Source organism: Hemiscyllium ocellatum, chromosome 26, assembly GCF_020745735.1.
Source record: "Hemiscyllium ocellatum isolate sHemOce1 chromosome 26, sHemOce1.pat.X.cur, whole genome shotgun sequence".
Taxonomy (NCBI): Eukaryota; Metazoa; Chordata; class Chondrichthyes; order Orectolobiformes; family Hemiscylliidae; genus Hemiscyllium; species Hemiscyllium ocellatum.
The window spans coordinates 41,983,708-42,055,796 of NC_083426.1; the positions used below are offsets into that span (position 1 = coordinate 41,983,708).

The 72,089-nt window shown below is 41.2% G+C and overlaps 2 protein-coding genes across 3 annotated transcripts in view; one reads left to right on the forward strand and one right to left on the reverse strand.

The window, feature by feature from the left end:
* The first annotated feature begins 5,824 nt into the window (after window positions 1-5,824).
* On the forward strand, window positions 5,825-36,480 carry LOC132828221 (C->U-editing enzyme APOBEC-2-like). Its single transcript, XM_060845175.1, has 3 exons — window positions 5,825-6,011; window positions 18,254-18,791; window positions 36,121-36,480. Exons 1-2 carry the CDS (start codon window positions 5,878-5,880, stop codon window positions 18,786-18,788), a joined length of 669 nt encoding a protein of 222 aa, XP_060701158.1. The 5' UTR covers window positions 5,825-5,877; the 3' UTR covers window positions 18,789-18,791; window positions 36,121-36,480.
* A 16,379-nt stretch (window positions 36,481-52,859) lies between these two features.
* The window catches only part of LOC132828223 (ADP-ribose glycohydrolase OARD1-like), a 23,161-nt gene continuing 3,931 nt past the window's right edge, over window positions 52,860-72,089 (reverse strand). For both annotated transcript variants that reach the window (XM_060845176.1, XM_060845177.1), the window contains exons 3-6: window positions 67,434-67,587; window positions 60,178-60,236; window positions 59,567-59,679; window positions 52,860-53,741 (exon numbers count right to left, since the gene is read on the reverse strand). In XM_060845176.1, coding sequence (XP_060701159.1) covers window positions 53,582-53,741; window positions 59,567-59,679; window positions 60,178-60,236; window positions 67,434-67,587 — 486 coding nt within the window. In that variant the 3' untranslated portion in view covers window positions 52,860-53,581. The remainder of the gene's footprint in view (window positions 53,742-59,566; window positions 59,680-60,177; window positions 60,237-67,433; window positions 67,588-72,089) is intronic.

The window sequence follows — 72,089 nt, forward strand, 5'->3', positions numbered from 1 at the left end:
TGATTTGCCACAAAGTTCTTCTAGCACTTTTCTCATCATGGACACTCACCGAGGCTTATATAGTGAAAGATCCATCTGGTATATTTGCTTCTACATTATCTTTTTTGGTGGGGATGAATAGACCTTATTTATTATTGTGTGGTAGAAGTGACACTTCACAGATTGCTCTCTGCCACACAGCAGTCAAAACTTCTATTTTCCAGTCTGTAGTTCCAAGTAAGAGTACATCACCTTACACAGATACATCACCTTACACAACTGATGTCCATGTTTACTCTTCAGCTTGATTTGGGACTGCTCCTACAGATTATAATCTGTAACTTCCTCGGTGTGACTAGTCTTCAACTCTGTGGAGTTCCTATCTCTCACTCACCCACTGCTTTGAGTCTATCAGGTCCTAAATGCTTTTTGTTGACTGTAGATTCCACCTTGTTGAATATTGTCATAAGATTCTCTTCTGTAGAGATCTTGAAGGTTCAACTCTTTCTGTTGTTGTCTGTTTACATGAACAGCCTTATTCAGCTGTCTCTGAAGTTTTTGATTTGATTTATTATTGTCACATGTACCTGGTATAGTGAAAAGTTTTATTTTGTGTGCAATACAGGCAGATCATACCATACAAAATGCATTAGGGCAAAGAATACAATGTTACAGCTGTAGATAAAATGCACAAAGAACAAGATCAACATTAAATTAAAAATTTGTGAGGTCAATTCAGAAATCTGATAACAGTGGGGAGGAAGCTGTTCTTGAATCTATTTGCACATGTATACAGACTTTTATACCTTCTGGCTGACAGAAATGGATAGAAGAGCCTATAATCAGGTGGGTGGGGTATTTCATTATATTGGTTGCTTTCAACTTTGGCAGTGGGAAGTATAGATGGATGGAAGGCTGTTTTGCGTGATGGACTGGAATGGAAGTCAATGGATAGAAGGCTGGTTTGCGTGATGGACTGGAGTGGGTTCACAACTCTCTGTAATTTCTTTCAGTTTTGGGAAGAGCAGTTGTCAAATCACATTGTATTGCATCTTGATAGAATATTTTCTGTGGTGCATCTATAAAAATTGGTAAGACTCCTTATGAACACACTGACTTTCCTGAGGAAGTAGAGACACTGTTGTGCTTTGTGGTCATCATGTTTTGTTGACATTCTTTTGATATCCAACCCCTACTGTCTAATAGTAAGACACAGCAACATTTACTATTGGCACCATGTCATAATGTGAATCCTCACCACTGCTCATTGTGGTGTATGAGCTGTCTAATGGATTTGCTGCCATGATCCTCTTTCCAGGTAGAAATCCACGGAGACTCTAAGCAAAACCACTTAGATGTCTAATAAGAAGAGGCTCATGTCTTCCTCAAAGTGTATTTTGTTGCATTATAGCAATTAATTATAGGTTACATTGGTATGATAGTTACAAAACTGAGGGACACCTCAACAACGGGTCTTCTTCCTTGGCAGTCCAAAGCTGTTATTTCACTTGCAGCATCATCACCACATTGCGTGATGCTTAATGCAATTCCCAGCATTAAGTTTTTCAGACTCTTACACCCTAATGCAACATTCAATTGGGAAGTACAGTGGTGGGACTGCAGCAGATTTCAGTTTGGTTTGTGCATTTGGCCACAGTGCCATTTACTAAACAAAAACTGCTCCTAAAATCATCTGTACGCAACACTATAAGCTGATTATTAGTGTATGCAATGCATGTCAATATGCAGGTACAGAACGTACTGCAACACAGTGAATCTGTTTTCATGGTTACACACAGCACTGGCTGAAACACCCAAGTTGACTTGCCAGTTGGATTTTGCACAGAAAAGGCAGCTGTCGTTGGATTAAATGTGCGTTTAGCAAACAGTGAAATTGTTTGCACAACTGTTCCCATGGATAATAAACAGGGGAAAGAAAGCTGGAATGGGGATAAAATATTTGAAGAGAGAAAAGAAATATGAGGCAAAAAACCTGAACCAAAAGAGGAAGTAGATATAAAATAGAGAGAGAGGTTCCCGAATAGGTCACAGAGTAAACACTGTCCAACACGGACCAGTTAGTGTGCAAACCCAATCTGAGTCCATTATCACCAAACAGGGCGATAATATAGGCCTACCAATGCTGTTGAAATGTTCAGACTTGGGAAGGGGAAAGGTCATCTTTGGAAGCTAATTCCAGATCTTGATTGCTTTCATTGACTTCCATTATAAAGGGTGAATGTTGGGTAAGGACATGACAAAGTTTGATCAAATTCACCCAAAAAAGAATTATTTATAAAATTTGTAAATGTACATTATATTGCAGTTTAAATTTTGGTACAGTGAAAAAATAGTACAGTTCATTATTTTTCAATACGGTGCACAGTGCCTCACCACATTTACAATTACTAATTATATTTACAATTTACATTTTCATGTCACACATTCCCTGGTGCTGGTAGCAAGGAGTTTTCTACAGTTCAGACCTTCAGCGTCAGAGGTCTTTAGTTCGTGGACTTTGCCCATTGAGCCCTTTGACATTGTGCCCCCAAGCTTTAGTTTCTCCTTCAGCACATAGTCTTGCATCTTAGAATGTGTCAGTTGGCATGGGATTTTGCCCGAAACATCGATTTCACTGTACTTTGGAGCTTTTATTCCTGCCTGAACTGCTGTGCTCTTCCAGCACCATTAATCCAGAACATGCAGTCGTAGACAGTTCTTTACGCTAGAAAGATTTTGGTTGAACGCTGCCATGGTTGGATAACCTGAAGATGGTCATTGTCCAGAATGTTCTCTCTTCAAGGTGCTAGCTGACTTCTTGTGGGCTCCCCCAACAGGAAAATTCTCTTTAGTTGGGGATCTTGAGAGTAAATATGGATTCTGAAGGAATAAGTCTCCAGAATGGCAGTTTTAATGGCCTGTTTCCTTACATTAACCTGGGTCCTGAATTGTTTTTTAACAAGAGTTTCTGCAAAAGGATTTCAAAGTAAAAAAAAAACTCCTGCATCCTCAGGATGTCACATAGCACTTCAGAATGAATCAGGTACTTTTCATTTGAAATAAGGTTCTTGTTGTAATTCAGAAAATGTAGTTAAGTGGTAAATTATTGACCAAGATTTTAGGACGACCCTGCTACTCTTCTGCAACATAGTACCATGCATCAACAGATGGGGTCTTATATACCTCACTTAAAGGTAACAATTCTGACAATGCAACAATCTCATAATACTGTCCTAGCCTAGCGACAAGGAACTCACAATCTTTTGACTCAGAGATGATAGTGTGGTCAATGACAGCTGAAATACTGTGACAAAGAAATCATCTCTTGATGTTTTTTTAAAATGTAAGTATAAATCTAAGCTAGTCAAGCAAGTCACAATGGCAATTGTCTTTCTCGAGTGGTCAATATTTATGCATATATCTAACATTAAGAGTCAAACAGCCATCTATTATAGAGGATATCTTCAGTTAGCTTTGACCCAGTCCTCAACCCTTATTCATATATTTGCTCTTTCAATAGAGGTCGCTATATAGCGATCATTCTCTCGCACTGGGAATCCAATTGTAGCATTGTCAGACCCCTACCATCTTTCAAATAAAGGTAGTACAGCTTAACCTGTGGTGAATGAACTGGACATCCCTAAGAGTCATCACTCAGTGAAGATGATGGCACTTATGCTGGTGGAATGGAGAAAGTCTTTGACCCTCTTCCTACAAGTGACTGAGCTGGTGGCTTTCCTTGGACTAGGCCAGCATGATCTTGTTTCCTGGTCTCCATTGCTGGTCCTGGGGGATGAGGATATTCCACCTCTGTAGCACACCATCCAGCAGAACCTACATGTCCCAGCCTGCAAAGCAATGCTCTGGAAGTCTCTTGTCTGTCATGTCTGGAGGAAGAGACAAAACCATCCAGGGCAGCTTTGAACTGATCGAGCCTGACCACAAATTGTTATGGGGGCAGTATGTAGTGCTGTAATCAGATTGGGGGATACTGTGATGGTGGGGTAACGAGTTATGAGGAGAATTTAGTAAGATGTGGTGAGAAAACCTGCTAAACCTTGTAGCGAAAAGTCCTCCAAAAAAACCCCACACAACTCATAGCAAAAGAAATGGAAGGTTAACTCTACAGATTTCAAACTTCTGTGTCTTGGAATAATTTAGTGGTTATACCTAAAGTTCACGGTCTCCCTTTTAGACCATAGGAAAACCACAGCAACAGGAATAAGCCTCAAATCTGCTGTTCAATTCGATCATGGCTGTTGGTCACTTCACTATCTAACTACTCTTGCTCCTTATCTTTGATAATCTTACTTAACAAGTTTTGAACTTTTCAACTGACCCCAGTCTTTGCAATATTGGGTTTCGGATTTCTGCTGCCCATTGTGTGAAGTGTTTCTGAAAATCACTAAAATAAAAACAAAATACTGTAGATCCTGGAGATTGGAATAAAAACAAATTGTTGGAAACAAAATGTAATGATATGGAGTCATTTCAAACTTGAAGCATTAATTTTATTTTTCTCTCTCCACAGATGCTGCCAGACTTGCTGAGTTTCTCCAACACTTTCTGTTTTCTTCCAAAGAATTGCCCCTGAATGACTTAGTTTATTATTAAGGCTTGATTCTCCATAATGTTTGAAATGTTCTTTTTCATTCATGGTATTGATTGCCTTCCTTAATTGCCCTGGAGAAGATGGTGGTGACTTGCTTGCTTGAATGACTGTAGTTTTGGATTTCTCCTGGTGGAGGGCTTATGCCCGAAACATTGATTCTCCTGCTCCTTGAATGCTGCCTGACCTGCTGTGCTTTTCCAGCGCTACACTTTTTGACTCTGATCTCTATTATCTGCAATCCTCATTTTCTCCCTGGAGTTTAGGCGTGCAGGTACACCAACTGTACTGTAAGGGATGGAGTTCCAGGATTATGATCCAGGAACAATGAAGGAACAATAATATCGTTCTAAGTCAGGGAGGTGCGTGGCTTGGCAGAAAGCTGCAGATTGTGGTGTTCCCATGCGTCTGCCACATTTGACATTCTCGATGGTAAAGACCATGGGTTTGGAAAGTGCTGGTGAAGGAACCTTGGCATCTTTGTAGATACTACACACTGGTGCCACTGCAAGAACTCAATGTGAGTGGGGATGTGACCCATGCAAGCAACATTTAGGATGCCTTAGAGTCAGCATTGATTAACAAACGGAGGAAGTTTATCAGTTAGAAGAGGTTGGGGTATCGCAATTGGCCTCAGCAATTGCACTACAGTGAGGGAAAGAAAAAGAGAGGGTCCTTGCTTCTGACCATTATCCAAAGACTCCGCCTGAGCATGCATGGAAATTAATTAAGATCAACATCTGACAGGGGATGTAACACCTTCTGTGACTGAATGGGCTTTGCACCCTTATTTCCAAAACCTGCGAATGGAGAAGAGTGATTTGGGAGAGGTGGAGCTGTACCCCATGCCAAGCTCAACTAAAGAAATGAGGTAATGAAAAGAAAACCATTCTTTAAAAGAAACAAATGTATTTAAAACCTAACTTTAAAATCTGCAGCATTGTTGTTTTCTTTTCCTTTCTTTATTTCTTTGTGAAATATTCAAAGAATAATAACAAAAGATTAGAGCATGGAAGTTAAGAGGAGATGTGTTGGAAGGAAAATATCGAAGTCAGTTGGAAGAATGTTTGGATGAGGAGAGCTGCCTGTGATTGATGGATCTGTGACACTGACGATGACTTGATTGCAGTTTATTTTGGGCTGGAAGACCTCTCATCCTCCTCCTCCTCCTCCTCTGTTCCCTTATTTAGTGCGTGTGGCATTACTATGACAGGGACCTCCCTCTTGCTCAGGATAGAGCTGCTGTGATTCTGTTCACATCGCACTGATCTGTCAGGTTTCAGTCCACAATGGCTGAAAAGGAGACCGAAAAAAACAACAAAGTAGTTAAGAAAGAAGAAAATGCAGAGGGTGAAACTGGTGAAGAGGCTGCCACAGACAATTTGGAATTCCCTGAGCTGGGGCCTTTTGAAACAATTACAGGGTGAGCATCAAACCTTTTTCTATCTAAAAATGCTACTTCAGGAAAGTAGAGCAAGGTAGATATTTGTCTAATTATTGTTAAACTTTTTTTTTAACTCTGAAAAGAATGAACTATTTACCATGCTGATGTACGATACAGAACAAACTTACATCATTGACCAAGATGTGACAGATAAGGTTTAATTTTGACAAGCATGGTAAGAAATATGTTTGTCAGAAAAAAAGTGATTCATTGAATGTCAACTATAGTGTGGGTTACAAACATTGGCATGCATTGTATTTCAGTAATATTAGTCAATGTTATTTGCATGCTACTTCAGTGCTGGATTAATATGGCAGTGTGTTGGAATTTCAAAACCAATATTACAAGGACAGTTTCGGATTGGTTTCATTAATGCACTTACCTGGTATTGAGTCTTACCTGCTAGGAGTTCATATTGAGAAATTACAGGAACATTGCTGAGTAATTTGCCAGTCCATGATGAGTGAGTAACCCAGAGTGTTCTGGCAAAAATGAACATGTGTGTTTGTACATATTATGCAGAGTATACAATTATGAATGTATATCCTACAAAGCAACAAATTCAATCTTAGTCATTTTGAGATGCAATAAGATACTATATAGATGCAGAAATTCTTCTTTATACACTGTATACTGTACAACCTGCATGAAGTATATGTATCTAAAAGTTTATCTGAAGGCTAGTACTCTTAATTGTATGTGATAGGCATCAACTGCAGATTTACGTATGTTCTTATTAATACAAACGAAACAAAACTATGCTTTATTGGATGAGGGGGTGTCTGTTCATAATTTATTTCTCTGTTAATAAATACTCATCAACGTGTCTGAAGGCTAGATCCAGGTCTATCCTTCTGTACTAGGATTTTGGGAGTAGAACACCCATGTCTAATACACTGGATGTTTGACTAGATTCATATACAATAGTGGAATTTCATTGATCCCAGGCTTGCTTGAATGAAAATCGCACCAGATAATCATCACTATTACTGAGTAGCTCATTCACTGACCTACAATCTCAGAGCGAGTCTCCCCATTTAGTTCATGTGTCTGTATATTCAGACATTTAAATGGTCTACTCATACAAAGAATGTCTAGTTCTAGTCTATACAGTCATTCTACCAATGATATTTCTCAGGGTTATTATCTTCTTTAAATCTGCTGGAGAACCTGACATAGTAGTGGAGGTACAGGTACCTTGTCTACTTACAAGCTGTAGTTAGTTAGGTGTGCAGCATTCACCTGAAGGAACTGTGAATTTACAGGCTGTAGTGTATGTATTAAAAATGATGTGGAGGAGCCAGTGTTGGATGGGGTGGACAAAGTTAAAGATCACACAACACCAGGTTATTGTCCAACAGGTTTATTTGGTTGCCCTAGCTTTCAGAGCGCTGCTCTTTCATCAGGTAGCTGTGATGAAGGTAACAGTTATCTGATGAAGGAGCAGCACTATGAAAGCTAGTGCTTCTGAATAAATCTGTTGAACTACAACCTGGTGTTGTGTGATCTTTAACTATGTATTAATAGGCAGTGTCCCACCTAGAAACACTTGGGACTAAATTGTACGTTTGGCTAAGTGTCATTTTCAGGAGGGTTTCTCTCTGTGAGGTTGAGTGAATTTCCTCACTGCATCTTCCCAAACTTGTTTAATTAATTACTAACCCAGCCCACTCCTCTTGTCTGACTCTGGCCCCATGTTACTACTTGCCATCGCTGGGGTATCCCAAAGTGGACTGGCATCCCTGACACTGATGCCATCTTTAAAAGGCCATTGTAAATATGCTCAGTGCACAGCTGCCCTGCACAGTTCCTGACATTTGCCCCAGACATGAGTGTAAAGGGAAAATTAGTACCCCTGTTTATGTGCAGGTCTGGAGATCCAGGTGGATGGACTGGTGCAGAGGACCAGCAGTGGATGCTATGACACTCAACCAGGTCAGTGTAGCCTCAGCCATCTGGAGGAATCCACATCAATGTAGGAAGAAGGTCAATGACTTCCACCTCTGCCACCAGCACTGACCCATCTTATCTCCGATACCTTGCATCACTCGACTTCTGCAGCTGGACCCGCCTCCCACCAAGGGTCATACTCTAGAACTCTCACTATTACCCTGCAACATTTTCCCTCACTCACTCTCATCCTCCTCAATGCCCAATATCACTAACCCTTCATCCCCTGTGCGCTGCCTACTCATTCAATCAGGACAGCAACCCACCTGCACCAACTGTAGGAGCTGGGACAGTCACTTTCATTACTGTTAATATCTGCCTCTCTTTCTGGAAGAAAAATAACCTGCAATAGAGCCAAAAAAGATAATGAGCTGCCTAGCAATTTGCTCTTCTCTGACTCTGACTGTCCTGATTGACTGACTAACTACATCCCAGCCCCTGGATTGTATGGGAGGCTGTCCTTGACTAACTGTACCTCCCCACTGAAGGCTATCTCCCTTGACATGACTGACAACCATGGCAAGCCTCCTGGCTTTGTGTCTGTGTTAAACAACAAAGCAATATGACAGTGCTATGAGCCTGGTATCTCTGCCTGAAGGGGCAAAGAGGAAAAAGCGATGCAAGGCAGGAGAGCTGTGAGTATGCAGGTATGCACAAAGAGGGTGAGCCTGTAAAGAGCACAGGCCATGGGTGCAGCCCTCTCCGTCCATGAGCATGCAGTGTCCTTACTGTAGCACTGCAATGAGAGTTGCTGATGCAGTCTGAGGTGCAGTACTAAATTGAAGAGGCGTCCTGTAAGTGGCTTGGAGATATGCCACAAGAGTTCCCAGAGACTGGCACATGTCAGATGCAAATATAAGTGGACATGGGGTTGCTGTGCCTGATGCCTATTGAGTGCATCCAGAGAAGATGGTGTCTAACATTTGAGACTGTTTGGAACAAACAGAAAGCTTGTGCCCAGCTGCAACTTGCCTAGCAAGAATTCTCAATGCCCAGTTTGATCATGGCAGGTGATACTCTAGAAAGCTACTTACTACTGAGGTGAGATCGGAAGTTAATTAGTTCATTAACAACCAATAAGCAACTTACTGCTCCAGACGAGACTCTCATCTTTACACCTAGAACTTAGTTAAGGAGCAGCGCTCAGAAAGCTTGTGATTTCAAATAAACCTGTTGGACTATAACCTGGTGTTGTGTGATTTTTTAACTTTGCCCACCCCAGTCCAACACAGGCACCTCCACATCTTAGTCAATAGGTGCAACAAACTGTTCCCAAAATCGAGTAGGCTTTGCTGAACTTGTCATCTGATTCAGCCACCACAGCCCAGGCTGTTTGGGTTCTTCAATAAGATTCCATCATTAAAGAAATTGAGCCCTGTTAAAAAATATGTTATGTCATTGTTCATAATAAATATGATGGTTGCTGCTGTATTGTGGAAATCCTGATTAACTGGTGAGTTTAGAAGAGTGAGCAACTGGTGACAAAGGAGTTGATTTATAATGACTTTTCTAACGCACATGTGAACAGTCTGCCTAAAATAAAAGAAAATAATTTGAAATTAATTAAAATAAACTAAATATATGCCAGTGGGAATTTAGATTTAAAGTTCAGACTCACACTAAAGATAGTGGACAGCTTAACACTTTCTAATCAACTCATTCAAAGATGTTATTACACACCATTGGAATCTAGGCCTCCTGGGTCAGAGGTGGAGACACTACCTCTTCACCACAAGGGCCTCAGGTTTCAGTCTTTTAACGCTAAGACTCAACATTGGCCCCAGCTCTTGGCCTCACTGTGAAATGTGAATCCCTTGAATTAAGTATTGCTGCAATGGAAAAACCGACTGCACTCCTACCTATTGTGTAGCCGTGTGTTTCTCCAGTTCTGAAAAGGGTCACTGGACTCAAAATCGCAATGCTGTTTTCTCTCCCAGACCTGCTGAGTTGCTCCAACAATTTCTGTTTTTGTTTATTTCTCCTATCTTTGTGGGTCTGTTTTGTGAAACCTGATGATCCTTTTCCCCATTTGGTGCGGCAAAGAAACAAAAGTGGACTGCTGACCTCTAATTATTAAAATTACCTTCATGAAGAAAGCAGATGATGTGGAGGTTAAACTGAAGGGGTGAAGGTAGTCATCGGTAGAATAGTAATAGAGTTTAGTAGTAAACAAACAATCTTACTAAACTTTGAGTCACTTGGTCGAGATAAAATGAACCTGTTGCTAAAATAAGCAAAAGTATAAATAGCAGAGGCACTGGCCACAAGTTTTCAATTCTTATTGGATTCGAGAATAGTGTGGAGGAGTGGAGGATTATTAATGTTATAGCACTAGTCAAGAAGGTGGAGGCAAATACACTGAGAAACCATAGGCTGGGCAGTCTAAAATTATGGAGAGGTTATTGGAAACCATTAATATATTCAGGGAAGCTCATGGTATAAGCAGAAAATGAGGAAATGAATGCAGTCTTAAGTTAGGTACAGGAAGTATAGAATGGTGGTGGATGAATGTTTTTCACACTCATGATGCTCCTCAAGTGTCAGCTTTGTCTCTATTACATGTCCCAAATTTGACAAACTAGATTCACGTCTAGGTAGCAGCATTGTGAGGTTTGTGAATAGCACAAACCCTGGAAAAATAGTGGATAGTGATGAAAATAATTTGTGGACTTCGTAATGACAAATGTATGATGGTGAAATGGGCAGAAGCTAAGTGTGTGTAGATCAATGCAAAGAGATGTGAAATGACACACTTTGCAAGATCTATTATTGAAAACAGTGTGCTGCTTATTACATGGTTTGGAAAGTTTAAATGAGCAGAGAGACCTTCATGTTTATAAACAGAAGTTGTTAAAGGTGCAAGGCAAATTGATTAAACCAAAGCAGTTGAGTTAGAACAAAAATGCAAAGAATCCATGCTCGAAACTTATAAAACACTGGAATATTCTGGACAATTTGGGGGAGTACACTTCAGGAAATATGTAAAGGTCTAAGAAAGGATGCGTAGGAAATTCACCAAGAGGTTATGAGGGAGAGGAACTTCATCATGACATGAGGTTGGAAATTGTTCTCTTTTGAAACAAAGGCTAGAGTGGACCTGATCGAGTTAATTAATATTAGATAGAGAAAAATCACTAGTCGTCATATTTTCAAAATCAGTGACAAAAACAATTCAGAAGAGAGATGAGAGAAATTGTTTGGAATTTGGAAGACTTTACCCAAAGATATGATGGAAGCTGATGTCATAAATAATTATATAAAGGTGTTTAAACAAGTACTTACAAACGAGGAATTTACAGGGTTAAAAAATGGAGGGATGAGGTGGGATGAAGCAATTTAATTTTCTTGATGAATCAACAGAGAAATAATGGGCTTGCTGGTTTCTTTCTGAGTTGTGGAGGTGAAAATGTGTTGCTGGAAAAGCGCAGCAGGTCAGGCAGCATCCAAGGAGCAGGAGAGCGGACGTTTCGGGCATGAGCCCTTCTTCAGGAATGAGTTGTGGAGGTGCCAGTGTTGGACCGTTAAAAATCACACAACGCCAGGCTATAGTCCAACATGTTTATGGATTGAAGTGTGTATACTTCAATGCCAGAAGTATAAGAAATAAGGTAGGTGAACTTGCAGCGTGGGTTGGTACCTGGGACTTCGATGTTGTGGCCATTACAGAGACGTGGGTAGAACAGGGACAAGAATGGCTGTTGCAGGTTCCAGGGTTTAAATGTTTTAGTAGGATCAGACATGGGGGTAAAAAAGGGGGAGGTGTGGCATTACTTGTCAAAGATAGTATTACAGCAGTGGAATGGACGATGGAAGAGGACTTGCCATCTGAGGTAGTTTGGGCTGAGGTTAGAAATAGGAAAGGTGAGGTCACCCTGTTAGGTGTTTTCTACAGGCCTCCTAATAGTCCTAGAGAAGTAGAGGATAATATTGCGAGGATGATTCAGGAAAAGAGTGAAGGTAGCAGGGTGGTTGTTATGGGGGACTTTAACTTCCCAGATATTGACTGGGAGAGCTATAGCTCGAGTTCATTAGATGGGTCGGTGTTTGTCCAATGTATGCAGGAGGGTTTCCTGACACAATATGTAGACAGGCCAACAAGAGGTGAGGCTATACTGGATTTGGTTCTAGGTAATGAACCAGGCCAGGTGTTAGACTTGGAGGTAGGTGAGCACTTTGGGGACAGTGACCACAACTCGGTGACTTTTACTTTAGTGATGGAGAGGGATAAGTGTGCGCCGCAGGGCAAGAGTTATAGCTGGGGGCAGGGAAATTATGATGCAGTGAGGCATGACTTAGGATGTGTGGATTGGAAAAACAGGCTTCAAGAGAAGAACACTAATGAGATGTGGGGATTGTTCAAGGAGCAGCTACTACGTGTCCTCGATAAGTATGTACCAGTCAGGCATGGTGTAAAGGACCTTGTGAGGCAGCCGTGGTTTAGTAAGGAATTGGAATCCCTTGTGAAAGGGAAGAAGGCGGCATATGTAAAGATGAGGCGTGAAGGTTCAGTTGGGGCGATAGAGAGTTATAAGGTAGCCAGGAGGGATCTAAAGAGAGAGCTAAGAGAAGCGAGAAGGGGACATGAAAAGTCTTTAGCTGGTAGGATTAGGGAAAATCCAAAGGCTTTCTATAGGTATGTCAGGAATAAAAGGATGACTAGGGTAGGTATCGGTCCAGTCAAGGATAGTAGTGGGAAGTTGTGTGTGGAGGTGGAGGAGATTGGAGAGACACTAAATCAATACTTTTCATCAGTATTCACTCAGGAACAGGACACTGTTGCTGATGTGAATATGGAGTCACAAATGATTAGAATGGATGGCCTGGAAATATGCAGGGAAGAGGTTCTGGGAATATTGGAGAGGATGAAAATAGATAAGTCCCCTGGGCCTGATGGCATTTACCCTAGGATCCTATGGGAAGCTAGGGAGGAGATAGCAGAGCCATTGGCCTGGATTTTTATGTCGTCATTGTCAACGGGAATAGTACCAGAGGACTGGAGGATAGCGAATGTGGTCCCCTTGTTCAAGAAAGGGAGTAGGGATAGCCCTAGTAACTATAGGCCAGTGAGTCTGACTTCAGTGGTGGGCAAAGTCTTAGAGAGAATGGTAAGGGATAAGATTTATGAACATCTGGATAGGAATAACGTGATCAAGGATAGCCAGCATGGTTTTGTGAAGGGCAGGTTGTGCCTCACAAACCTTATTGAGTTCTTTGAGAAGGTGACTAAGGAAGTGGATGAGGGTAAAGCAGTAGATGTTGTGTATATGGATTTTAGTAAGGCGTTCGATAAGGTTCCCCATGGTAGGCTAATGCTAAAACTACGGAGGTATGGCATTGAGGATACATTAGAGGTTTGGATTAGGAATTGGCTGGCTGGAAGGAGACAGAGGGTGGTAGTTGATGGACTATGTTCATCTTGGAGTGCAGTTACTAGCGGTGTACCACAAGGATCTGTTTTGGGACCATTGCTTTTTGTTATCTTTATAAATGATCTAGAGGAAGGGCTTGAAAGCTGGGTAAGCAAGTTTGCGGATGACACAAAAGTCGGTGGAGTTGTGAATAGTGAGGAAGGAAGTGGTAGGTTACAGCGGGATATAGATAAGTTGCAGAGCTGGGCAGAAATGTGGCAAATGGAATTCAATGTAGCTAAGTGTGAAGTCATTCACTTTGGTAGGAGTAACAAGAAGATGGATTACTGGGCTAATGGTAGGCTACTTGGTAGTGTGGATGAGCAGAGGGATCTTGGTGTCCATGTACACAGATCTCTGAAAGTTGCCACTCAGGTAAATAGTGCTGTGAGGAAGGCATATGGTGTACTGGGCTTTATTGGTAGAGGAATTGAGTTCCGGAGTCCTGAGGTCATGTTGCAACTGTATAAGACTCTGGTGCGGCCTCATCTGGAGTATTGTGTGCAGTTTTGGTCGCCATACTATAGGAAGGATGTGGAGGCATTGGAACGAGTGCAGAGGAGGTTTACCAGGATGTTGCCTGGAATGGTAGGAAAATCTTATGAGGAAAGGCTGAGGCACTTGGGGCTGTTCTCATTGGAGAAGAGAAGGTTTAGGGGAGATTTGATAGAGGTGTATAAGATGATTAGGGGTTTAGATAGGGTCGACACTGAGAACCTTTTACCGCTAATGGAGTCAGGTGTTACTAGGGGACACAGCTTTTAATTAAGGGGTGGTAGGTATAGGACAGATGTTAGGGGTAGATTCTTTACACAGCGGGTTGTGAGTTCATGGAATGCCCTGCCAGTAGCAGTGGTGAACTCTCCTTCTTTATGGTCATTTAAGCGGGCATTGGATAGGCATTTGGAAGTTATTGGGCTAATGTAGGTTAGGTAGGATTCGGTCGGCGCAACATCGAGGGCCGAAGGGCCTGTACTGCGCTGTATCTTTCTATGTTCTATGTTCTATCTGGAAGCACTAGCTGTTCTTTCATCAGGAGACTCTGAAATCTGTGTCAATATGTGTGATCTTCTTGGAGATCCTCTCCACTTTGAGCCGGCAGTTAGTGGTATCAATGGTAGCCATGATGTGGAGGAGACGCTGTTGAACTGGGGTGTACAAAGTTAAAAATCACACAACACCAGATTATAGTCCAACAGTTTGTTTGGAAGGAGTGCTGCTCCTTCATCGCAGCTACCTGATGAAGGAGCAACACTCCAAAAGCTAGTGCTCCCAAATAAATCTTTTGGACTATAATTTGACGTTGTCTGATTTTGAATTTCTTTTTGTGTGATATAGTTTATGATTCTGTATTTCTCATGCTTCATTATTGATGGTGTTATATGAGGCTACTAGTCTGAAAAGATCAAATGAAGGCTGCCATTAAAGGGTATGTGCCTCCGAATTGGTCTTGTGTCTGAGAGAATAGCCAAGATGGAATCTTCCTTCAACACTGCCCTTCCTTCCTGCGTGAGGATTGGTGTGTCGACAGTGAAATGCTAATTCGCTGGTGTCTCGTCCTGCCAGCACAGCTGAGATAAGGAAAGTTAAAAATAAATGTGAAATTCCATTGATTGAGATATAGTTGAAAAGCCACAGCAATGTGTCCCAGGCTTCACTGGAGAGCATGATATGTGATAGAGTAGAAATCTAAAACCCCAAGTAGAAACTCTGGTGTAAGGTTCAGATGGAGAATTGAATTGGTGGGCCCATTTTAAACACCTTGCTAATATGGTGACCTTACCATATCACCTGTACTGTGACATTAGAAGAATATTTCCAATCACAGAGTCCTATTTTATTGCTCATTATATCTATGAGAGAATGACCTTTAATTTTAAACTGATTTAATTACAATACAACACAATGTGATCACTTTGATCACATTTTGTGAGACTATTTAATTGCATATAATAAAAAGCCTTATTTGATGGAGACCTTTTTATCAATTCTATAAAAAAAGTCTGAAGCGTTTCACAGATGATGAATTGCTTTGTACTACTCTGCTGTACAGAGGGATTTCTTTCTTGACAACTATCCTATACATAGCAGCATATTATTAACAGTGACTAGATAATGGATAATTAATCAGTTTCAGAGTGATTCTGTTTGAGAAGTAATGCCTTGAAAAATGCCTTGAGGAAGCCATCAGTTGCAATGAACTAAATTACTTTTGATTCTGAGTCAGAGGCTTTAGGTTTAAAAGACTGATAGATTAGATTCCTTACAGTATGGAACCAGGCCCTTTGGCTCAACAAGTCCACACCAACCCTCCGAAGAGTAACCCACCCAGACTCTTTCTCCTACCCTACACTGACCCCTGACTAATGCACCTATCACTGTGGGCAATTCAGCATGGCCAATTCATCTGGCTTGCACATCTTTGGATTGTGGGAGGAAACCCACACAGACATGGGGAGAACGTGCAAACTCCACACAAACAGTCGCCTGAGGTGGGAATCGAACCGGGGTCCTTGGCACTGTGAGCCACCGTGCCACCCCATAGTCTACTCTAGCTTTTCAGCATATAGTCTAGACAGGCACTCCAATGCAATAATAAAGGAGCGCTGCAATGTCCGAGGTGCCAGTCTTCAGATTCCAGCCTCAGGCAACTGTCTGTGTGGAGCTTGCACATTCTCCCTGCGTCTGTGTGGGTTTCTACCCACAGTCCAAACATGTGCAGATTAGGTGGATTGGCCATGGAAATGCAAGGTTACAGTGATAGAGTGGGATAGTCTTTGGAGGGTCAATGTGGACTTGATGAGCTGACTAGCCTGCAAACACACTGTAAAGATTCTATGATCCCACAGGAGAAGAAACTGCGTGAGAATGTCACTTTTCTCCAAGTTGCTTTCTTAATTTAAATAAAGTCAGAAATCACACGATACCAGGTTATAATCCAACAGGTTTATTTGAAATCACCAACTTTTGCATCAGGTGAAGTCACTCACTTGTACTTCCAAATAAACCTGTTGGATTATAACTTGATGTCATGTGACTTCTGACTTTGTCTACCCCAGTTCAACACCGGCACCTCCACATCTTAATCTTAAAAAGCCTTAGCTATGCTATAAAAGTCCCACATATTTTAAGGGTTTAGGGTTTCTCTCTTCAGTATATACACTTCCCCACTTAAGGCAGTGTATAAGATATTGAAGTTATTTTTGGTTGTAACAGAAACACATACATACACACGCGATCTCTCCCTCTCTCTCTCCTTCCAACATAGACACTTCCATACATTTTCTCCTTCTCCCTCACACACACATATAAGTCAATGCGATGAAATTGCATTTACAGGCTTGTATTTGCAGATATGTTCTATTTTGTTCAGAAAGCACGTAATCAGGAGGCAGTCAGTTAATGTGGCATTTTATAAGTCCTTACTTTGGAAACAGAACCAGTCTGATTCAAGGTTGGGATACAGACAGACTCCAACCTCACACTTCTAATACATTGTCTGAGCTGAGATGTCTTTTTTTTATATACTGATAAAACCTTAAGTTATCTTGGAGCCATGACTTGAAAGAAATTCTGGGAGTTACATATTAATCAATTGAAACCTCCATTCCCATTCTTAGTGACTATAGACTTGACAGCAATCTAGGTTTGTTCAATACAACGCATCAGTTGTATGACACTTTGATCTTTTACTATAAATTCCGCGTTCTATGATCCTGCCACACTAGCTACCTGATGATGGAGCAGCGCTCTGAAAGCTTGTACTTTCAAATAAACCTATTGGATTATAACCTGGTGTGTGAATTTTAACATTAACATTGATAGCATCTGTATATCATCCCCATGTCCACTTACAGGTTTGTTTTGCTAGTTGCAACAATTTTTTTTATGGTTGATTCCTGCATGAATATTTTAATACTTATTGTGTTCTAACTGATTAATTTATGCTAATTTCCAAATCAAACCTAAATTGCTAACGAAAATAAATATTGCTGGAAAAGCTCTGCAGGTCTAGCAGCAGTGGAGTGTGAATTATATACTGATAAAACCTTAAGTTATCTTGGAGCCATGACTTGAAAGAAATTCTGGGAGTTACATATTAATCAATTAATATGTGGAGTGAAGTCAGAGTTAACATTTTAGGGTCTAGTGATCCTTCCTCAGAAGGTCTAACCAGATATTTCTACATGCACTCCTTCATTTCTGGCCTCTTGCTTTTCTCCATTTGTGGTAGTAGTAGTGCCTTATATCTGCCTAAATTCTAAGCTGTTCAATTCTCTTCCTAAATATCATCTCTGCCTCTTTCTTCTCATTTTAAAATGCACCTTAAAACTCCTTCTGACCAAGCTGTTGTCTATTTCATAGATACCCTACACAGTGAAAGCAGACCATTCGATCCATCAAGTCCACACCAATCCTCTGAAGAGCATCCAACTCAGACCTAGATTCCTACCCTATCCTTGTAACCCTGCATTCCCCATTGCTAACCCACCTTGCCTGCACATCTTTGGACTGTGGGAGGAAACCAGAGCACCCGGAGAAAACCCATGCAGACATAGGGAGAATGTGCAAACTCCACACAGTCAGTAGCTCGAGGCTGGAATGGAGCTCAGGTCCCTGGTGCTGTAAGACAACAGTGCTAACCACTGAGCTATCATGCTGCCCTTTGGATTAATGTTTCCTTTTGCAACTGTATTTGTGACATTTTAATGTGGTCAATACATTCTCTGTGTGAAACAACGATTATTTTAAAATGTGTTTGATGTGCTTCTGATGCTTGTATACTTATAATGAGTGCTGTATTGATAAGGTTGAATACTTTATTTTTTTGCTCTGTCCAATACCTGCTTCTTTCTTTTCCAGGCAACGCATGCCATCTGCTTTCTTCAAATTCCAGTTCAAAAACGTAGAATATTCTTCAGGACGGCACAAAACCTTTTTGTGCTATTCAGTGGAGAAGCAGGGCACGGAATGTGAGAGGTCAGAGGGATATGTGGAGGATGAGCACGCGGGCACCCACGCAGAAAATGCCTTCTTCACAGATATCTTCACGGAGTGTGATGGGAGCCTGAGCTACTCCATCATTTGGTATGTGTCCTCCAGTCCTTGCGCGGTGTGTGCTGCCAAAATCGCTGAGTACCTGAGCAATTCCCCCAACGTGGAGCTCACCATCTTCATGGCACGCTTGTTCATGTGGGAAGAGGCCGAAATTCATCAGGGCCTACGGCAACTGAAAGCAGCTGGCTGCCGGTTGAGAATCATGAAGGCACCAGAGTATAATTACTGCTGGAACACCTACGTTGACAACGAAGGGGAGGCTTTTACACCTTGGGAGGACCTTCAAGACAGCAGCACGTTCTACGAAGAAAAACTACATGAAATTCTACAACAAGCCTAGAAGGTGAGGACTTTGCCAGAATTTTGGCTTGCCACCGTGCTGATGGTTTTGATTTTTACCTCCCGGTCTAGCGTTTACTTCCCTCATTCATTGGTGATTTGTGTATATTTCTGGCAAGGCCTCCATCCCCAGTAGCATTTGAGTGGACTTGCTGCGCTGTTTCGGAGGACTGTGAAGAGTCAACTGCATTGCCATGGGTCAAGCGTTACATATAGGCTAGATCAGGTAAGGACAGCAGATTTCCATCCCAAAAGCATATCAGTGAAACAGGTGGATTTTAACAACAACAAAAATGTAATTATCACTACTGAGACCATCTTTGTATTCCAGATGTATTTGTTTAAATTCCACTAACGTTGAAGGATATTTGAACCCATAGAACATAGAATATTACAGAGCAGTACAGGTCCTCGATGTTGTGCTGACCAATCTGAAGTCCATCTAACCTACAATATTCTATTCTCATCCCTATATTTATCCAATGACAATTTAAATGTCCTTAAACTTGACGAGTCTACTACTGTTCCATGCGCTTACTACTCTCTGAGGAAAGGACCTACTTCTGACATCTGTCCTATATCTATCACCCTTCAATTTAAAGCAATGTCCCCTCGTGCTAGCCATCACCATCCGAGGAAAAAGGCTCTCACTGTCCACCCTATCTAATCCCCTGATCATCTTCTGTGACTCTATTATGTCACCTCTTAACCTTTTTTTCTCTAACAAAACCAGCCTCTAGTACCTCAGACTTTCTTCATAAGAACTTCCCTCCATACCAGGAAACATCTTAGTAAATCTCCTCTGCACCCTTTCCAAAGCTTCCAGATCCTTCCTATAATGCAGCAGCAAGAACTGTATGTAATACTTCAAGTGTGGCCACACGAGAGTATTGTACGGCTGCAACATGATGTCATGGCTCTGAAACTCAATCCCTCTACCATTAAAAGCTAACACACCGTATGCCTTCTTAACAACCCTATCAACCTAGGTGGCAACTTTCAGGGATCTATGCACATGGACACCAAGATCTCTCTGCTCATCCACACTACCAAGAATCTTACCATTAGCCCAGGATTCTGCATTCCTGTTACTCTTTCCAAAGTGAATCGCCTCACACTTTTCCGCATTAAACTCCATTTGCCACCTCTCGGCCCAGCTCTGCAACTTACCTATGTCCCTCTGTAACCTGCAACATCCTTTGTCACTATCCACAACTCCATCAACTTTAGTGGTGTCCGTAAATTTACCAACCCACCCATCTATGCCCTCATCCAGGTCATTTATAAAAATGACAAACTGCAGTGGCCCTAAAACAGACCCTTGCAGTACACCACTAATAACTGAACTCCAGGATGAACATTTCCCATCAACCACCATACTCTGTCTTCTTTCAGATAACCAAATTCTGATTGAAACTAATAAATCACCCTCAATCCCACGCCTCTGTATTTTCTGCAGTAGCCTAACTTGGGGAACCTTATCAAATACCTTATTGAAATGCATATACATTAAATCAACTGCTTTACCCTCATCCACCTGTTTGGTCACCTTCTCAAAGAACGCAATAAGGTTTGTGAGACATGACCTACACAAAACCATGTTGACTATCTCTAATCAAATTATTAATTAATTATAAATCTTACCTCTTATAATCCTTTTCAAGATTTTACCCACCAACCGAAGTAAGGCTCACTAGTCTATAATTATAATAGTTGTCCCTACTCCTTTTCTTGTACAAGGGGACATCATTTACTATCCTCCAGTCATCTGGCACTATTCCTGTAGACAATGACGACATAAAGATCAAAGCCAAAGGCTCTGTAATCTCCTTCCTAGCTTCCCAGAGAATGCCAGGATAAATCCCATCTGGCCCAGGGGACTTATCTATTTTCACACTTTTCAGAATTACTAACACCTCCTCCTTATGAACCTCAATCCCATCTAGTCTAAAAGTTTATATCTCAATATTCTCCTCAACAACATTGCCTTTTTCCTGTGTAAATACTGATGAAAAATATTCATTTAGCACCTTCCCTATGTCTTTGGACTCCATGCATAACTTCCCACTACTGTCCTTGACTGGCCCTAATCTTACTGTAGTCATTCTTTTATTCCTGACATATTTATAGAAAGCTTTAGGGTTTTCCTTGATCTTACTTGCCAAAGACTTCTCATTTTCCCTCTGGGCTCTTCTTAGCTCTCTCTTTAGGTCCTTCCTGGCTAACTTTATCTCAAGCCTTCATACCTCATCCTTACATAAGCCTTCTTCTTCCTCTTGACAAGAGATTAAACTTCTTTATTAAGCTATGGTTCCCTTGCTCGACAACTTACTCCCTGCCTGACAGGTACACTTATCAAGGACCTGCAGTAGCTTTTCCTTGAATAAGCTGCACATTTCGATTGTGCTCATTCCCTGCAGCTTCCTTCCCCATCCTATACTTCCCAAACCATACCTAATCGCATCCTAATTGCCTTTCCCCCAGCTATAATTCTTGCCCTGCGGTAAATACCTGTCCCTTACCATTGCTAAAGTAAACATAATAGAATTGTGGTCACTACCACCAAGGTGCTCACCTACCTCCAAATCTAACACCTGGCCTGGTTCATTATCCAGACCAAATCCAAAGTGGCCTTGCCTCTTGTTGGCCTATCTTCATACTGTGTCAGGAAACCCTTCTGCACACATTGGACAAAAACTGACTCATCCAGACTATTCGAACCATAGTACTTCCAGTCAATGTTTGGAAAGTTAAAGCCCCTATAACAACTACCCTGTTACTTTCACTCCTATCTAGAATCATCCTTGCAATCCTTTCCTCTACATTTATGAAACTTTTTGGAGGCCTATAGAAAACTCCCAACAGGGTGACCTCTCCTTTCCTGTTTCTAAACTCACCATATATTACTTCAGGAGACGAGTCCTCATCAAATGTCCTTTCTGCCACTGTAATACTGTCGTTGACTAACAATGCCACACCCCTCTTCTTTTAACACCTTCCCTGATCTTAATGAAACATCTAAACCCTGGAACCTGCAGCAACCATTCCTGCCCTATTCTATCCATGTCTGCAAAATGGCCACAATATCGAAGTGTCAGGTACCAACCCATGCTGCAAGTTCACCCACCTTGTTCCATATGCTCCTGGCATTGATGTAGACACACTTCAAACCACCTTCCTGCCTGCCAGTACACTCCTGCGACCTTGAAACCTTATTCATGACATCACTACTCTCCCGCACTTGTACACTGAAACTACAATTCAAGTTCCCATCCCCCTGCTGAATTAGTTTAAACCCTCCCGAAGAGCATTAGCAAACTCCCCCTCAGAATATTGGTACCTCTCTGGTTAGGTGTAGACCATCCTGTCTGTAGAGGTCACACCTATCCCAGAATTAGCCCTAATTATCCAGGTATCTGAATCCCTCCCTCCTGCACCCTTCCTGTAGCCATGTGTTCAACTGCTCTCTCTCCCTATTCCTCATCTTGCTTGCACGTGGTACGTGCCCATGTAGCTAATGCCCATGTTCAGGGCATTAGCCTAAACCTGCTGGATTACTAAGCCAGTGACATTATCACCATACCACCCTCTTCCCTTGGCACACTTACCTATTGGTATTGATCAACGAAAGATAAGGAATGTTAAAAATGCCAACGCTACCAGTTTGGTTAATGTTCCATTGACTTAGCACCAATATATCAGAAAATAAAGAGTTTGAACTCTACACCAGACAATCCTGGTGAGTGGACACCACAGCTCTTACTCTGAACCATATTTAATATTTAGAAATCATATTTAATACCCAAACTAATTATAAAATATGGGAGTCCATAACATTATCCTGCCGTGCAAACTGTAAGTCTAAATTGATATAAAAATTGTAGCCATTGAAAAGGTTTCATATTGTGATTTGATCGACTGACAAGCAGCCTGCAAATTTGTCTATGATTCACACTGTTGTCTGAGGGAAGAATGTAAACACTGGAAAGCAACACCAGGAATGGATATAAAATAAGTGCATAAGAAATAAGGGTAGATCATAGAACGCCGCCATTTGACATGCTCCTGACTGACCTCCTACCCTACCTTCATTTTCCCATGTGTTTCTCATATCTGTTAATTCCCTCAAAGATAAAGATTTAGTGATTCCACCTAATGCTCAACAACTGACCATTCACAATTCACTATGTTAGAAAATTCCTAAGATTCACAAAATTTATCCCCACTCTTACTCTAAATTCACCAACCAGGAGGAGCAATCTTTCTGTGTCTATCTAATTTTGAGCCTCTTCAGAATCATGTATATTTAAATCACCTCTCTTTTCACCTAAACTATAGAGAGCAGAGACCCAATTATCTTCCCATCATAGGATGACCTGTCACTTCAGCACACAATCTAGTAAACCACTGGAATACTTTCTATTCATATTTTTCTCATTGTGGAAATAGGTATTTCTAAATGGCAGCATTTGAGGCATATTTTAAACTTCCCTTTCCCTTGCTTCCAAGACAAATGAATCCTTACTAAGATATAAATACCAAAATTGTATTGTACTTCAGGGATGAGCTTAGCAAAGTCCTTCACAAATTCACAACCGTTCTCCTTTTTGTCCTCCCTTACTCTAAAGACCAATATGTAATGATTAGATTCCCGAAAGTGTGGAAACAGGCCCTTCGGCCCAACAAGTCTACATTGACCTTCCAAAGAGTAATCCACCCAGACCCATTTCCCTCTGACAAATGCACCTAACACTATGGGTAATTTAGCATGGCTAATCCACCTGACCTCCACATCTTTGGACTGTGGGAGGAAACCCACGCAGACACAGGGAGAATGTGCAAACTCCACATAGACAGTCACTCAAGGCTGGAATCGAACCCAGGTGTTGTGAGGTTGCAGTGCTAACCACTGGACCACTGTGCCACCTTTAGCTTCCTCCTTAATTGCTTAATGTTTCTGGAAGCCAATTTTCAGCATTGAATTTTCCCTACATGATAAACATCAGTTACCTTGTTGCCAATTCATATAACTAGTCTTTATCTCTTTGTAGTCTATTTGTGTCCTCCTCAAATTACTACCTGGCATTACATCATCAGGAACTCTTGGTCTCTCTATCCAAGTCATTAACACAGATTGTACGCTCAGATCCTTGAGGTAATTCTGCCCTGCCAATTTAAAGTGTTCTCATTTATCCCTACTCTCTGCTTCTCGCCTGTTAACTAAGTCTCAATTGATGCTCATATTTTACTCCCAATGTCATGAGCCCTTACCTTGCTTAATATCTTTGTTGAAAATGTGTTGCTGGTTAAAGCACAACAGGTTAGGCAGCATCCAAGGAACAGGAAATTCGACGTTTCGGGCCAGAGCCCTTCATCAGGAATGAGGAGAGTGTGCCAGGCAGGCTAAGATAAAAGGTAGGGAGGAGGGACTTGGGGGATGGGCGATGGAGATGTGATAGGTGGAAGGAGGTCAAGGTGAGGGTGATAGGCCGGAGTGGGGTGGGGCGGAGAGGTCAGGAAGAAGATTGCAGGTTAGGAGGGCGGTGCTGAGTTCGAGGGAATCGACTGAGACAAGGTGGGGGGAGGGGAAATGAGGAAACTGGAGAAATCTGAGTTCATCCTTTGTGGTTGGAGGGTTCCCAGGTGGAAGATGAGGCGCTCTTCCTCCAACCGTCGTGTTGTTATGTTCTGGCGATGGAGGAGTCCAAGGACCTGCATGTCCTCGGTGGAGTGGGAGGGAGAGTTAAAGTGTTGAGCCACGGGGTGGTTGGGTTGGTTGGTCCGGGCGTCCCAGAGGTGTTCCCTGAAGCGTTCCGCAAGTAGGCGGCCCATCTCTCCAATATAGAGGAGGCCACATCGGGTGCAGCGGATGCAATAGATGATGTGTGTGGAGGTGCAGGTGAATTTGTGATGGATATGGAAGGATCCCTTGGGGCCTTGGAGAGAAGTAAGGGAGGAGGTGTGGGCGCAAGTTTTGCATTTCCTGCGGTTGCAGGGGAAGTAATATTGTTGTATAAGGCACCTCATTGAAAGCCTTTTGATATCCCGTATACCATAGTTATTGACTCGCCTTTATCTACCCTACTGGTTAGATCTTAAAAACTCAAATAAATTCTTCAATTATGATTTCCCTTTGTAAAACATTATTGACAACGTCAGACGATACCTTGATTTATAAGTTGATTAAAACTACCTTAATATCAGACTCCAGTCTTTTCTAGACACTTGGTGTCATGCTAACTGATCTGGGGTTCCCTGTTTCTGTTCCTCCTCATTGCTTGAATCACGGTGTTAAAGTTGCCAGTTAATGAAGGGCTTTTGCCTGAAACGTCGATTTTACTGCTCCTCGGATGCTGCCTGAACTGCTGTGCTTTTCCAGCACCACTAATCCAGAATAAAGTTGCTAGCTACCAATCACAGAGACCTTTCCACTATCCAGGGAATTTTGGAAAATCAAAACTCGTGCTTTACCACCTTTCTTGTTTCCTTTCTTGTGCAAACTTTGGACAGTAAAACAACAGGGTAAAATCAGTAAACTGTTTATCTGACTGTGAGTATTTGCAATATGGCTTGTGGACAACTAATACAAAGGAACACATCTTCCATCATTTTCACTGTGAGATCAGCAGTGTTGTACGTATATGTGATTTTTCCTCTCAATTACTCTACTGTGGCCTTGTTGTGGTTTGTCAAAATAAATAGTTAATTAATAGGCTATGATAGCAGCAAGCACAAGTCTTGTCATACAATGGTAGCATTCCTAGCTCTGAACCAGAAGCTCTGGGTTCAAGTCCCAGTCCAGGACTTGTTGGCCAAGAGGATTTGTTCATGACATGGCCAAGCAAATTGATTATTAGGCCTGTAAGTCCCCTCAGTATGGCAGACGATAAGAGTGGGGGTTCTTTCTGGTTAGCTAAACAGGCAACAGTAAACCATTGCAGTACTTTGTCCATTAGTGTGGAAACAAATCATATTCTTCCAACTTGCATTGAATCTCACTGGAGCACTGCAGTGGGCCCAAGACCTTCATACCCGTTATGTCAACTTACTTCCTACTTCCACTAACTACTCCATTCTCCTTCACCTACTACACCAATTCATTGAGTATCTAGAATAAGTGAACCGCCAACAACTATCAAGAAGCTCAACATCATTCAGGCCAAAGCAACCTGCTTGACAGGTACCCTATCCAGCATCTTCAACATTCATTCCCTTTACATCACTACGTGGTGGAGCAATGTTTACAAAACACACAGTGACAACTCATTAAGGCTGCTTATACTGTACCTTCAAACCCTTGATCTCTACCAGCTAGAAGGACAAGGACAGTAGATGCATGGGATCTGGGGCTACTGAAATCCAAAGCTCAGGGATGGTTACTGTGCTTGGGACTGGGTTGTGGGGTGTTGAGGTCAGAGGCTGGGGATATGGACCAGGAACAGCACCGGGTCTCATGATGTCTGTCCTTAACACACTGAGTGTTTCTATAGCCCAAGTTCTGCAGCAATTTCAAATTGGCAGCCCATCACAAAATTCGCAGAAGCAATTAGGGAAGGACAAGAAATGGTGGCCTAGCCAGTGATGCCCTCATCCCACGAATAATTTTTAAAAATATCCAAAAGTACTTATGCATGTAGGAGAAAAATATCATTCTGCTAGTTAAATTGTTAAATTGCAGACAACCCTACATTTGAAAAGCACTCTAATGCATCAACATACAGTTGACAGTTCTGGACACTTATTGACAGTCTTTGATATTTTCCACAGAACTTAGGTACGACTTATCCCATGACCATTTCTGCAGAGGCCTGTTACTTTTCCAAAGGGGTACCTTGTCTATCCAAAAGAAATCTACTAAACTAATCTACTGGTCTAATCACCACAATCACATTCCAAACATTAGGGAATGCATGATCTGATTTCATTGAAAGCAGGTGGCCATGTCAGTGTGAACAACTGGAAGTAAACAAGAACCCTTCAGTCCTCAGAGATGCTCTCTCTCTGTCCTGGTGAAAATGGGGCCTAGTGTACATTGACATTTTTTTTTGTTAATGTTTAACCTCCTACACTGTGTTAAAAAATAACAGTCATACAATTATTGATTTTTCTGACTAGACTTGAGAATGATTTGAATTGTACAAAGCCAGTGTGGGGTGTTAGTGCTTTCAGGTTTATTCCTGTTCGGAGTAAGAGTAGCTTCTGGTTATGAATTAAAGGCATTACTTCAGAATACAATGTTAATAAATGTGAATTCATGCATTTTGGTCAGAGTAATAGTAAAAAGGATTATTACTTGAATGGTAAATAGTTGCAGCATGCTGCTATGCAGAGGGGTCTGGTGTCCTTGTGCATGAACCACAGAAGGTTGGTCTGCAGGTACGACAAATAATTAAGAAAGCAAGTGGAACTTTGTCCTTCATTGCTAAAGGGATGGAGTTTAAAAGCAGGGACGTTATTTTGCAGTTACATAGGGTGCTGGAGAGGCCACACCCGGAGTACTGCGTGTAGTTTTGGTCTCCTTACTTGAGAAAGGATGTACTGGCACTGGAGGGGGTGCAGAGGAGATCATCTAGGTTGATTCTGGAGTTGAGGGGGTTGAATTATGAGGAGAAACTGAGTAGGCTGGGATTATAGTCATTGGAATTCAGAAAAATGAGGGGAGATATTGTAGAACATATAAAATTATGAAGGGAATAGATAGGGTAGAAGTGGAGAAGATGTTCCCACTGGTGGGTGAAGCTAGGACAAGAGGGGCATAGCCTCAAGATTAAAGGGAGCAGATTTAGGACTGAATTGAGAAAGAACTTCTTCACCCAGAGGGTTATTAATCTATGGAATTCCTTGCCCAGTGAAGTGGCTGAAGCTATTCCAGTATACATTTTTAAAGCTCAGGTCTATTTCTTTAGACCAACAAAGGAATTAAGGGATATGGTGAAAACATGGGTAAGTGGAGCTGAGTCCATGAAAAGATCAACCATGATCTTATTGAATGGCAGAGCAAGCTCGATGGGCCGGATGGCCTACTCCTGCTCCAAGTTCTTATGAAGTACACTGTAGAATATTAAGTGCGTGAACGTAACTGTGATTGTTTTGCTGCCATGCTGTAAGCCCCTGGTTACACTGCATGTTGTGCAGGCACTATTAGAAGTTTCTAACAGCACTCAGATGTGTTCATAACTATAATAAAAGCCGCCAATTGACATTTCAGCTTGTTTGCCAAATCAGTAAGACCAAAGCTGAGTCCATGTTTTGGAGGGAACTGGGAGAATACACTCTGCTGGAAGTTATTATAGTTAAAGGTATCTTATGGAAAAGGAAACCAATATTTTATTTGAAACCAATTGGACTGCTGTGAAAATTATTTAATTATAAATAATTTGGTGCTGCAGTTTACAGTTGGCAATTACTGATAGTTTGAATAGAAGCATAACACAGTGACAGCTTTTGCATTTCAAGCACTTCCTTCCATACTGAGAAAGCTTTGAAAACCTGTAAAATGATGTCTTCAATTGAATAAAAAATAAAGATCAGGATAGGGAAAGGTTACTCTGCTCACTGGAGTTCATCCATCTGATGCTGTAATATTGACTTCATAATGACACAGTGTTCAAATGTACTTTGACTATCCCAAATGCTTTAATAGTGAGGGGCTTTTTTCCACTGCAGGTTTACATTATTTTTTCACTTACTTAAGTTTAAGTCATCTCGCACATTTTCCTGTCATATTTGAAGGGAACAAGTTGGATTTGACAATGAATATTTAATATATCTCAGTGATATCACATCTTATTTGCCACTCAATATATTTAGTGTTTCCAAATGTTCCCACTTCCTTTTACACTTAAAAACAGTGGAATAATATGATTAGCATTGTAATAAAGTAAATAGAGTAACAACTGATCCAGTCCTCTCTATAACCACAAACCCGGCAGCAAACATTGGCTATTTTTTTTTGTTCCTCTTACGGGTCAAATCCTCTGACCGACTGCAACCAGATTCACAGCAACTTTACCTGCCCTGTCTCAATCTCATTTTTATTGGGCTTAGGCCTGGCAAAGTAAGCCGAAGAACATCAGGAGCATGACTAGGAGCTATCATTAGGGATGGGGTGAATGGACTTTTTAAAAAGTATCTGCAGATCAGAGAAAACCTGTGGGTTTTATAAAGGGGAGAATGTGCCTAATGAACTTAATTGAATGTTTTTGAATAGGTCACTAAAATAGTGGATAGGATATGCATGCTATTTATTTAATCTGACAACACATACTGATAATGTCCTTCATAGAGTCACAGAGTCATCGAGATGTGCAGGACGGAAACAGACCCTTCGGTCCAACATGCCCATGCTGATGAGTTATCCCAACCCAATCTAGTCCCACCTGCCAGCACCCGGTCCATATCCCTCCAAACCCTTCCTATTCATATACCCATCCAAATGCCTCTTAAATGTTGCAATTTTACCAGCCTTCACCACTTCCTCTAGCAGCTCATTCCATACATGTGCCACCCTCTGCGTGAAAATGTTGCCCCTTAGGACTCTTTTATATCTTTCCTCTCTCACCCTAGACTTATGCCGTCTAGTTCTGGACTCCCCTACTCCAGGGAAAAGACTTTGCCTATTTACCCTTTCCATGCCCCTCATAATTTTGTAAACCTCTATAAGGTCACCCTTCAACCTCCGATACTCCAGGGAAAACAGCGTCAGCCTGTTCAGCCTCTCCCTATAGCTCAAATCCTCCAACCCTGGCAACATGCTTGTAAATCTTTTCTGAACCCTTTCAAGTTTCACAACATCTTTCCGATAGGAAGGAGACCAGAATTGTACGCAACATTCCAACAGTGGCCTAACCAATGTTCTGTATGGCCGCAACATGACCTCCCAACTCCCAACTCAATACTCTGACCAATAAAGGAAAGCATACCAAATGCCTTCTTCACTATCCTATCTACCTGTGACTCCACTTTCAAGGAGCTATGGACCTGCACTCCAAGGTCTCTTTGTTCAGCAACACTCCCTAGGACCTTACCATTAAGTATATAAGTCCTGCTAAGATTTGCTTTCCCAAAATGCAGCACCTTACATTGATCTGAATTAAACTCCATCTGTCACTTCTCAGCCCATTGGCCCATCTGGCCAAGATCCTGTTGTAATCTGAGGTAACCCCCTTCGCTGTCCACTACACCTCCAATTTTGGTGTCATCTCCAAACTTACTAACTGTACCTCTCATGTTCGCATCCAAATCATTTATGTAAATGACAAAAAGTAGAGGGCCCAGCACCGATCCTTGTGGCACTCCACTGATCACAGGCCTCCAGTCTGAAAAACAACCCTCCACCACCATATTAGACTGTTAAATGAAGTTGAATATTATGAAAATAAAAGCAAATTATTGAGCTGATAAGGATGTGTGGCTGAGCATCAGGACACAGTTTGAATAATAGGTAGATACTCTACTTGGCAGAATATAACTAATGCTATTCAGAAGGATCTGTGTGGAGCTTCAATTATTCATCATATTTTTAACAACCTAGATAATGATAGAGAAAGCCACGCATTCAAGTTTATCAAATCATATGAAGATCATAAGCAGTGTTGATGAAAGAAAGACATATTGACAAATTAAGTGACTTGCAAATCTCTCATGAATGAATATCACTATAGAGAAAGACAAGGTCATCCACTATGGAACTGACATGGATAGAATACTGTTCAAATGGTGAAAATCTTGAAACAATGGAGACCCGACAAGACTTAGTTGCCCATGAGCATAGTTTGTGATGGACAGATATAGGAAATAGTCATAGGCTAATGGAGTACTAGCCATTATGTCTGACAGAATAGAATTAAAGCAGGAAATGGATTGGGGTGGGGGGATGTGGTAGGCAGAGGGAAAAAAGCCAACTATAAAAAGCCCTGGTCACTTGGGAATACTATGGACAATTCAGGACACCACACCTTAAAAGAAACATATCAGCTTTGGAGAGAGTGCAGTATGCATTAACCAGAATCATAAGCAGACTCCAGTGGTTAAATGGTGGTGGGATATTAAACTAATGTTGCATGTTCTGGAATTTAGAGGTTAATGGATGATGTGATCAAAATTTCCAAGGAATTGAGGGCAATAAATGGTTTCTCTCTATCTAGGGATGGGAAATGGTCAAAAGGTTAGAGTGAATATGCCGTTTGTGAGTGAAGTGAGAAAGCAGTTCTACACCAAAGGATGGTAACAGTTGGGTGTTCTCTCTTCTGCAAAATGCAATTGACAAGAGATCAATTATAAATGTTTAAGTGAGATTAATAGGCTTGTATTATTCACAGGGGAATGAATTTTGTGAAAGGCAGAACAAGATTGAGGAGATCTATTCTTTTTCCTAAGTTCTGGACCTGAAGTTGATAGAAAATAGAAGCTCATTTTCTGTCGTACTTTAATGTGGTACAACAATATGCTGGAAATCAACAGTGGACCCAGTCAGACCTGTAAAGAAAAGGAGGGTTCAGCACTTTGTGTGAAATCTGTTTACCAACAAAAGATAATTTGGTGGGCGGCACGGTGGCACAGTGGTTAGCACTGCTGCCTCACAGCGCCAGAGACCCAGGTTCAATTCCCGCCTCAGGCGACTGACTGTGTGGAGTTTGCACGTTCTCCCCGTGTCTGCGTGGGTGTGCTCCGGTTTCCTCCCACAGTCACAAAGGGTCAGGTGAATTGGCCATGCTAAATTGCCCCTAGTGTTAGGTTAGGGGTATGGGTGGGTTGTGCGTCGGTGTGGACTTGTTGGGCCGAAGGGCCTGTTTCCACACTGTAAGTAATCTAATCTAATAATTTACAGTTCTGCTAAGTGAGGATTCATTAAAACCAGACTGGCTAATAATCACAATTGAGTAAGGTTAAAGACAGTAAAACCTTTTCACCAGCTTAATCAAAGGCAAGATACAGTGGATGCTGTAAATCTGAAACAAACACAGAATTCTAGAAGAGCAGCATCTATAGAAAGGGAAACAGCATTAATGTTTTGAGTCCAATGTGATTCTACCTCAGAACCTTTTTCTGCTAGAAGTACCAATCTTTGGAACTGTTGTGCTTGTCCAGTGCAGATCATTTCCAAAGATGTTACTGAATGGGGAGTGTATATTAAGTCTGGATAGACATATACTATTGAATTGTAGATCTGAGCGCAGCTGGCTTGTAAACCACAGATTGTCCTTTGAAACTGGTTCACAATTTGAATAGTCCTGTAGCTGATGAACTTTTTATTTCCATTTCCATAAGTTGAATAAATTAGGAACATACATAATAGGAACAAATGTAGGCCCTTGAATTTCGTCTCTAGAGCATCATCCATTATTCAATAGATCATAGCTGATCAGCTTATATTTCAAACACCACATTCCCACCTATCCTTGGTAATCTTTAATTACCTTGCTTACTTCTGTCTCAAAAATATTTAATGGCACTGTCTCTGCTACCTTCTGAGGCAGTGTTCCAAAGTCATACAACTGAGAGGAAAGAAAATCTCCTTATCTCTGTCCTGAAGGGCAACATCTCATTTTAAACGGTGCCCCTAGCCTTGGACCAACCGGCAAGAGAAAACATCCTTTCCACATTGCACTTATCAAGATCATTCATGATCTTATATGTTTCAAACAAGCGACCCCTCTAAACTCCAGCAGAAATAAGCCCAGCTTGTCCAACCTATCCTCATAAGTCAAGCCATTCATTCCAGGTATCAGAGCTTAAAAATGTGTTGCTGGAAAAGCGCAGCAGGTCAGGCAGCATCAAAGGAACAGGAGAATCGATGTTTTGGGCATAAGCCCTTTGTGCCAAGCAGGCTAAGATAAAAGATAGGGAGGAGGGACTTGGGGGATGGGCGTTGGGAATACAATAGGTAGAAGGAGGTTAAGGTGAGGGTGATAGGCTGGAGAGGGGGTGGGGGCGGAGAGGTCGGGAAGAAGATTGCAGGTCAAGAAGGCGGTGTGAGTCTGAGGGTTGGGACTGAGAAAAGGTGGGGGTAGGGGAAATGAGAAAGCTGGAGAAATCTGCATTCATCCCTTGTGGTTGGAGGGTTCCTAAGCGGAAGATGAGGCGCTCTTCCTCCAGGCATCGTGTTACCATGGTCTGGCGATGGAGGAGGCCAAGGACCTGCATGTCCTTGGCGGAGTGGGAGGGGGAGTTAAAGTGTTCAACCACGGGGCGGTTGGATTGGTTGGTGCAGGTGTCCCAGAGGTGTTCTTTAAAAACGTTCCACAAGTAGGCGGCCTGTCTCCCCAATGTATAGGAGGCCACATCAGGTGCAGCGGATGCAGTAAATGATGTGTGTGGAGGTGCAGGTGAATTTCTGATGGATATGGAAGGATCCCTTGGGGCCTTGGAAGGAAGTGAGGGGGGAGGTGTGGGCGCAAGTTTTGCATTTCTTGCAGTTGCAGGGGAAGGTGCCGGTAGTGGAGGTTGGGTTGGTGGGGGTTGTGGATCTGACGAGGGAGTCGCGGAGGAAGTGGTCTTTCCGGAACGCTGATAGGGATGGAGAGGAAAATATATCCTTGGTGGTGGGGAATGTTTGGAGGTGGCGGAAATGACGAAGGATGATATGATATATCTGGAGGTTGGTGGGGTGGTAGGTGAGGACCAGTGGGGTTCTGTCCTGGTGGCGATTGGCGGGGCGGGGATCAAGGGCGGAGGAGCGGGAAGTGGAGGAGATGCGGTGGAGAGGATCGTCAACCATGTCTGAGGGGAAATTGCGGTCTTTGAAGAAGGAGGCCATCTGGGTTGTTCAGTATTGGAATTGGTCCTCCTGGGAGCAGATGTGGCGAAGGCGAAGGAATTGGGAATATGGGATGGCGTTTTTACAAGGGGCAGGGAGGGAGGAGGTGTAATCTAGGTAGCTGTGGGAGTCAGTCAGTTTATCATAAACGTCCGTGTTGAGTCTGTCATCCGAGATAGAAATGGAGAGGTCTAGGAAGTGGGGGGTTGGGGGGGGGAAAGAGGGGTCGGGGTGGAAGGTGTTAGTAAAGTGGATGAACTGTTCAACCTCCTCGTGGAAGCACGAGGCAGCGGCGATACAGTCATCGATGTAGTGGAGGAAAAGGTGGGGGGGGGTGTGCCAGTGTAGCTGTGGAAGATGGACTTTTCCACATATCCAACGAAGAGGCAGGCATAGCTGGGGCCCATGCGGGTGCCCATGGCTACTCCTTTGGTTTGGAGGAAGTGGGAGGATTGGAAAGAGAAGTTGTTCAGGGTGAGGATCAGTTCTGTCAGTCGAAGGAGGGCGTCAGTGGAAGGGTACTGGTTGGTTCGGCGGGAAAGGAAGAAGCGGGGGGCTTTGAGGCCTTTGTGATGGGGGCTGGAGGTGTATAGGGACTGGATGTCCATGGTGAAGATAAGGTGTTGGGGGCCAGAGAAGCGAAAATCATGGAGGAGGTGGAGGGCTTGGGTGGTGTCCCGAATGTAGGTGTGGAATTCTTGGACTAAGGGGGACAGAACCGTGTCAAAGTATGCAGATAGGTTTCCACCTATCGTATTCCCAACGCCCCTCCCCCAAGTCCCTCCTCCCTACCTTTTATCTTAGCCTGCTTGGCACACCCTCCTCATTCCTGAAGATGGGATTATGCCCGAAACGTCGATTCTCCTGTTTCTTTGATGCTGCCTGACCTGCTGCGCTTTTCCAGCAACACATTTTTAAGCTCCGATCTCCAGCATCTGCAGTCCTTACTTTCTCCCATTCCAGGTATCAGTCTAGTAAACCTGCTCTCAATTGTCTCCAATGTAATAAGAACAGGGAACATATTTCTATAGTTTTTCAGATGATAGAAATTAATTTATTTGGTACAGGCTACAATTAAGCTCTCAGCACTAAGTAGGATTGTCACTTTTGTTATTTTGATCATACTGGGAAACACCCAAGTGTAGTTTTAGAGTTTAACTCTCCTATCCCACAGAGCCCTACCCTTTGTTGCATTGTTACATGTCATGTGAGCCTCCCACATATCTTTGTATAATTTCAGCTGTCTCTTTAGATATTTATAGTTCAGCCTGTTTAGGGGAGGGTACACCAAAGACAGGGTAATCCAGTCAGGACTCCAATAAGGATGGAAACTTTTCCAACTATGGGATAGCGATGAGTTGGCTGCAGCTGGCAGTAATAATGATCTTTTCATCTACTCTATATATGGGTTTCTGTGCAAATGTGTAACAACTTGAAGCTTGTGTGCTTATGATAGGTGCAGCCTGAAATAAACAGGATTTGCAAAGCAGTGCAGCAACCACCTAACCCTGCAAGCCATCCGAGCAGATGCATCCTTTGTTGCAGTCTTAGCTCAACAGTGGCACTCTTTCTTAATGAATTAGGAGGCTGAATGTTCAAACTACCCTCTAAAGTCAATCTCTGCTGCTCAATCAATACAGTACTCAGAATTGTTGTATGGGCAAAAGCAGACTTTCAGGAGAGCCCTTCTCTCTGATGAATGTAAAATAACTCATCATATTTGTTACAGAATAGTAGGATGGTTCACTTGGTGTCCCAGCCAACATCTATTCCTCAACCAAAAGTGACTAAAAGAATTCTCCATGCTGCTGTTCATTTCACTGTGTGCAAATTGTCTGTTGCATTACTCTACATTACAATGGTAAACACTCTTTGAAAGTTCCTTACTGGTTGTAAAGTATTCCGAAACATTCAGAAAGCTATTTTAGAAAAGCAAGCTGCTTTTAAAAATTTTAATATCCTAAATGTAACTGCAGTGAAAAAGAAGCTCCAATAAATAAAATCTGTTGGGATTGCAACTAAGGTGATTTGTGGACAGTTCAAATTATGTGTATTTAAATTATTTTTAAATAAAATAGATGGGCAGAGGAATATCGCATTGACCATCATCGTATGTGAAATATGCCTTAAATACATCGTTACTTATTATACTTATTTATTCATGGAATGTGAACATTACTGATCAGTTTGCTGGGTTTGTTCAGGGAGCAGATAAGAGACAACCAAACTGAGTTTGGAGCCACATATAGGTCATGTAAAACTGCAGATTTTCTTTGCTAAAGGACATTTGTGAAGAAGATGGAGCTTTACAACATTATGGTGTTTTTTTTATTCCAGATTAATTAAATGAAATGAATCTAAATGCTCTCAACTGCCAAGATTGGATTCAAATATATCTTCAGATCACCAGTCCAAGTCTTTTGAATTATTGTGCTACTATAATCAATGAATAAAGTGTTCATTAAGGAAAATACATTTGCTTCAAAATAAAAGCCCAATAATCAGCTTGCAGAAGTTTCCAATGCTCTGCATTCACTGCTATTTAAACAGTAATTATATACTTTTTTTATTATAGAATATGGGTGCTGTATGCCAATCACTTCAGTAGCCCAACAGGATGCTGTGGGACATCTAGGAAGAAGCAGAACTCATTTATTGTATTTCATTTGGACTGAACTGAAAGGATTTTCTTTAACATCTCTTACAATGTAAGTTAAGATTGTGACTCCAATTTCAGTTCATTGCAAGTAGTTCCTGTACCTTAGGACAGAAGGTTCGGATATGCTGATGCACTATTAATTCAATGTAGCTCTGCCTCACAAACTGTAAAATTTATGTTCATGTAGGTTTAGAATTTGATAGTAAAATATTATTTCACATAGTGAACATTAATCATGTAGCAGACATTACAGCTGCCAATATAGGATTATATTAAATATCCAAAATATGTTAGTTGTCAATGACACTGTGTTTTACAATAAAATTGTGACTGCCTACCTTTGTGCTTCTCAATTCTTTCATAAAATGGTGGTTATCCATCTTGTAGATATCAGCTGACATTACCTTTAAATGATTCTTCTTCAGGAATAAAACAATATGCATATTATGGAATAATATACTTGAAATTGAGAACAGACCCCTAAGAGATTCCTGCAAGGATTTCATTCCCATCCCAAATCTGACTCAAATTCATGAATTTCAAACTTTCACAAAAAGTTCAATCAGTTAATTGTTATATTTTGCTGATTACTAAATAAGATAAAGTATATGTAAAAAGGAGGACAAACTGCTATTCTTACAATTGAAAAATAAACAATCAGAATAGAATTCCTATCAGTAAAGAACAATTACAGTCTTAAAAAGCACATAAGGCAGCAATAACTGTTCTTTAATAGACCAATACATTTATCACATCATATGTGATTTGGTCATTCATTCTCGTTATGTTCTTATAGGTGACATGGTCTTTTATTTAGAAGGGGCTATCTAACATTGTAATATACTGTTGCTGTGCCCCAAGGTCTGAAGTTAATTGTGCTATCTGTGTTGATTTTACCTGAGTTCTTCAGGGAAAGCAGCTGAGAAATTCTCGTTGGTATCCACACTCTTGTGCTAGCAGGGTTGGGTGTGAAATGGGGTCAAGTTATCAAAAGTTCATGCTCAATGCCTAGTCTTTAAATTATGGAATCATCTTCCTTCATTTCTCCATCTTTCTGCTTTACTTCAAGATGTTCTTTAAAAGCCACATTTTCATCTGAGCGCTTGGTCATCTGTCCTAATATTGCCTTGCAAAGCTCACTATCAAATATTTCCATGAAGTGCCTTGGGGCTAATTTACTGTTAAGTGTGCTTTTATTAATACAAGTTGTTATGCAATAAATCAGTGATGATTGATATAACTTAGCCTAATGAGAAGAGCAAATTACTTCAGATGCTGGAAATCTGAACGACAATAGAAAATCTATAGCAACAATAGAAGGAGAATAAGTTAACATTTCAGGGACAATGTCCTTTTAATTTGCAGTGTTTTGTTTTGAACCAATTAATGACATCGGATTGAAATAGCTTGTTACTTTTAGGACGATATTTTTCAATGGACAATGCAACAGGGTTATCAAGCTGTTTTATGTCACTAGTTAAAAAACACAATCAGAAATAGAATGCCCAGCAAAAGTGTTAATGCAAAGCAACAGATGGCTAAATACATAGACATATGTTAAAGGTGACTGAGACAGGATTTTATTGAGGTATTCAAGATCTTTAATTTCAATAAAACTGGGAAATTTATCATGATTAGATATAGCTCAGGATAACATTAGGCAGAATGATCTAGCTTACTGTGTAATTACATTGTATGTATGAATGATTGGAACGAATTGCCTTAAGAAATTATCAAAGCTATTCAATGTGCAATCATAAAACAGGGACAGGCCTTTGGCATGAAATCAATTTAGAAAGACAGACATGAACTTTGTATCCTGTGTTGGGTCAGCCAGACAGGAACCAAAAGGCATTCCACTCTGTCAACTTATTGTGCCAAATAATTGCAACACATAATGGTTACGCTTTACTTGTGGGTCATAGCTTACATATTGCAGCCTACACAGTTCATCAAAACAAAGAGAAATGTTGAACACTCATACATTGAGTGTAATTAAGTTTAATAAAATGGTTAAATATACTTAACACTTAAAAATAAGGGGATGAGGTACTGCTTGATCCAAAGAAAGTGAGTTAACTCTAAGTATGTTTGCTTCAAACAGGAGAATATATTTATGAGTTTATGGTTTCTCTGTGACACATTACGGCTCCATTAAAGTGATGTAATAAGTATGACGGCTCTGGTCTTAATTGGGATATAAATGAGATATCATAAAACTTTTAGATCAATCAGTAGCGTTATGATACTGGGTAAAACCTCCTGCTTAATTTAAAACTAGCAACACAGAAAAGGTTTATCCCATGCAGTAATCTGTAAAACGTCAAATGGCCAAGAACTATGTAAAGTAAAAATTAGCAACTTTATTTCTTAAAGTATAACAGAGAATAACTAACTAACAACTACGTACAAGTCCTTAGTCTAACTTATCTTTTACCATACCTTCTACAATATTAGGCTGATAAAAATCCCAATTAAGATTTACAACACAACACTTCTTATCTCAAAACCAGGCAGCTTTCAGTTCTTCTATTTGGATCTTCCTCGGTCAGCTTTTCTTCTTTTTAGGGATTCTGTGTCACAGGTTACTGATCGAAAAGGTATCTTTTAAGAGAGCTATTTTTCAAACAGTTTGTTACATGCTGGGGCTTGTCAGTTCTCCTCTCAACTATTTAATTTTCCCTGGTTTTATACCCACAAAGCATGGGATTGTGTCACTGGCTTTTAAGATTGTCAGTATACTAAATTCAGACTGGATTGGAGTTTGGTATTTTTCCGGGTATAGTCTAAACTGATTGGCCAAATTCAAATTTGTTTTTGTCTCCAGGCAATGAGCTAATTGCCAGTGTTACATTGCTGCTTTATTGAGAATACTTGGTGCTGTGTCCAGTAGTTCTGCTGCTTTTAACGCTCTTAAAGGAACACCCGCATCTTCATAACTCCTGCCCCCTTGAGAAAAAAATGAATCATCATAATGAAAAGATGGCTTCTTTTTTTTCTATTTTTTAAACACATTACCCTAACATACAGAAAACTTTAATATAAGTTCACCGTAACCTCTTCCCATATTCCTGTATAACATTAAATAAAGACAAGTGTTATCTAAACTCCATCAGTTAAATCTGTGATAACACATCTGTGATTACATTCTTCTGATCCGCAATATGTATGATTTTTAAATTAAAAGTCTGTATCATAAGACTCCAATGAAACATTGTCATATTCTTATCCTTAAAATATTCTAAGAATGTAAGCGGACTGTAGTCTCAGACACATTGCTTGTGACATAGACATTAAATTGTTGTAAGGACAGTACCAAACTCCATAGTTCTTTTTCAATCGTGCAGTATTTCCTCTGGTAAATGGTCATCTTCTTGGTAAAGTAACCAACTGGCAGTTCAATCCCATCCTCATCTTCCTGTAGGAGTACAATTCCAATATCTGTAGCATTAATGGTGGCTTTAAAAGGTTTTGAAAAGTTTAGTGTAGCTAAAACTGGTTGGTGGTTAATATTGATATCAAATGGTCGAATGCGTCCTGGCATTGTTCTGTCCACTGCAACTTTGTGTTCTTCTTCAGCAAATTGGTTAACGGTGCCACTACACTCCCGAGGTTTGGAACAAACTACTGATAGATTCCGCTGAGCCCTAAGAATCAAAACACCTCTTTCTTCCAGGTTGGTCATGGAAATTTCTCGATGGCCTTCGTCTTTGGGTTCCATGACCGATGTTATGTCCCAAGAACATCACCTCTGCTTTCACAAATTCTGTTTTATTTAAGTTTATCATCAGTTTTACTTCTCAGTTGTTCAAAGAGCTCTGCCAACTGTACCATGTGATCTTTCCAGGACTTAGTAAAGATCACTACATCACCCAAATAGACTGCACAGTTTGTTAACCCAGCCACAACTCTGTACATGAGTCTTTGGAATGTGATGGGTGTGTTCTTCATTCCAAAGGGCATCACTTTAAACTGATATTGCCCATTTGGGGTTACAAATGCAGAAATTTCTTTTGCCGTCTCTGATAAAGGTATCTGCCAATACCCATGCATTAATTCCAACTTGGCGATGTAACTGGCTTGTCCAACTTTCTCAATACAGTCGTACAATCTAGGAATTGGATATAAGTCTGATTTTGTAATGGCGTTGACCTTCCGATAATCCATGCAGAATCGTTGAGTCCCATCCGGTTTGGGAACTAAGACGATCGGCAAACACCACTTGCTCTGGCTTGGTTCGAAGGTATCCTCATCAAGCATGGCCACCACCTCCAGCTGGACCTGTCTGGCTTTGAAAGGATTAAGCCGAAAGGGGTGTTTTATTTAAATCAGAGCAGTATTCCCTACATCTATTTCATGTACAATAGTATTAGTCTTCCTAATCTGATTCTTACATATGTCCTTATGCTGCAGTAACAAATGTTTCAACTGTGTTTTATGCTCCTGAGACAGATAGTTTTTGAACCTATCCCACTCCTCAAGGACTTCTTCATTTTTTAATCTATTTTGAGGCACCTCAAAATCCACATCAGCTGGACCTGATTCCTCACTCTGTGGGGGCAGTAACCAACACCTGTTTCTCCAGTTCCTTTTCTCTAATACAATATGGGTTCGACATGCTCACATGACATACTCGATACTTTTTTCCTATCTGGCATCTTTACTAAATAGTTCATCTGTCTCAACGTTTTCTCAATTTGATAGAGAGCACTAAACCTGACTTTGAAGGGATCTCCTATCACTGGTGACAGTACTAACATGTCATGCCCTTGGGAAAACGTCCGAGTCTCAAGGCTTTTATCTGCCATCTGCTTCATTCTACACTGTGTCCTCTTTTGGTGCTGTTTAGCGAACTCACCTACTCTGTTAAATCTCTCCCTCACCTTGATACATAATCTTAAGTGTGAGATCTCCGACTTTGGTCCTGTCAATTTTTCTTTAATTAATTTCAAAGGGCCTCTCACTTACCCAACTATTAACTCAAAGGGAGTGAACTGAATAGATTCATTTGGGGCATCTCTAATGGCAAGTAATACGAATGGGATACCTTTATCCTGCTCATTTGGGTAATCCTGACAGTATGCTCTCAACATGGTCTTCAAGATCTGATGCCACCTTTCTAAAGCTCCCTGGGATTCAGGGTGATATGCCCTGGATTTAAAGTGCTGCATACCTAAGCTATCCATAACCTCCTTAAATAGCCTAGCAGTAAAATAGCACTAAAATCAGCCCATACTGTGTGAAGAAAGCTACTAATTCCTCTACTACTCTTTTTGCCTTGATACTCCATAATGGAATTGCCTCCGGGAATCTGGTAGACACATCCATTATGATTAACAAATACTGATTCCCACTTTCAGTTCTCGGGAGGGGACCTGCACAATCAGTTATAATCCATGTGAAAGGTTCTTCAAATGTGGGAATTGGCAACAAAGGGGCTGGTTTTATTACTGCCTGTGACTTACCTACCATTAGATAGGTATGACATGTACAGCAAAAGTTAACCACATCGTTGTGCCTTCCAGGCCAATAAAAATGTTTTGGCACCTTAATCTGAGTCTTTCATACCCTTAGGTGACCTTGTACAGATAGTTCATGTGTTACCCGTAACATCTCCTGTCTGTACGCCAGCAGCAACACCATCTGGTGCACTTCGGCCTCTTTCTCCTCTGCACTAATCTGCTGTGGTCTCCATTTCCATCTTAGGATTCTGTCTTTCAGATAATAACCCTCCAGAATATTCTCTGCCTCCTTTTCAGAGTACGCATTCACACATATATCTTTTATCATCTTGTCTTACTGTTGCAAGTCCTTTAGCCTTTCATGACTAAACATTTCTGTCTGACCCTCTCCTATTCAGGTTTTTCCTGCATCATTATGTTAAACAGGGTATCCACTAACTAAACCACAACTCCTTCATCTTTCTCTTTACTTTTCACTTCATGCTGTGACTTATGATAGTGGGATCTGGTTACTTAGTCTGGGAAAATACAAGGATATTTCTGTTTTAACTCCTTAGATTCTTGGTCTTCTCCACAACAAGGGGTGCCACTCCCACCTTGGATCCTGCCAAATCATTCCCAAGAACAAACTGAATTCCTGGAACTGACATTCTGCCAATACTCCCACTGTTACTTCCCCACTCTTGAACTGGAATTCCAACCTGTTCTTACATAGGGCAACCCTAAATCTCTGTCCATCTATCCCACAAATTAGCACACTCACAAGTAACAGATCAGAAAGAGTGCATATTCGCTCATCACTTACTATCAGAGACTGGTTCGATGCTGTATCTGAAAATGTGTTGCTGGAAAAGCATAGCAGGTCAGGCAGCATCCAAGGAATAGGAAATTCGACGTTTCGGGCATAAGCCCTTCATCAGGCACCACATTTTCAGCTCTGATCTCCAGCAGCTGCAGACCTCACTTTCTCCTCGATGCTGTATCTCTCAAAATTATAACTTTGTGTCCTTCTCACCCTATTCTGCGTAAACTTTACCCACAAAGGCAAATTCTTTGTAGAGATCACGTACTAACTCCATACCCAGTCCCTGCCCAGGCTGTGCAGTCTCCTGCAGCTCCTCATCTCTTCTTGGGGTTTCCTTTACTACCTTCACTAATGCCACTGGTTTAGCTTCTTTTGCCACATCTTTTCCCACAGTTCCTTTCTTTAATGACCAGCACTGTGTCTTTACGTGTCCCACTTTACCACAGTGGAAACACTTGAGGCCTTCCACCTCCTTTCTCCCTTGGGCTTCTTTTTTATCCTGTGGTAAATTCTTACCAGTGCTCTCTACTCTGTTTCATAGTGTAGGATCTCCCCTTCTCCCAACTTCTATCCTTCACAGGACAAAATTCTGGCCGGAAGCTTGTCTAATGCACCATGTACTCATCTGTTAATTCTGCTGCCCTTCTCACTTCTTGAATGTTCTGTTCCTCCATGTGAATTCTTACCATCTCTGGAAGTGAGTTTTTAAACTCCTCCAGCAGAATAATCTGTTTTAGAGCCTCAAATGTCCTATCTATTTTCAAAGCACGCACCCATCAATCAAAATAACTGTTTAATTCTTTTGAACTCAGCGTAAGTCTGACCTAGTTCCTTCTTTGTGTGGCTGAACCACTGTCTATATGCTTCTGGTACCAAATCATAAGCACTTAAAATAGCCTGTTTAGCCTTTTCATAGTCTCTTGACCCTTCTTCTGACAGTGCAGCAAATACCTCACTAGCTCTGCCGACCAGTTTAGTCTGAACTAGCATTACCCATAAATCCTCAGACCACTCCATCTGCCTAGCCAATTTTTCAAATGAAATAAAAAAGGCATCAACATCTTTCTCATCAAAATGTGGCAAAGTTTTGACACACACATATTATATATATATATATTACACATACACACACACACACACACCTTCTCTATTTATCTTCATTCTGTTAACTTGACTTTGCTGACTAAGTCACAACTTCAAGTTCAAATTCTCTTTTTGTCTCTCCCTTTCGTATATCTCTCTTTGCTCAGCTAAGAACATTCTCTCTCTCTCTCTCTTTCTTTCCTCTCTCTGTCTCTCTCTTTGTTGATCTTCTAACTCCACCTTTCTCAACCGTAATTTAAGTTTGTCTACCTCTACTGCACTTGTCTGTTTCTCCAGCACACCTAAGTGTTTGAGTAAGCCCTTTACAATTTCAGCTTTATTTTTATCCTTGGTTAAACCCAAACCTAACTTATTTGCTAATTCTAAAAGTATGGCATTTTTCTTTCTTTCTAAACTTTCTTGGTAAATCTGAGAATCATCTTCAAATCCCACAACCTCTTTAGCAATTTTAAGAGCCATATCTCTCACTTTTAACTTAATCAACTACAAGTCACTAAAATTAAGCAAGTTGTCTCAGCTGTGCTTTATTTGAAGATCTAGGACACTAACCTGGAAGTATTTAAATCTGCTGGGATTTTTTGTATCCCAAATCAATTCAAATCTGTCTAAACCAGTTCAAATCATGGATCTGAACTTCTAAACTGTTACGACATGGGATAAACTCTCCTGCTTAATTTAAAACCAATAACATAGAAAAAAAATGATCCCATGTAGTAATCTGTAAAAATTTGAGTATATAAGTAAAAATTAACAACTTTATTTCTTAAAGTATAACAAAGAATAATTAACCAACAACAACATACAAGTCCTTACTCTAGCCTATCTTTTATCTTCCCTTTTATAATACTAGTCCGATAAAACTTCCAATTAACACTTCTTATCTCAAAACCATGCAGCTTTTCGTTCTTCTATTTGGATCTTCCTGTGTCAGCTTTTCTTTTTTTATAGGAATTTCTGTGTCACAGGTTACTGATCAAAAAAGTACCTTTCAAGAGAGCTATTTTTCAAGCAGTTTGTTACATGCTGGGGCTTGGCAGTTCTCCTCTCAACTGTTCAATTTTCCCTGGTCTTTTACACCCCCACCCCCCCCAAAGCATGGGATTGTGTCATTGGCTTTCAAGATTGTCAATATACTTAATTCAAACTAGACTGGAATTTGGTATTTTTCAGGATATAATTTAAACTGATTGGCCAATTTGAATTTGTTTGTGTCTCTGGGCAATGAGCTAATTGAGTTGTTCAACCAAGTGTTACATTGTTACCTTATTGAGAACACTTGGTGCTGTGTCTGGTAGTTCTGCTGCTTTTAACTCTCTTAAAAGTACACCCACATCTTCATACCAGTAGCTGTAAAGAAGAGAATAATTGATATTGGCTGAGAAGCGGATCAGACATTATAAAGATATGGTACTGAACGAACAGAACTTCGTGTTCCTATACATAAAAAAATCAATAGGTGGAGTATTATTCCATACCTAAACCTGGACATACATTGGAGACTGCTTGATGTTCCTGACATTAGTGCATAAGAGTTTACATGGGAGATGCTGAGAAGTCAGATTTTACCAATTATTATTAACTTTTACAGAATGGAGCTTCTACCATGTCCAGCTTACATATGAGATGCACGAGTGTTTGTATTTACAAGAGTGGAACTAAAGCAGAAAGGCACGGTGTACACAATGTAGGAATGTGCAGGATTTACTATCTGCTTTCTTAGTAAGTAGACAGACAATACTCAACTCACCATAAAACTGTCACTGCTTATTCAACAACATTTGCAACGGATGTCACGGAATTATTCTGAAAACAATAGAACTAACATAGTGTGTTCAAATGAATTTTACTTTACAATCTTCATAAAGTAAAAACTGGAAATCACAGATTCCACATCAAGCAATCTTGCAAACTTGCAAAATCATTTTGGAGGTAATATTTGCTCCCCACTAGCCCAATTCTTAAAATTCCTTATATCAGTATAGTTGCATCTTGAAGACTCCAGGTCCACAAAGTGTTGGATAGTTATCATCCGTTGTGTCTTGGACTGATCTTGATGCAGATTGCTCTAGACCTGACCACGTTATTGGGAAGTATGAAGTCATTAATCTGAGAACAACCTGGAGTATCATTTTCTTCAAGCACTTGTGGAACTCTTCTACATTTTCCTATCTTGAAGAACTGCTCCACAGCTGGTCAGGCTTTGATATCCAGTTCTTGTCCATTGATTCAACATTTCCAAGGTAGGGCTGTAATTCCTAGCAATAACATTCTCCTTTACAATTTCCAACAGCGAACGCAGTGTATCTTCAATAATACATCTTATTATAATGCATACACACAATCATTTACTTAATTAAAATTATTAAAAACATTGCAAATAGGCAAAATCTTTTCTTGGGGTCGGGGAGTCCAGAACTAGAGAGCATAGGTTTAGGGTTAGAGGGGAAAGATATAAAAAGAGATCTACAGGGCAACTTTTTCACGCAGAGGGTGGTATGTGTATGGAATGAGCTGCCAGAGGAAGTGGTGGAGGCTGGCAACATTTAAGAGGCATTTGGATGGGTATATGAATAGGAAGGGTTGGGAGGATATGGGTCAGGTGGGACTAGATTGGGTTGGGATATCTGATCAGCATGGATGGGTTGGACTGAAGGGTCTGTTTCTATGCTATAGATCTCTATGATTCTATAAAAGTTGAGCGTCAGTACACTAAATTTTCAGCATTCAATGGGACCATATTCTCCTTTCACATGAAGTCGGAGTGCATACAAGTGAGTATGGCAAGGCAGGGACAGTGTGAAATGAATCTTCCCTTGATTCTCTGTCAGCAACAGCTCACCATTTTTAAACCTTGCTTCAGCCCATCAAACCAATGAGTTGTTTCAAGATAGCAGCAGACCTGCTGTCCCTCCAAAGCCAAAAATATGACAAGAGTTGCAGTTTTAGAAGGCTTCAGAAATAGTACACATTTATGTTCCATGAACACATTTTGTAAATATCAATTGTTAAATGCCATAGAAACCTGCCCGAGGACCAATCTCTTCAGAGATTACAAATGCAAAAGAAGTTTGTGTTCATGGTAGTTTTTGAAAAGGGATAAAATTCACGAACAGATTCCCATATAAACTGATCAGAAATTTATTAGCACTTCAGCAAACATTACACTGCTAAGCAGGATTAGTTCAGCTACACGACAAAAGACCACGTCCAGACAAATCTAATGCAACACTACACCAGATCTACAATGAAACGCCAGTGAAGGGTTATGCATGCACAGTATTAAAGCCTCACAAACTAAGTTTTAAGGAAACAATTTAGAACTCATGGGTCATCTTCCAATTTAAAATCAGCATAGCAAAAATATAGGATGCAAATATCAATCTGCTGCAAAACCCACTTTAAATGATACTATAGTTTTCATTTACACCTAAAATCCATCCTTTTGTTTACTCACTTGTCCCCAATACCTTTGGCTTGTCACAATCATCATTTTTTTTTCACACAATCACTCCTACTCTCCATTCTAGAACATATATTCCTCTTTATATTCCCTTGCCTACCTGACTCTGTGAATGTGTGTGGACTGTTAAATCTCCAACTTTCTTTTTCAATTCTATTGACCAGTCATGACCTGAAACATTAACACCTGCTTTTTTTCTCTACAGAAGCTGCTGGACCTGCTGAAAACTTCCATCTTTTGTGCTTTCCAGTTCAAAATTACACTGCTGGCAGTTCTTGATGAGTGGATTCCACATAAATTACAATGTTTTCATTGTAATCCTGTAGGATTCTGAACTACTGCCTAAATCTGTGCTGCTGCCAGGTTTTGCAGATTAGTTTTGGGTAGTATGCGCTGATGGTATAAGGGAACCCTGCTCTGGAAGGTTAATGGGGTCAATTATGCACTTTAAGACTCAAGTCATCTCGAGCTTATTACAAGCATTATCAGCTTACTGAGCAGTAGCTGGCATCTTCTTCAAGCCAGCACCATAATGTCAACAGCCTTTTAAATAGAAACTGAAGCCCATGGGATTAAAGGGACATTGGCTTGTGGACATAAAATTGGCTAAGGGACAAAAAGTAGAGAGCAATTTACGAACAGCTGTTTTCGAGATTGAAGGAAACTATTCAGTGGCATCTAAAGGTTCTTGTGGCATAGTGATAGTATCCCTACCTCTAAAGCTGGGGAGACCTGGGTTTCAGTGAAACCTACTCCAGAAGTGTGTAACAGAGATGTTATGTTCCTGAACAAGTTGATCAGGAAACTATCTGCAATAGTGGCGCCCAAGGGCCAGCTTTGGGACCACTGTTCTTTTACAACTAACATGAAACTCAAATGTAGCAAACAGTGGGGCTGCCTAAAGATAGGGTGAAATAACACATACAGTAAATGAGAATTGAAGCCTGATTCATTCATTTCTTTTTAATAGAAAGAAAACAAATGTTAGAGGGAACACATATTAAAGTCGTAGGAAATGTAGAGTAGTAGGGTAGGGGAATGGATCTAGGTGGGATATTCTGAGGGTCAGTGTGGACTTGTTGGGCCAAATGGCCTGTACCACACTGTAGGGACTCTATGATTCTATGTAATGATACAATTATAAAGTGGGCGCAGGAACAGAGGATTTTTAAGCTCTTTCTGGGGACTCGAAATACTTTCCAGGCTCCGTCTCAATCCTGGATCATTTGACCCAGAGGTAGGATGGGGGGCACAATCGGGTCGCTAGCCCATTTACTACAGGGAGCTGATTAAACTTGTCAATAAACACTTAAGGGGTCGATCCAGGGTTTTCCAGCCAACGTCCATGTCCTCACAGGCCGCAGGGGGGCAGTTTAGCAAAGTAGCCGCCTGCATTAAGCCAGAAGACCAGTGTTCCAGGCCTGGGTGCAAAAGCAGGCCACCTTGTGAGGGGTTCACCCTAACAACCTCTCTCATTTCCTCTCTACTCTCCCTAACCAACTTGTGGCCCAGCTGCAAATTTGAAAATATTGGAGTGTGTTCCTTTAAGTTTAAATCTCCCGCTCAAGCTGTGACAGCTGCTATTCTCCAGCTGGGAGGCCTGTACGGATTCCCTAGCTCCATTAGATGGCATGGCCACCCTCTGGTCATAATCGGCAGAGTCTGGGAAAATTACAAGTGTGAGATATTGGAGTCAGAAACCAACAGAAAACCTCTGCCTCTTATTTGAATGCACAACTCTGAAGATACTTGAACATATTGTAGAATAGTACAACATAGTATAGGTTTTTCAGCTTTTGATGTTGTGCCAACCTTTTATGCTAATCTCAGATCAAACTACATATCCTTCATTTTACTATCATCCATGTGCCTATCCAAGAATTGCTTAAATGTCCCTAGTGTATCTGACTCTATTACCACCACTGGCAGTGCATTCCACATACCCATCACTCTGTGTAAAGAACCCACCTCTGACATCTACCCTAATCCTTCCTCTGATCACCTTAAAATTATGTTCCCTTGTGATAGCCATTTCTGACCTGGGCTATTCACTCCATCTATGCCTCTCAGCATGTTGTACACTTCTACCAAATTACCTCTCACTCTTCTTCACTCCAATGAGAAAAGTCATAGCTTCCTTAACCTTTCTTCACAAGACATGCCCTCCAGTCCAGGCAGCATCCTGATAAATCTCCTCTGCACTCTTTCTAAAGCTTACACATCCTTCAGTTCAGGTGACCAGAACTGAACACAATATTCCAAGTGTGGTCTAACCAGGGCTCTATAGAGCTGCAGCATAAACGTGAGGCTCTTAAACTCAATCCCCTGCTAATGGAAGCCTTCACACTATCGCCTTCTTAACAATTCTATCAAGTTGGTTGACAACTTTGATAGATCTATAGACATGGACCCGAAGTTCCCACTGTTCCTCCACACTGCCAAGAATCCTACCTGTAACCGGAGAAAGTGAAAATGATATCCTTAGTTTTATAAATAAAGACACAGAATATAAAAGCAAGGAATCACTTTAGGAAAGACAAAGTTATGTACAGAATGGAGAGAAAATTTACTCCAAGGGTAGCACAGATGAAACCCTTCACTTGCATGAAGAGAATAATTCAGACTGTTCTCCTGAGTGAAGAAGGTGCGGAGATGTTTTAACTGCCATGCCCAATGACTTCATTTTGCAGCTCCCTGCCCAAAATTAGGTAAAGCTTCCGGTAACTCAGCTTTAGGCTACGGAGGATAATTAACAAACACCTAAAGGCTTCATTCCAGCTTGGCTACAATTTCTCTAGTATCTGGGAGGCAGTGGGGTGGGGAAGCATTTACAGGGAGGCAAAAGCAAGACTACTAGCCCAGCAGCTGTTACCCTGCAAAATATAGAGGGGTTGAATACTAAAAAGGGATGGGATACTGTAGATATAAGGGTTAAAGACAATTTAACATGGGCAGGGACTTCAAGAGGGGGCTTGGTGGGAAGGTCTTCAATGGTCATCACTACACTGGCCTTAATGGGGGGGGGGGGGGGGGGAGAGAAACAGTTTATCATGATATTGAGCAGTGCTATGCAGCAGACTTGGGGCTCAGTGGGTCAATTCTGAAGATTGACTAAAAGGGTTTGGTGGGAACATAGGGAAGCTCAAAGCATATGAGGTTGACAGGGACTGTAATGAAGAAAGGAAAGTTACATGACTATACCTAGAATGGACACAGCCTACAACTCAACGTTGAGCAGAATCTGGGAAACATTTCACTTTCAATTGATTCTTAACTGTGCAATAAAGATGGCCCACACACCCAGAATGGGCGAGTAAGTTTGTTTCATTTTGTCTGCAGGAGCAGGCTTCACTATGGGCAATGTGAGACACTTCAAAGTGCCTCCATAAGACAAGTGAAGGAATGAGTTACATATAGGTGGAATCGGTGGTACTAATGGGAGAGCAGCTCAGCACATCATGAATCTTACTTAAATCCAGGACATACAGGTCATAGAGTGACCGCCTTTACTTGCAAGCTCAAGGGTCTTCTCCTTGTAGGGCTGATGAAGGTTGGCCATCTTACTACCAATCTTGCCCCTTCAAGCCTTACAGGAGACATTGCATCTTGCAATGAGACAAAAGAAATGGTAGAGGGAGATGAAATTGGCAGCCACAGCCATTAGTGATTGCACATGTGGAGGAAAGGTAGTGTCTTGATTTGAGTGACTAGAAAGCACAATGTTTAAATATGGCAACTGCAACAGGAATGCTGGAAAATTCACTTCTGCCTCTGCTGACTACAGGACCACTCGAGTGGACCGTGGAAGCAGGATGCACAGTGGATGAGATTAACAGTGGTAAATTGCATGAAAAAAGTCACCAAGGCTAAAAAGAATGAATCTCCTCAAAAATTAATACTTAACCATTTGTGTCAAAGCATTTGGGGCAGCTAGAGGCACAAGAGAAAATTCTGATTTTCTAAGTTGACAAGATGAAAGCAGAGCATGCAAAGGACAATGGGCAGCATGGTGGCACAGCGGTTAGCACTGCTGCCTCACAGCACCATAGACCCGGGTTCAATTCCCACCTCAGGTGACTGTGTGTGGAGCTTGCACATTCTCCCACTGTCTGCGTGGGTTTCTTCTAGGTGCTCTGGTTTCCTCCCACAGTCCAAAAAACGTGCAGATTAGGTGAACTGGCTATGCTAAATTACCCGTAGTGTTAGGCGAAGGGGTCTGGTTGGTATGGACTTGTTGGGCTGAAAGGCCTGTTTCCACACTAAGTAATCTAGTCTAACTGATAAGCTGATTTGCATATCAGTAAAGAAAACATATCACATTTTCATTGCAATGAGTTCTGTCCCTGGTGCATTGACCTCTATCTAGTTTCCATGTTGCATTTCATTAAAGCAATGGTCAACACCCAAGTTTAAAATACCTAAACCTACCCTTAGGATGAATAATCTCCTTAATGGCAACATTGAGGACTCATTATGTAGTTAGTATGCTATTATATTTGTGAGACTTAACTGGGTTATTTTTAAAGATTAAAGAACTTCTTGACAGGTACAAATGCCACATCTTTTAGGACATCCTGATTGGGTGTATTAATGTTAAAATTGCTCTCTGGTTTATTATTTTTAATTGGATTACTAGGAAAGCTTGTAAAGCAGGCATATCTCTACACTGCCTATAGCAGAACTCCAATCTCCTTGCAACAAAGGCAATGTAGTTATTATGAATGAAGGTAGAAGGCATTACAGACTTGGGCTTGTAACTCAAACTGCCATTTTCTACTGGGACATCCTCACAGATGGTCTGCGATTTTGGGAGCATTAATCTGTGTAAAAGTCATTGACATCTGAGAGGGGAGGAATATCAGATGCTCCTGGATGAATTTCTTGATGATAGATGGAGTGTGCGCTCCAGTAATGTTAAAGGACAAATGGTCAAAAAAAGCTTTTAAACCATGCTCAAGGAGGGGAGAAAATGCTATTTTGTGGAAAACAGCATTAACTCGAACACACTTAAGCTGCATACTATTCATATTGAAACAGTGACAGTCACTGGCCTTACAACTGGCTCTGCGCACATGGGTTCAAACCTTACAACAGCAGCTGGTGGAATTTAAATTGTTAATAATTCTGGAATATGAAATAAAACCAGTAATGGTGACTTTGACATTTTTATTGATTGGTGTAAAAACCTTACCTGGTTTATACTTGTCAAAGGGTATTCAAATGTAGGTTCATCAATTTGCTTCATGGGTTAAATGAAGTGATTGAGCAATGAGAAGTGGTCTGACTGCACTATTTGAAGCTTATCCTTAGCATAACAGCTCATACAGTCAGAGTCCTACACTAGAGACAGGCCCTTTGGCCCAAGTGGACTAAAGTGTCCATCAGCACTAACTTCATTTCCCTGTACTTGGCCCATGTTCTTCTAAACCATTCCTATCCATGTATTTGTGCAAATGCCTTTTAATTATTAATGCACTTACCTCATTCACTTCCACTGGCAGCTCATTCCATATGTGTACCACCCTCTATGTAAAGAAACATTGACCCTCAGGTACCTTTTTATTCTTTCCCCTCTAACCTTAACCTTAAAATCAAGCCCTCTAGACCTTGATTCTCCAACCCTGGATAAAGACAGAACATTTACCCTAGGAACAGGGTTTGGGGGGGGGGGGGGGGGGGGGGGAGGAAAGAGAGAAGAAAGAATCATCAGGAATGAGCCATGAAGGGCTCCTGCCCAAAATGTCGATTTTCCTGCTCCTCAGGTGCAGCCTGACCTGCTGTGCTTTTCCAATACTCTAATCCGGTCAATGAATAAACCACCTGCTTGACTGTTGGTATTATTGCTTTATTACCGTGTAGAAACATTAGCTCCTGAACAAATAGACTAATGTTTGATGAACATTTTTGTATCCCTGAGTCATCCAGAATTACGTTTGCAACTGCATGCCATTAAATATTGCTCTGCACGTTTTGTTAACTCAGTTTCCACTGCACTTGAATTTAAATTTTAAAAATGTAAATTCTTAAGTGATGAGAAATCATAAGTTTAGACACCAAGGACAGTGAGCTGGCCAACTATATTTTTATAAAGCAAGATTTGTCTACTTGATAAACAATCTGCATTAGAAGTGGGTGAATGCCGATCCATAGAAAATAAATAATTCTTGGAGATTTTGGTCAAACTGGCTGATGAAAAACAGGCATCCTTGAGGATTCACTGCCCTATTTTGGGAAATGGGGCACTTAACCAGATGAGCACCCCTCCCCCTACAGTGAGGAGAACTGGATTAACCTCACTGTTGCAGGAGAAGGTCCACCATTAGTTTCTCAATGTCCAATAGGTTCAGTAGGCCTTTCCCAGAGCAAGTATTGGATATCTTTGTCTGATGTACTTCCTAGCAGGTTAGAACAACCCTTTACAATATTTTTCCCCATGCATTAAATCATTTACAAATGAATTCAGCTACATAGTCTCAGATTGGCAGAAATAACTATTTGAAAGCCACAGGTGTGAAAGCACTAATTCAAAACACCCAGCTTCACTTTCTATTTACTATCAAATAGAGACAATCGTTTAGTGTAGGTGGCAAACTTAGCAGGTGCTTCCAAAGAGTACACAGTGATGATGATATCAGTATCCTTAAAGACCTCTTGAATTATTTTAGAAACTCTCTCCCACTTCAGTTGGTCCAGTCCACATCCAATCCTGGAGAGCAAACAAAACTGATTTTAGTTCAGAGACTGTAGCGATGCATAATGTTAATATGGCAAAATCTTAAAGTCTAGAATATTTAAATGGCTTAACATCCAAGTACACAAGATCATACTGTCGAACCTCTTCCACCGTTCAATATGATCACGGCAGATTTGTTGCTTCAACTCAGTTTCCCCACTTGCTGTCATTTCTCTTCACTAGCTGAAGCAAATCTTAGTTTTAATAGATTCAGGCGAGAGCATTCACCACCTTCAGGAGACAGACATTCAAAACTTCATCCTGGACTGAAGAAGTTTCTCTTCAGGGAAAAAAAGTGATATATCCTTTCTCCATGCCCCAGTGTTTCAGATTTCACAGTCAGGGGAAAACACCTGTCTACCTTGTCAGGTTTGTTCAGAATGTCACATTTCAAATGAATGTCAATTTACTTAGCCCAACCCACTGAACCTTGACCATACCATCTCTAAGGCAAGTATATCTTTCCTCAAACATACAGATCAATGCAGCGCAGAACAGGCCCTTCAGCCCTAGATGTTGCACCGATCTGTGAACTAATCTATGCTCAGCCCCTATACTATCCCATCATCCATGTACTTATCAAAGGATTGTTTAAATTTCCCTAATGTGGCAGAGTTAACTATATTGGCAGGCAGGGCATTCCACAGCCTTACTGAGTAAAGAATCTGTCTTAATAGATCACCCCTCAATTTGTAGTTATGCCCCATCGTACAAGCCATCATCCTAGGAAAAAAAACTTTCACTGTCTACCCTATCTAGCCCTCTTGTATGTTTCTATCAAATCCCCCTTAGCCACCTTCTTTCCAATGAGAACAGACCCAAGTCTCTCAGCCTTTCCTCATAAGACCTTCCCTCCAGACCAGACATCCTGGTAAGTCTTCTCTGCACCTTTTCTAACGCTTCCACATCCTTCCTGTAATGGGGCGACCAGAGATGTACACGATATTCCAAGAGCAGCCACGCTAGTGTTTTGTATACTTGCAACATGACATTATGGCTCCTACCCTCATCTATATGCTTGGTCACCTTCTCAAAAAACTCAATGAGGCTTGAGACACTACCTGCCCTTGACAAAACCATGTTGACTATCTGAAATCAAATTGTTGCTTGCTAGATGATTACAAATCCTCTTATCCTTTCCAGAAATGTTTCCTACAATAGAAGACTCACTCATCTAGTTACCTGGGTCATCTCCACTGCCCTCATTGAACAAGGGCACAACATCTTCAAACCTTCAGTCCTCTGGTACTAAACTTGTAGACAATGACAACTCAAAAGGGAGGCCAAAACAGCACTAGGTATGGTTTTATCAAGCTACTACACAATATCAAACTTCCTCAATGTGTACTCTTACAATTTCCTCCCAAATTTCTGGCTACACTGGTGTTAACTTTCCATTCCTTTTACAATTACACAAAATGTCTCTGAACATTTATAGAAAAGTTTCAGCCTGTGAGTGGCATGGTGGCTCAGTGGTTAGCACTATTGCCCCAGTGCTAGGGACCTGGATTTGACTCCACCTTTAGAGCATCTGTGCAAACTCCACATTCTCCAGTGTCTGCATGAGTTTCTTCTAGGTGCTCTAGTTTCCTCCCAGTCTAAAGATGTGCAGGTTAGGTGGATTGGCCTTGCTAAATTGCCTGTAGTGTCTGGGGATGTGCAGGTTAAGTGGATTAGCCACAGGAAATGCAGATTATAGGGATAAGGTATAGAGGTGGGTCTAGGTACAATGCTAAGAGTCAGTGTGGATTCGATAGGGCAATTGGACTGTTTGCACACTGTTGGGATTCTATGATTTTAAAAGGGATATTAATTATGAGACCAACTAAAGTAGCTACAATGTGGGCTTCTAAATGGAAAAGATTTGTTGGATTTTTATGCATAATACTCCAATAAATCTATCCATTGCTGATAAAATTTAAAAAGTTACTTTTGGGTGCTCTGTTACCTTCAATTTCTGATATTTAACTGGAATCTTTCATTGAAGGATAGTAAGAATATTCCTGCAATTTCTTCATTTCCACAATTCCTTCTTCCTCGGTTGTTAAAGGGCCAATTGCATGGTCTCCTTTGCATTTTTTTTACATTTCTGGTTAAATCACACATTCCATTCTCTTTTCCAAGATTTTAGAAGCCAGCAAAGAGCTGCCAAAAACTCTAGGTCATAAAGGCTGATGACTTTTTCTAAAATATTTATATTCCTTAAGGCACATTAAATCTTTGGTGCGGAATTTGTTTTGCCAAGGAAGTCATTTTTGTACATCTTGAATAATTTAACACTTTGTTATTGCTCATGTGAGTGCTTCAAGAAAAATAGCCAAGCCCCACTATTCAGTTGTGACGGAAAGGTTGTGAAAAGCATGCAGAATTTTGCGATTCGTGGCCTTGTACAATCAGATTGACAAAGTAAGGAGAAAGTTTCAGTATTTAAGAACACAATACTAAACAGATACAACAACAAGTGTTACAGGTGGAAGGAAAGATTAAGAGCTTTCCAATGAGATCTCTATCTAGTGTTTGTGGAGATGATTCATGTGATCACAATCCTGCTTCTTGATCTTCACCCTCTGGACCTTCTTTGTGGGAAGAACAATGTGACTGGTTCAACTAGCTTTGAACAAGCTTTTTTTTAACTGCAGAGAACAGAGCAAATTCCTTGGTTTGTTGAGATTTTATGGCTTCTTACAATTTTCTTCACAACCCTGAAACAGTGGTTGGCAGGTGGAAGGCTTTTGTCATTGATAAATGTCATTAGCCCACAGACCAAATTAGATATTTGCTAATTGATTACAGATTTGTACACAGCTCTTAGCTCCAGCTTGTCCACAGACCACTTAGTACTGCTTGAGCCAACAGCTATGTAAATTGTAAGAAGGTGTCAGGTTAACTAGCTTCAAAAACTGCAGCAATTCTGCAGAGTTAACTTTTTAAAAAAATAAATTTTCCTATTTCAATATATTAATCAAAATAGAAATAATGTGGGTTTTACACTGTTTTAACAGTCTTAAGACCATAAGGGCTGAATAGCCCAATTCTGCTAGAGTCTGCTCCATAATTTGATCACTTGATGTTTCTGAAACCCATTGTCCTGCCTTCTCCCTATAAAGAATGGTCTATTTACAAGGAAGGTTTGTTGAAATTGAGTATCTATGTAACTGGTTTTGTTTAGAAAAAATACAGCACAGGAACAGCTCTTTTGGCAGTCTAAGCCTGTGCTAACATATTTTGCCTTCCATACTGAAACAGTCTTCACTTACAGGATCTGTATCCCTCTAATTCCTTCCTATTCATGTATTTGTCCAGATGCTTCTTGGACGCTGCTATTCCATCCGCTTCCTCCACTTTAGGCACTCACCATCCTGTGTGAGCAAAGCCTTAAACTGGCCTTAAATTTCCCTCCCTCTACTGCACCTTAAACCTGTGCCTCCTAGTAATTGATCTCTCCACCCTGAGAAAAAGCCTTATACATTCCACGATCCATGCCATTCACAATCTTAGAAATTTCTATCAGGGCACCCCTCAACCTCCTGCATTCTAGTGAAAATAAACCTAGCTATACAACTTTTCTTCAAAGCTAAAATTCCCCCATCCTAGGCAACATCTTGGTAAACCTTTTCTGTATCCTCTTCAAAGCATCTGCATGCTTCTGGAAGTATGGTGACCAAAACTGTATGCAATATTCCAACTGGGGCCTAGCTGAAGTAGCAACATAAAACTTACCTATCCTTATTAGTCAATGCCTCTTTCCAAAAGCTTAAATGTTTTAGATCAGGTTAGATTCCTGAGTGTGGAAACAGGCCCTTCAGCCCAACTAGTCCACACCAACCCTCTAAACAGTAACCCACCCAGACCCATTCCCCCTAACTAATGCACCTAACTCTACAAGGAGAAAGTGAGGACTGCAGATGCTGGAGATCAGAGCTGAAAATGTGTTGCTGGAAAAGCACGGCAGGTCAGGCAGCATCCAAGGAACAGGAGAATCAACGTTTCGACCATGAGCCCTCATTCCTGAAGGGCTCATGCCCGAAACATTGATTCTCCTGCTCCTTGTGTGCTGCCTGACCTGCTGCGCTTTTCCAGCAACACATATTCAGACCTAACTACAGGCAATTTAGCATGACCAATTCACCCAACCTGCACATCTTTGGACTGAGAGAGGAAACCAGAGCACTTGGAGGAAACCTGTGCAGACACAGGGAGAATGTCTGTGTGGAGTTTGCACAGTTGCCAGAGGCTGGAATCAAATCCAGGTTCCTGGCACTGAGGAAGCAGTGATAACCACAGAGCCAACAGAAACTTCTCCCTACCTTCTCTCAAAGGATCTATTACAAATTCGTTGGTTTCACAATTGATTTTTGTTCCAGAAAACTAGAACAAAAAGTATTCTAATGTTCCACATACCCTTTACATTTGTACAATTAACAAGACTGAAGTCCCTTGTAGTTATTACAAGTTCCAATTATTTCTTGCTTAGTGCTCTGTCAAAGGCTCAACTCCTTAACTGTTGGAGTGGGAAGGGGTTGGAACTATAAATTAGTCCCATCTGACCTTCATAAGGTGAATACTAGGAATAACTGATTTCATGAAGTGACCCGAGACAAGACCTTTTCTGCAACTGTTCTCCACACCCCTCATCCTCTAGCATTCTGCTCATCTTCAAAATGTTGCCGCCCCTAGAATATTTATACACTCTTAATCCCTATGTAACCATATCTCTGAAGTGGTGATTAGATCCAAAATATTTGTCTATTTGTGCCACTAGTTTACCCAACTGAAGAATGGGTTGCACAGATCAAGTTTTTGTTTTATTGACCTTAATGGACAAGCCCGGTCCTTTCCAGTCTCACTCTACTCATTTTTATATGAATGGCTGCACTGCTCTGTGGTCTCCACTTTTACCACCAGATTTGTAAATTGCTAATCACCTGACCTCACTCCATTTCACATCCTATCCTGCGAATAGCACAATTTCTCACATCCCTTTGATTAATAGCTAATTTATTTGCACATTCATGATCGGGTAAATCTTGAGTTTTGGATATTAAATGCACCAGCTAAGGAACTTCCTTTTAGCCAATGTGGGACACTAATATGATTTGATGCTGTTGCCATCAACAGCATATCTTCATACTCAGATGTTGAGATCATAGAATCCCTACAGTATGGAAGCAGGCCATTTGGCCATCGAGTCCACACCAACCCTCCAAAGAGGATCTCATCCAAACCAAACAAACACTCTCCTATCCTATCCCTGTAACCTTGCATTTCTCATGGCCAATCACCTAACCTACACATCTTTGTGATTGCAGGAGGAAACTGGAGCACCTGAAAGAAATCCATGTAGACATGGGGAGAATATGCAAATTCCACATGGACAGTTAGAATCCTAGAATCCCCCAGTATGGAAACAGGCCATTTGGCCCAACAAGTCCATACTAATTCTCTGAAGAGCATCCCACCTAGATCCATCTCTGTAACCCTGCATTTCCTGTGGCTAATGCACCTAACCTACACATCCCTGAAAACTATGGAACAATTTAGCATGGTCAATCCATCTAACTTGCACGTTTGTGAACTGTGGAAAGAAACTGGAGCACCTGATGGAAACCCATGCAGACATGGGGAGAATGTGCAAACTCCACAGTCACCCAAGGCTGGAATTGGGCTCTGGTCCCTGGCACTGAGAGACAGCAGTTAACCACTGAGCAATTTTAAAGGACACAACACACACTTCCCAATTATGACAAAATATGCTGAAAGGAAAGCTGGTTTTAAAAAATTAAGCTTCCTGTTATTACCTTGGCATTGAGATTCGCGAGACTCCATGTTTCAGGCAATGTTTCTTCATTGCTTCCAGGCTGCTCTGCAGATTTTCATAAGTTGGCTTTTGATAGGCTGCCTTTTTTGTAATCTGTAAATACACAACCACTTAATTTCCAAACAAGCAGTCAATTTCAAATCAAATCATGACATGCCACAAGAAATACAATGATCGAGTATTCATGATGTGGAGATGGCAGAGTTGGACTGGGGTGACCAAGGTCAAAAATCAAATGACCAGGTTATAGTCCAACAGGTTTGTTTGAAATTGCAAGCATTAAATATTAGAGTTAAAGACAGGTTAGAGATGAATGAACTGGAAATGCACAATGCAAGGTCAATAAAGGCTTGAAGTTTCATTTAAATAAAAACACCTTTTGGCATTCACAACATTAGAAAGTCAGAACAGAAATAAAGCAAGATAAAAGATGATGGACTGTACAGTTTTTCTATGGACAGTTTTATTCTGTTCTGTGAAAGATGTCAGTGTCTGTACAATGCCATACACCATCTAAAACGTTTACATTTTTGATAATATCCTGTGAATTTATTCAAATGACCACTTCAGAGAGTCAAATTAGTCAATTACCAAATAGTAGACATATCTTTGTTTTGTCTTCAACACAGCCACATCCCCAACTTTCTTTTCTGTGAAGAAAATCATTTATTTTAAAAATTTAGATATAGTAGAAAGGTAAATGCATTTCTAAGATGTCACATTAGTTGACCGAGAGGATGCAGACATTAGATTACATTAATAGTACTGTAACAATACATTGAGAAAAAATCAGATTAAGGTCCAGCAGATTTAATAGCAAAGACAATTAAAATAATGAAGTTTCCATATATACATGCCAAGGGGCTTTTACAATTCCACTGACTTTCTTAATTGCTAAGTGCTAGACAATGAAGGTTCAGACTTGGGGGCCCAGATAGATCAAGATATCTGGAACAGGTCCAAACCAAAGTCATGGAATGCTTGTATTTATACAGACTAGAAAATAAAGGGGTGAATGGCATCTCAGCCATACAACTGCAGGTGAGACCACATCTGGTGACTGAACAGTCAAGGATACCTTAGAAAGGTTAAACATTTTGGAAAGGTACAGCATAGATTGACCAGCATGATACCTGAACTCAAACAATAACAGGACAAATTACACAACAGGATTAAAATTCCTGCATTTTAGATGGTTAAAAGGCATTTGGATAGAGGCCACCATTCAGCTCAGTCTAGTCTGCAAACTTGGAGGTTTAGTTTCCTCAACATGTGTATATTGAATAGCTGGAGTGAAAACACTGATTCCTATGGTATCCCATTAGACACTGGGAGCAACTTGCAACATTGTGCACCTTTCTTAGGCTTCAAGGTGAAGTTTGTCAGACAGTGGCAAGTTGCTGATTAAGGAATTCTTTATTAACCCATCTTATTTAATCTCACCTCATTAAATGTGTAGATTTCTATCTTACCCAAGATGCTGAAAAAAAACTAGATGGAGAATTCTCAATAAGAAAGTCAGAGCAGGATCTGGTACTTCAGCTCATTGTTGGCTGCTAAGAACTTCCGGCTGCTCAGCACCAAACAGAATCTTGGGGCATGATCCATGGACAGCTTCCACATGCAAACCCCCTCATCCACAGAAACCCCCTCATCCACAGACACTGGCACTCAATATTTACTAATTCCTTTTGCATGCTTCAACCAACAGGCAGATGTTTTAGAAAGCAGAGACCTGCAGTGCACCAGCAAGGACACTGTCGGACAGGCACCAGTTCACAGATTAAGCCCGGCCCAATCTCTGTTACTGCTTGCTGTCTGTGCTCACTTGGTGGCTACCTGCATTCTCACAGCATCCAGTGTGAATTAGCACAGTCAAACAACCAGACCGCTTGCCTTGCTGGTCACTGGTCCTTAGTCATGGGGAAGATGGTATGTCAATCTCACACCTGTGCTACATACAAGCAACTTTTGTAGCAAACACTAGCCAACAAGCAACATCTTAGTCTTAGGAGAGTGGTCCTCACTGAATTCCATGGAGGTACCTGTCAGTTACCCAGGCTATCGAACAGTAGATTAGATTTAGTGTGGAAACAGGCCCTTCGGCCTAACAAGTCCACACCGACCCGCCGAAGCACAACCCACCCATACCCCTACATTTACCCCTTACCTAACACTATGGGCAATTTAGCATGGCCAATTCACCTGACCCGCACATCTTTGGACTGTGGGAGGAAACCTGAGCACCCGGAGGAAACCCACACAGACACGGGGAGAACGTGCAAACTCCACCCAGTCTGTCGCCCGAGTCGGGAATTGAACCCGGGTCTCCGGTGCTGTGAGGCAGTAGTGCTAACCACTGTGCCACCGTGCCACCCACAAAATTAAAGGGCAGCCCTTAATACAGTCTTGGTAACTGTCAGCCAGTCATGGTTGGGCCAAAGCAGGAGAAGTAGGCCATTCAAACTTGAGTTTGCTTTGCCATTAAAAGTGATCATGGCCAATCTTCTCATTTAGAAGCCTATTCCCAGTCTCCTGATACCCTTTAGCTATAAACTACATTCAAGTCCTCCAAAACATTCAAATGTTTTTGCCTCTACCACATTGGAATTCCTTTTGAAGGCACAAAGACTCACCACTTTAGGCTAAAGCACATCTCCTCTAAGTGGTTATCCTTTTTAGGCTGAACTCTTGTTTTCGGCTCAATCATTGGGAACATCTTTCTACATTTTTAATGCCAGTTCTGTTAGAATTTGGTTTCTATGCAATTGCTGTTCATTCTTTTAAATTCCAGTGAATGTAGTCCAAACCAAGTCTCTTCATACATCTGTCCAAACATTCAAGAAATCAGTTAAGTAAACAGTCATTGCACTCCCTCCATAGCCAGAACATCCATTCTCTGATAAAGAGGCCAAAACTGCACATAATACTCCATGTGCGGAATCAACAAATGCAAGACCCTATGCATTTGCAAGACATCCCCGTTTCTCATTATGCAGGCTAACAAGTCTCCCTTTCTCCCCCCACCCGTCATTTGCCTCCTTCACTGTCTGCTGCATCTGCATGCTAACTTTCAGTGTCTGGTGTACAAGGACAACACTTACCCCTCCCCCAATTTATTGCCCCTTAATCAGGCTGTGTTTGCTCACACTTTTCTGCATTACACTTCATCCACCCTGCATTTAGACACTCACTCAACTTGACCAGATCACACTGAAGTGTTTCCACATTCTCCTCAACTCACCTTCCCACCCAAATCTGTTGCCTGCAAACCTGAAGATATTACATTTAGCTCCCTCTGCTAAAGCATTTGTGAATAGTTGAGGCCCATGCACTGATTCCTGTGGTACTGTAGTAGTTATTGCTTGTCACTTGGAAAAAATACTCATTTATTCTGATAGTTTCCTGTCTGCCAACCAGTTCTGCATCCGTGTCAGTACATGATAGTCAATTCCATGAGCTATAACATTTTTAAAAAAGGACTTGTCAAGAGCCTTCTTAAAGTCAAGCAAACTGGACACCCACTGGCTTCCCCTCTGCTATTAAATCCTTTGTAACAAGCCTAGCATTTTCCCTATCAATGTCAGACTAACCAGTGTTTAATTCAGTTTTTCCATTTATCTTTTCTAAAAAAGATTGCATTAGCTACCCTCCCATCCTGGCACCCTCGACCATATGGAAATAGAGACTGGAAGCCACCGGCTAAAGAGTGCCACTGTTGCCTTGAATGGTGTTGGAAATCAAAATGATGCAATGTACAAAAGTGGTTTTAACTAATGAGGTTCTTTAGAGAGCAATAGCATTACACACAGATCCATGCACGGCAAAAAAAGTCAGACCTGGAAACACTCCACCCTCAAAAAAAAATCCCTGGTGATCAAGGCATTGCCTCCCTGTGTGCTCAATATCTCCATTCAGTTAGATACATAAAAACTGCAGATGCTGTAATCAAAAGGTAGACAAGCAGAAGGCTGGAAGAACACAGCAAGACAGGTAGCATAACAGGGTGGAGAAGTCAACGTTGAAGGGTTACACAAAGTGTTGACTTCTCCACCTAGTGCTGCCTGGCTTGCTGCGTACTTCCAGCCTCCTGCTTGCACACCTCAATTCTCCAGACATTGCCACCATTTCATTCATCCCATCACTTTTGGGCACAGACCAGTGGAAGAGAGGAATGTTTTACCACATTTAGACAATGATGCCTGTAGAACTTTACCTTGCATACATCTTGATCAACATATCTCTATATACAGCAGCTGGTTTCCAAACATCTATCCGTGGTACATTCCTTAGAGATATGTTAGGATGCTGGCAGTTACATCCAGGGTTACACAGGAACTCAAAGAAGCATATGCAGTGCAAAAACTATCAAACTTATACAAACAGGATAACTTAGCGTGCTGTTGTTGTGCCAAAGTGACCAAAAAGTATCGTTTTCTTTCTCTCCCACAACACCTTCTCTACAGTTGGAATAGTAGGATCTGGCTCAAGAGGGAAACTCTTAGCCAAGGAGGATTCATTATGCAACTCCAGGGACATTTGGCTGGACAGCCTTGAAACACTGAAAGGATTCCCAGAGAGAAGTGATTATACCTCAGTTGCACTTTCTGGGGTCCTCAAGGCTTGGTAGTTGTAGCTAGCCTATGGATATCTATCCTCTACCCTTGAGGCTTCAGGGGCCATGTGTGATTCTTCCTAGCATTTTCTATTTACTTGAAAGTGAAGAGTCATTGGCTGGGCTAGTATTTATTATCTACACACAAATTCCTTCAAGCTAGTGGTGATAGATTGCAGCATCTGAAGGTAGTTGCTGTGCCGCAGATTGATTCACAACACCCTCAGGGAGCAACCTCCATGATTTTGGTCCAACAGCACTGAAGAATTATAGGCTTCCAAGTCATGACAGTGAATGGCTTGGAGGGGAACTTACCACTGGGTGCTCCATGTATCTGCTGTCCTTTTCCTTTGAAATAAAAAATGTTTGTGGATTTGGAAGGTGCGGTTTAAGGATTTTCAGTGAATGTCTGTAGTGGATCTTGTTGATAGTAACAGCAGTGTGCACAAAGCAACTGTGATGCAGGGACTGAATGTGTTTAGATGTGGTGCCAATCAAACAGGCTGCTGTGTTCTGGGTCATATCAAGCTTTTTGAGCATTGTTGGAGTGGCAATGCTCATCCAGGCACATTCAGTAGTCTATCACATACCAGTCTTGTGTTTTGTAGATGGTGGACAGATGGGGAGTCAAAAAGGGATTTATTCACTGCAGTATTTCTAGCCTCTGACCTGCTCTTGTAGTTAGTATTATTGGCTTATCCAATTCAATTGATGATCAATGGTAACCACCAGGATATTGATAGTGGGAAGTGCAGTGATGTCAACACCATTGAACATCATGGCCTGGTCTCCTTTGGAGGGAGGGCTACCTGGAGTGCACATCCTCCTGTCACTGCCTTCAGTCCTGAGGACCAGTTTCTGGGGTAATAGGTTGTAGTGTGTGCGTGTCTCCACTAACTTGCTCATGGAGACAGTCAGATGATCACATGCTTGAGGCCACTAGGTCTCCATAGCATAGCTTCACTTCTGCAGTCTGTGCAATGAGGGCTATTGCATTCCACATATCTGGTACCTGGTTCTGCCTGTGCACAAGTTCAAAATCTCCAAAACTGACAGCATAAAGGTCCTCTCCTGTTGGACACTGAACACGTCCAACATCTCCAGCAGCCCTCAAAGTGCCAGTGGTCTGGAATGTTTCTCCCTTCATCAGCTGTGAAGCTTTGAGTGATATTCTCACTAGTGAATGTTCCTAAACTTTCCAAGCCTGCCACTCCCACCAAGATATCAGTATCTGAGCTGGTGGGAGCAGGAGGCTTCTTCATAGATCTCTATACTCTCATTAAGGTGATGGATTCTGGCAGATCAGGCTATTTCTCCACTGAAAGTGGGCATCCTACTGGTTTCTGCAGAACAAAGAAAGACAGCATGGTTAGAAGGGGTGTGTAATGAATAATACTGTGAGCAGGGTTAATATTAGGTTTACAATGAATGATCCTTACTCTATTTACAGGGCATAGATGTCTTGACATCCCTCCAGGAGCGGTCTTTGTTTTCTTCTGTGTTGGACTGGAATACCTCAGAGATGGAGAAGCTTGATGTCAGACACCCCAACACTTGTCTAAATCCAATCTGCGCTATTGTGGGCCGTCTTGTTCTTGACTGAGAAAAGGGGAGGAATGGAGTGAGCTGAAAGTGAGCAGCATAGCTGTTAGTGCTGATACAGGTGGTCCTGGGAACACAAGTAGGCAGTGCAGAAACCATGCAGGGATAGTAGTATGGAGGTTGGCTAGTGGGAAACAAGAGTCAGGGAAGATGTTGCACACAAATGGTGACAAAGTGTCAGACCATGAGTCTTGGTGGGAAGAGGGGGAAAAAGCATGACACTCACACTGGCAGAGTAGGATAGGGTGGTGACTGTCTTGTGATATTGCTGGTCATTCATTTTCACCATGGAGACTGTACTGACTTAGCCTGCTCAGAAGTTGCTGATTATCAGAATCAGGTGTTTATAGTCTTGTCAGTCTGCCAGAAAGTGGTCCTACTGCTACCGACAGCACCCCCTCCAGCTGGAGAGAGAATTGCAACATCTTCTGACTGAATGACCACTGGGTAGAGCAGGTTCACTGCTTGTCCAGATGCATAGCAGCCTTGTCCTATATGGTTTGAGTGTCAAAAGACAGGTCTCTTCCAGGTGGCAAGTTCTTCTGGCATCAGGGTGCAGTAAAATGGGGATCGAATCAGAGGGATGTCAGATGGGCAAGATAGGTAGCTATGAGGAGAGTTTGGAAAGACAGTGAGGGATTGCTAAGCCTCATGATAAAAGTTCAACTTCATGTAAATGATACTGAAACCAAAAGTAATGCAAGATTCCACCCATTGTCTGAGCTTAATTTAATTTGCTAATCAGATTAGCAATACAGATACAAGACAAGTCAAGTTAATATATTCATTAGTTCATTCATTTGGGGGATGTAAGTTCTGAAGTAACATGGTGATAGTTCCAAGCCAAGAGGTGTGTCATTTGAGAAGAGTTTGCAGATGGTATTCTATGGATTACTGCCCTTGTCCTTCTAGATAGAAGTGGTGTTTGAATGGTCTTGCTAAGGAGCCTTAATTTCTGCACTATGCATTTTGTAGATTATATTCCCGCTTTTACTGTGTTGGTGAAAGAGGGAGTGAACGTTTGCAGGTATGCTGCATTGCCCAAGATTGAGAGAATCCTCAAATGCAGTTATCCAGGCAAGCAGGGATCATTCAATCACAACCTTGACATGTCTTGATGAACAGGCTTAACGAAGTAGTACACCAAACAGTAGGGATCACACTTTTAGGACAAAGATGGAGGAAATGGAGGTTTTTGCAACTTTAAAAACACATTGCTTCAGAAAGGAGGTGGAGTCAGGACCATTGAATATTCTTTAAGAGGTGGATGGATTGATCCTTGTATGGAAGGGAATCAAACTTGGATAGATGGGAATCTCAAATTCAAAACAAAGATCAGGCATTGAACAGTTGAGTGTGCTTGAGACACTGAATTACCACATCTGCTCCCAAGTTATATCAATAAGTTAAGCAGCTATAGATTTAGTCCTTTCATCCAAATGAAAATACAGTAAATTGTAGCCCCATCCTTTCAAATAAACAAAAACTGTACACCATACTCTAAACATGGCCTCAACAATGCTTTGTACAAGCATATCGAAACATTCCTACTTTTATATTCTATTTCTCTTGCAATAAATAGATGTTCCTTTTACTTTCCTAATCACATTTCTCTAATGACATATCTTACTCTGACTCAGCAGCTCTTCAACAGATTGAAACTTCTGCTTGAAAACTACTGCTATCCCTGCTCCCATACGAATGTCTTCACTGATGCAATGCGCCAGTGTCTCCTCCTCAGGACATTTGAACAGGTCACCAGTCACATAATGGATCTCAAAACTCTGGAAAAGCCAAGAAGAGATATTACTCATTACAATACTTGGAACATTTCACATTTCTTTCCCCTCACTCCCCAACAGATGCCTTCTTCAGCAATTGAGTAGTTTTCTATTTAAAAAAGCTTTCACCAAGTTCACATTAGTTGTGGCATTCCTGTCCAACCAAAAGGAACAAAAAATATGAGCAGACCTCATTTGGATCACTAAGCAGCAGTAAACAGCTTATATTTACATCCTTCCCTTCACACAGGAAGGATGAGCCAATATGCTTTACAGGAGCACTAACAAAATTGGGCAGTAAATCCAGAAGTAGAGCTTTGGACAAGTGACAAAATACTGGGATACAAAAGGTGGTTTTAGAAGGAAAGGGAGGAAGGGTGGAAAAAAGAGGCACTGCAGCATTTAGGACCAAGGTAACTGACAGCATGGACATCATTGGTGGCATGATCAGGCAATTAGGAAAGGCGACCTTGAGGGAGTGTTTGCTGAATGTTTCTTGGAGTAATCTCCAATACAATGTTCAGGAACCAAACAGGGAGCTGACACAGTTAATGAAGTGGGATTAATGAATGATCTCCTATGAAGGATCCTCTCAGGGATGGCACGGTGGCTCAGTGGATAGCACTGCTGAGTCAGTACCAGGGACCCAGGTTCAATTCCAGCCTCAGGTGACTGTGGAGTTTGTACATTCTCCCAGTGTCTGAGAGAGAGTTTCCTCCAGGTGCTCCGGTTTCCTTCCACAATCCTAAGATGTGCAGGTCAGATGAATTTACAATGCTAAACTGCCCATAGTGATAGATGCATTAGTCAAGAGTAAATATCAGCTAGGGGATTGGGTCTGGGTGGGTTACTCTTCGGATTATCAGTGTGGATCCGATGGGCCGAAGGGCATGTTTCCATACTGTAGGGAATCTAATCAATATGCAAGAATTTCAAATACAATTGCAGGGTGAGAAACAAGAGGTTCTGGAGTTAAACAAACAAAGACCATCACACAGACACATGGACAAATTTCACCCGAGTGGACCAGGGAAGATGACTAAAAAGGGAGGACAATGGATGGGCAGTAAAATTTAAGGAGATCCTCAACTGTTCCCAACTAAAATATTCTGGAAAAGAAAGACTGTAAGAGGGGGTAAATATCATCCATGGGTATGCATGGAGGTTAAAGTGAATATAAAAACAAAAATCTAAGGCATAGAATATTGCAACCCCAAGTAGCAGGCTGAAAGTTGGGACGTTTCCTGAAGATCAAGAAAGGGTTAACAAAAAATTCTCAAAAAAGAGCAAAGAAAGAAAGACTAACAAAATAAGAAAGGTAGCAAGAGCTTCTATAAAGGAAAAAATAGCTACTGTAAACATTGGTCCCTTGGAGGACAAGGCTGGACAGCCAGTGGTGTACACAAAATACAGTCAAATAAATAATTTATTCTCTAATGAAAACTGAAGCATTTTGTTACTTCTTACTATTAGAAAGGTAGAAGGGGTTATTTTAAGGGAGAAACTTAGAACAATCACAATAAGGGATAAAAGTAGCGTGAAAAATATTGGGATTGAAGTCTCCAGGGCCTGAAGGTCTCACCCCAGGGCCCTAAAGAGAAGTGGCAAGAGAGATAGTGGATCTATTGGTTAGAATATTCTAAAGTTCTGTATTTCGAGAAGGATTCAACATTGTGGAAGAATGTTAATACAATGCCATATTCAAAATGGGAACAAAGAAAATAGGGAACGAGAGTCCAGTTAGTTTAACATGTACAATCGGGAAATTATTGGAATTCAGGGTCATCATTTTATAAATGGAATATTGTGCTTTACTAATTTGCCAGAGCTCTTCAAAGATTAACAAAAAGGAATGATGAAGGCAGAGTGGTGGGCATAATCTATACGGACTTCAGTAAGGCATTCTAAAAGGTTCCTCACAGACTGATTAGCAAGGTTAGATCACACAACAGAGGCAGAACTAGCTGTTTGCATACAGAACTGGCTCAAAGGTGGAAGATAAAAGGGTGGTGGAGGGTTGCTTTTTTTTGGACTAGAGGCCTGTAACCAGTGCTGTGCTACAAAGATAAATGCTGGGTCCATTACTTTTTGGCATTTATAGGAAAGATTTGGATGTGAATATGGAAGGAATAGTTAGCAAGTTTTGCAGATGACATCAAAATTGATAGTGTAGCAGACAATGAAGGAGGCTATTTCAGTACAATGGGACCTTAAATCAGATGGGCCAACAGGCTGAGGAGTGACAGAGTTTAATTTAGATAAATGTAAGGTGTTACATTTTGGAAAGGCAAATCAGGCAGGACTTATACACTTATGGCAAGGTCCTGCGAAGTGTTGCCAAATAAAGAGGCCTTGGAGTGCAGATTCATAGCTCCTTGACAGTGGAGTCATAGATAAGATAGTGAAGGCAGCATTTGGTATGCTTTCCATTGTTGATCAGTACATTAAGTATAGAAGTTGGAGGTCATGTTGTAGCTGTACAGACATTGTTTAGGCCACTTTTGGAATACTGTATGCAATTTTGGTCTTCCTGCTATGGGAAGAATGTTGCGAAACTTGAAAGGGTTCAAAAACATTTACAAAGATGTTGCCAGGATTGGAGGGTTGAATTACAGGAAGAGGCTGAATGTGGGGGGTGGGGGAACTATTTTCCTTGGTGCATTAGAGGCCGAGGGGTGACCTTGGAGGCTTATAAAATCATGAGGGGCCTGGATAGAATAAGTCAACAAGACCTTTTCCCCACAGTGGGGGTGCATATAAGCAATGAGCTGTCAGAGAAGGGTTACACCCAAAATGTCAACTCCATCTCCTAATGCTGCCTGGTTTCCTGTATTCTTCCAGCCTCCTGCCTGTCTATAGAGGAAGTGGTGGAGGCTGGTACAATTACGACATTTAATAGGCATTTGGATGGGTATATGAATAGGAAGGGTTTAAGAGGGATATGGGCCAAATGGTGTCAAATGGAGCATACTTATTTAGGATATCTGGTTAGCATGAATGAGTTGGACCACAGGGAATGTTTCTTTATTGTATATCTCTAATTCTATAAAGTCATAAGCAAAGGGAATAACCAGAATCCTGTAGATGGAGCACATCTGAACATTCAGAAGGCATTTCATTCAGTGCAGCACAAAAGGTTAATAGACAAGGTCAGGTCACAGAGGGCTGGAGGTGATTTACTGGCTTGAATACAGGATTGGCCGAACAATAAAGCAGATAGGTGGGGTAAATTGCCTTTTTCTCGTTCATAGACTCCCTACAGCATGGAAACAGGCCATTTGGCCAACAAGTCCACACCAACCCTACGAACAGCATCATCCAGGGCCATTCCCCAACCTTATTACTTTACATTTCCCCTGACCAATGCACTTATCCTACCAATCCCTGAACACTGGGTAATTTAGCATGGCCAATTCACCTAACCTGCACATCTTTGGACTGAGGGGAAACCCACACAGACATGAAGAGCTTGTGCAAATTCCATACAGGCGGACACAGTTGCCCAAGGTTGGGATTGAACCTGGGTCCCCAGCACTGAGGCAGCAGTGCTAACCACTGAGCCACCATGTTGCCTGTTGGCAAAATGCAACTGAGTGTCACAAGGTTTGGTCCTCAGGCTCAACTATTTACAAACAACATTAATGACTTGGGCACAAGGATAGGAAATACTATAGCTAACTTTGCAGATGACAAAATGGGTGGAAAGTTATAATGAAGAAATAAATTTATAAATGGATATGGATAGGTTAAATACATAAACCAAAATTGGCAGATGACATTTAACAGGAGAGAAGTTATCCATTTTAGTCAGAGCAATAGAAAGGGAAATTATCTAAATAGAAAAAAACTTGAGTGCTTTGGTGAAGAGATCTTGCGTCCTTGAGCACGAATTGTAGAAAACAAGCATGCAGTTAATAAAGGAAAGCAATAAACTTCAATTCCCCCATTTGGTGAGGAACACTATAGAAGGAGGGTGTTGCTGCAACAGGAGAAGACTTGAGACCACACCAGATGTACGGTGTACAATTTTGGCCCAAATACCAGAGGGATGTGGTTGCATTAGAAGCAGTGCAGGGGATTCATGCAGTTGATTCCAGAGATGAAGGGTTTGTCTTAAGACATGTTTAGTAGTTTAGGCCTATACTCTAGTTTAGAAGAATGAAGATAGATCTATTTGAGGTACAAGATCGTAAAAGAGATTGACAAGGTATATGTGGAAAAGGATACTTGCATATGTGGAGCAATCTAGAATGAAGTCAGTTTTAAGATAGCAATAGATTTAAAACAGATGAGAAATTACTTCTCAGTCACAAATCTGTGGAATTCATTACTTCTGTGGTGGATGTTGGGATATTGAGTAACTTTATGGAGAAAAAGATTTTTAATTAGTAATACATTGAAGCGTTTAGAGTGTTGGTAAGAAAGTGGAGTCAATGCTGAGGTGAGATCAGTCTTGATTGTATTAAATGGCAGAGCTGGTTCAAGGAGGTGAATTGCCTACTCTT

Bases quoted from the DNA above. Each gene is read 5' to 3' on its own strand.
- LOC132828221 (XM_060845175.1), top strand. From the start codon at position 5,878: ATGGCTGAAAAGGAGACCGAAAAAAACAACAAAGTAGTTAAGAAAGAA. The intron at 6,012-18,253 runs GTGAGCATCAAA...TTTCTTTTCCAG, and splicing joins CCTTTTGAAACAATTACAGG to GCAACGCATGCCATCTGCTT.